The sequence below is a fragment of the Rutidosis leptorrhynchoides genome, chromosome 3 (assembly GCF_046630445.1).
Source record: "Rutidosis leptorrhynchoides isolate AG116_Rl617_1_P2 chromosome 3, CSIRO_AGI_Rlap_v1, whole genome shotgun sequence".
NCBI classification, from domain to species: domain Eukaryota; kingdom Viridiplantae; phylum Streptophyta; class Magnoliopsida; order Asterales; family Asteraceae; genus Rutidosis; species Rutidosis leptorrhynchoides.
The window spans coordinates 620,669,238-620,741,326 of record NC_092335.1 but is presented as its reverse complement, the minus strand read 5'-3'; the positions used below and the strand labels follow the sequence as shown (position 1 = coordinate 620,741,326).

At 33.1% G+C, this 72,089-nt stretch overlaps 3 protein-coding genes across 3 annotated transcripts; all 3 read left to right on the top strand.

The window, feature by feature from the left end:
* The first annotated feature begins 37,677 nt into the window (after positions 1 to 37,677).
* Positions 37,678 to 38,193, top strand: LOC139902288 (uncharacterized). The gene has a single exon (XM_071884927.1). The coding sequence runs from the start codon at positions 37,678 to 37,680 to the stop codon at positions 38,191 to 38,193; it is 516 nt and encodes a 171-aa protein (XP_071741028.1).
* A 735-nt stretch (positions 38,194 to 38,928) lies between these two features.
* LOC139902287 (uncharacterized mitochondrial protein AtMg01250-like) lies at positions 38,929 to 39,526 on the top strand. Its single transcript, XM_071884926.1, has 2 exons — positions 38,929 to 39,009; positions 39,074 to 39,526. The coding sequence occupies exons 1-2, from the start codon at positions 38,929 to 38,931 to the stop codon at positions 39,524 to 39,526; spliced, it is 534 nt and encodes a 177-aa protein (XP_071741027.1).
* A 2,276-nt stretch (positions 39,527 to 41,802) lies between these two features.
* Positions 41,803 to 44,955, top strand: LOC139902957 (probable serine/threonine-protein kinase PBL10). Its single transcript, XM_071885680.1, has 6 exons — positions 41,803 to 42,338; positions 43,114 to 43,436; positions 43,533 to 43,668; positions 43,755 to 43,897; positions 43,995 to 44,118; positions 44,291 to 44,955. The coding sequence occupies exons 1-6, from the start codon at positions 42,287 to 42,289 to the stop codon at positions 44,740 to 44,742; spliced, it is 1,230 nt and encodes a 409-aa protein (XP_071741781.1). The 5' UTR covers positions 41,803 to 42,286; the 3' UTR covers positions 44,743 to 44,955.
* The last annotated feature ends 27,134 nt before the right edge of the window (positions 44,956 to 72,089 follow it).

Below are 72,089 nucleotides of genomic sequence, written 5' to 3'. Positions count from 1 at the left end.
AAACTATAGTTTAATAATTAAAATCATAATTATTATTAAAAATACAAAATACCAAATTATTTATTATTTTTATGCAAAATTTGTATTTATTAATTAAATAAAACAAAAATAAAAATAAAAATAAAATATTATTGACAAATATTCTTGGAAAAGCATTAAATCAATTTGTTTATTTATATAAAAAAATCCTTAAAATAAATGAAAAAAAATAAATAAATAAATAAATTACTTTTTAATTAAAAATTTTAATGGAAAAACTACTTTTATTATTTTATTTTGTGCATTATCCCATGACCTAACATTTAAAATTTTTTTAATTTTAAAATCCCATTAAGAATTAAAATATTTCTTTTTATGTTAATTATTTTATTCTTTTTACCTAATTTTTTCAAGTATAAATACCCCTCATTTCTCATTCAAACTCACACCAAAATTTCTCTCATTCTCTCTTTGAAGAATTACTACTAGTAAGTATTCTTTTCTTACTTTTTATTTTTTTACTTTTTACTTCGGTTATTATTTTTACCGAAACATGTAAATAATGTTATAAATTATATGCAATTAAAAATAAAATAAATAACATGTATACACTATTACTATTACTAGCACCTATAACTTACTACTTATATTGTAACATAAAAACATTTTGGGATATGTATTAGAGATGTATAGATCTTCGAACTTTCTTGATGAATGGTTTCTATGAGATTCTAGGCAGAGGGTTTGGATTTCTGATTTAAAGGGTCCTATGACTCAAGCCCCTAGATCTAAATTAGCCATTCGAAGGGAAAGGGGTGATTGGAAGCTTATCTAATACGACAAGTATCCTAAAATGGAAAACACTGATAAAAGTAGAAACCCTCTAGTCATAGAAACTTAGTAAAATAAGAAACTTTCTAAAAATGGAAACTTTATAAAAATAGTAACTTACTAGGAATAGAAACTTAGTAAAATAAACTATACTTAAACACATACTTAAACTTAAACATGGGCAAAACACTTAACTACTCTTAAATGTCAATAGGTTGATTTTCCTGCTCACTCGTTCAACTCTTTATTTTGAGGAATAACTCTCTCTCTACTTACTAAGGTGAATTCATAGCCCCTCTTTATTGCTAGCAAACTTACTTACTTTTAGGGTGAGACACATGCTGTTTTTACTTTTTACAACTTAGACACAAGTACCAAACTACTAAACTGTGATATGTTGGGCTATGACCAGCAAGTCCCCAACCGACAAGTATGAACGATAACGTGTCACGGGGCAAACTTGAAAGTCTAGTCTAGATATCAGTACCAACTGTTAAAACTATGCTATACCCGGCTATGTCCGACTAAGTCCCTACTGTGATATTTTTAATTGCTGCGGCATTCTTAATTATTGGGGATAGGCCTATCGGGAGTAACGTCCCCGATACATTTGACCAAGTCATTGTATTACTTAATAATGAAATTAAACCGACAAGGACAGACACAACTTGTCATGGGGCAAACTTGAACGTTTAGTCTAAATATCACGCATTGGCATAACTTTTTGATCCTGCGGGAGATCAACTTTACAAACTAAATCTTGTGGTCTAAAACAACGACAAACTTTTTGTTAAACCTATGAACTTCACTCAACCTTTTTGGTTGACACTTTAGCATGTTTTGTCTCAGGTGCTGTTTGATTCAAGCTCTTATACTTACTGCTTATGTGATGCAACTTGGACATAGGATCAAGAGATATCGCATTTATTACTTCTGCATGTAAACATTTACGATATTGTTATTCCTGTCATTGTAACGATATTTCATTTTCCGCTGCGTACTCATTAAAGTTAAATTCATCATTTAGTATTGTTCTCATTTATTATAATATGTTGGTATGTTTTGATATTAGTGACGTTCCTTCCAGACCTTATTGGGAGGACGTTACAGTAGCTAAGTTATTATTATGCTTATTTAAAATGAAGTAATCATGATGTTGGGCTAAAAGTATTAAAATTGGGTAATTGGGCTTTGTACCATAAATGGAGTTTGGACAAAAGAACGACACTTGTGGAAATTAGACTATGGGCTATTAATGGGCTTTATATTTGTTTAACTAAATGATAGTTTGTTAATTTTAATATAAAGATTTACAATTGGACGTCCCTATAAATAACCATATACACTCAATCGGACACGATGGGCGGGATATTTATATGTGCGAATAATCGTTCATTTAACCAGACAAGGGAATGGATTAATAGCCACTAGAATTATTAAAACATGGGTGAAATTATGTACAAGGACACTTGGCATAATTGATAACAAAGTATTAAATCCTTGAGTTACATTCAGTCGACATCCTGGTGTAATTATTAAACAAAGTATTAAAATCTTGTTACAGTTTAAGTCCCCAATTAGTTGGAATATTTAACTTCGGGTATAAGGATAGTTTTACGAGGACACTCGCACTTTATATTTATGACTGATGGACTGTTATGGACAAAAACCAGACGGACATATTAAATAATCCAGGATAAAGGATAATTAACCCATGGGCATAAAACTAAAATCAACACGTCAAACATCATGATTAAGGAAGTTTGAATAAGCATAATTCTTTTATTTCATATTTAATTTCCTTTATTTTATATTTAATTGCACTTCTAATTATAGCACTTTTATTTATTGTTATTGTATTTAATTGCACTTTTAATTATCGTACTTTTTAATTATCGCAAGTTTATTTTATCGCACTTTTATTTATCGCAATTTCATTATCATTATTTACTTTACGCTTTAAATTAAGTCTTTTATTTATTCAATATTTTACATTTTGTTTTAACTGCGACTAAAGTTTTTAAAATCGACAAATCGGTCATTAAACGGTAAAAACCCCCCTTTATAATAATAATATTACTTATATATATATTTGTATTTTTATAAAATAAAACTAATATAGCGTTAAGCTTTGATTAAAAGATTTTCCCTGTGGAACGAACCGGACTTACTAAAAACTACACTACTGTACGATTAGGTACACTGCCTATAAGTGTTGTAGCAAGGTTTAAGTATATCCATTCAATAAATAAATAAATATCTTGAGTAAAATTGTATCATATTTAATAGTATTTCCTTGTAAAATATAAGCTATTTTATATACACCTCGCATAACATCAGTGGTGGTGTTAAAAAGGAAGTTAAAATGGAACCAAAGACAAGTGATAGCCAACCAAGATCCCAAGCTCATCAGATTACCGCTCTCGAAGTGAAGGAATCCCAAAATGTGGTGTCAGGTACCTTTATTGTAAACTCTTTACCTGCGCATATTTTGTTTGATTCCGGTGCTACGCAGTCGTTTGTTTCTTATTCTTTTTGTAAGCATTTTGACATGACCCCAAGTATGTTAGAGCATCCTTTAGAAGTTGAGATAGCAGACAATAAAACCGTTATGGTGTATAGTGTTATTAAAGGATGTGAAATTATTTTAGATGATGAGAAGTTTGTTATAGATTTGATACCCATGCATATGGGAGAGTTTCAGATAATTGTAGGTATGGATTGGCTAGATGACAATGAAGGAATAATATTATGTCGCAAGAAGATTGTATTAGTTCAAGCACTAAGTGGGAAGGTTAATTGGATTTATGGGGAACGGGCTAGACGTGCTATTCCTATATGCACGTATGCTAGAGCTAAACAATTTTTGTCTCATGGGTGTTGCCCGTTTTTGGCACATGTGATAGATGATTCGAAGAAGGTTTTTGGAATAAGTGATGTACCGATAGTTAATGAGTTTTCGGATGTGTTTCTGGATGAATTGCCAGGTGTTCCTCCCGAACGAGAAGTAGAGTTTAGAATAGAGTTGATTCCCGGAGCCACGCCAACTGCCAAAGCACCTTATCAATTAGCTCCGTCAGAAATGAGAGAAATGATGATTCAACTACAAGATTTGATAGATAAAGGTTTTATACGTCCTAGTAGCTCACCTTGGGGAGCTCCGGTTTTGTTTGTAAAAAAGAAGGATGGAACGATGAGAATGTGTATAGATTATCGTGAATTGAATAAGGTCACTATTAAGAATAAACATCCATTGCCGAGGATAGATGATTTGTTTGATCAATTACAAGGAGCATGTTTCTTTTCAAAAATAGATCTAAGATCGGGTTATCATCAATTAAAGGTGAAAGAAGAAGATATCCCTAAGACGGTTTTTCGCACGAGGTATGGTCATTATGAATTCGTGGTTATGCCTTTTAGGTTAAATAATGCTCCGGCCGCGTTTATGGATTTGATGAATAGGGTTTGTCGACCATTGCTCGATAGGTTTGTGATAGTATTCATTGACGATATTTTAGTGTATTCTAAGGGGGAAGAGGAGCATGCAGTGCATTTACGACAAGTGTTAGAAACTTTAAGGAGAGAAAAGTTGTTTGCAAAGTTCTCTAAGTGCTAATTTTGGCTTCGAGAAGTTCAATTTTTAGGACATGTCATTAATAAGAAGGGTATTTGTGTTGATCCGACAAAGATTGAAGCGATAATGAGATGGGAACTGCCTATGAATCCCACCGAAGTTAGGAGTTTTCTAGGCTTGGCGGGGTATTATCGAAGGTTTATACAAGATTTTTCAAGAATAGAGACCCCACTCACTATGTTAACTCGTAAGAACGTGCAATGGAAATGGGAAGACAAGCAAGAACAAGCGTTTCAACTCCTTAAGGAGAAACTTGTTCAAGCTCCTATACTAGTCTTACTGGAAGGGAATGAGAATATGACAGTTTATTACGATGCTTCTAAGAAAGGTTTGGGGTGTGTGCTAATACAAAATGGGAAAGTAATAGCCTATGCTTCTCGTCAATTGAAAACGCATGAAAAACGTTATCCCACCCATGATTTAGAATTAACGGCCGTGGTTTTTGCTTTGAAAATATGGCATCATTATCTTTATGGTGTTAAGTTCTCTATTTATACCGATCATAAGAACTTAAAGTATTTGTTCGATCAAAGAGATTTGAATGATAGGCAAAGGAGACGGCTCGACTTAGTGAAAGATTATGATTGTGAAATTTTGTATCACCCCGGAAAGGCTAATGTGGTGGCGGATGCTCTTAGTAGGAAGTCGAGCCACCAACCTATTAAGGTAACGAGTTTGGTCATGGTAATATCACCACAAATATTCGATAGTATCCGAGTAGCACAATATGAAGCATTAACCCCCGAAAACGTGAGGAAAGAAAGGATCAAAGGGCAAGTTAATGATTTTATGGTAGATTCTCGTAGTCTAAGGCTTAGATATGGAAGAATTTGGGTACCTTTACAAAGTGGTGTTAGAAGTGAGCTCCTTGACTTAGCTCACAAATCTAAGTATTCAATTCACCCCGGTGCTACGAAAATGTATAGGGATCTAAGGAAAGACTATTGGTGGCCTGGAATGAAGAGAGATATAGTAAAGTACGTTCATAAATGTCTTACTTGCCTTCAAGTGAAAGCCGATCATCAAATGCCGTATGGTAAGCTACAACCATTAGAGGTACCAGTATGGAAATGGGAGCACATCACAATGGATTTAGTGACTAAGTTGCCTAAGACCCCTCGGCAACACGACGCCATTTGGGTTATTATTGATAGATTAACTAAGAGTGCGCTATTTTTGGCAATAAGAGTAGCTTCATCGTCGGAAGCAATGTCTAAGTTATATATGAAGGAGGTTGTTGCAAGGCATGTGTGACGATCGCTCCAAATCCATATGGACAATACGTCATTCATTGATTTCATTGCGAGGTATTTGACCTCTATATGATACGTTTTGTAAACATTGCATTCTTTTGAAAAGGCACACCATAAATGAATATTTAAATCAAAGGTTTTCGACATCTGATGATTTCTACATATAGACAATCACCATAAATAATAGTTTACAATAGTACTTCCGTTGACAATGCAGTAAAAATAAGATACATGGTGATGATTTGGTGAATGCAACGTTTCCTTGAAAAATATGCCATGTATGACTCCATGCACATAGCTTGTCTAACATATAAGCAAACAGAGGAAGACTTCTAGGAAATCTGAGAATAAACATGCTAACAAGTGTCAACACAAAGGTTGGTGAGTTCATAGTTTTAGTGTTTCGCATAATCTGTATATAAAAGTGGATCACAAGATTTCAGTTGTTTCATCCAGAAACGTTTATCAATAGTTTGTCAATAGATTCTACGTAACAGAGCACCCTGGTAACTAAGCTTTAACGTTATAATGATAAATACCCCATTCGTTTTAATACACGCAAACCAACGTGTCCTAAACTCAAATAACACACGTCCGTTAAAAGGCTAGCGCTCTAGCTCGGATGGGGATGTCAAGCCCTATGGATCCATATACTATTATTCGCGCTCACCAGTCCATATCCTATGTACTGGCAGCTACTATTTACCAAAGCTAAGGGATTTTCGATTTAAACTCAGTGTAGAATTTAGTATGTACTTGTATCCATTGCGTTTAAAATAAATTGCATGTATTCCCAGCCCAAAAATATATATTGCAAAAGCAATTAAAAAGGGAGCATATGAAACTCACGGTTCAATATTGAGACACAATATTGTAGGCAAATTACGTAGATGTAATGATGGTAGACGACTGTATGGTTGGCCTTGGATTCAAGAACAATACCCCGAACAATACCCAATATTTCCTTAGTTTAAAACGGTTTGAAACCCGAATTAAAAATACCCGTACATAACTTATTGTAGTATATAACTTCTAATATTTTGAAATTGATAAAAACTGATTCGGATCTCTTTCTGTGTGTTCGCGGATGCATATATATATATGTATATATATATATATGTATGTATATATATATATATATATAAATATATATATATATATATATATATATATATATATATATATATATATATATATATATATATATATATATATATATATAATATATATGTACATATGTAATATAATAATAAATATAATAATATAAATATAATAATAAAATATGCCTAATCTAAGAAAAAGCAAGCCGCCATCACTTTTTATGTCGACAAACTTTTTATATCGACAAACATTACGCGTTTCGACGTGATCCACGTATGGTGTCTTCATGAAAGTTGTAGATTTTTGAGTTACGGACTTCTGGACACCGGAATCACCCTTTTTCGAGTCAGTATGATTTAGTTATGATTTTTCTCGTGCAAGTGCGCAGGTTTAGTGATTTCCATCATTTTAACTTGCAATCTTGAGATGAAATGTTGTAGTCTTTTGGTGCTCATTAGAAATCTTTATTTTATTTTTATTTTTATTTTCATATAATTGAAAATCCATAAAAACACTTTATAATCAAATTCTATTATATCGAAAAACGTGTTCGTACTAAATCGAATAAATATAATTTAGTTTTCCAGAATTAGTTATATTCAAAATCATTCTTTAAAAGGTTTAAATAATAGAAATTGTTATATCATAAAACATTTTCATTTAATAAAGTAAAATCATATAATATATAAGTCATAATAGTTTCCAGTTTTTACTTACAGTTTATTCGTGAATCGTAGGGTTAAGTCCAATGGACAATTAAACGTATGAAATCGTTTTAAATCAACATATCCATTTGCTTATCTTGTCGACATCCATTTACATTTCATGTTCTTACTATTAATTTTATGAAAGTTAAATAATTAACTTATCAAGAGTCACGAGGAAGTTATTGTAAAGCATGCATTGAAAATTTAACAGAAATCTCCACTAACTTTTGTCTAGTTCCCGTTAATTGACGAATTTGTTCTTACTTGTAAATCACTTTACCATTTTTAGAATATTGTTAAAAAGAATAGATTTCTTAAATCACAGTGGACCTCACAACAGAGACCCGTAATCATATCACGATGTATCGGATAATTCAATCGTTTGATATTATCATTTAATTCCGTCGATAAATATATTAAACATATATTGAAACAATTATGTTCATGTAAAGTATTATACCTCTAATACTTTGCTAACGTTTTCAATTAATGTAACTATATATTATATATACATATCTACATACACATAAATGTTCGTGAATCGTCGATCACAGTAAGAAAATAATTGGTTACATGAATATAGTTCCAAAGTTTTTGAGATTCAACATTACAGACTTTTCTTATCATGTCAAAATTATACAAAGATTAAGTTTAAATTTGGTCAGAAATTTCCGGGTCATCACAGTACCTACCCGTTAAAGAAATTTTGTCCCGAAATTTGAGTGAGGTCGTCATGGCTAACAATAAAAATGTTTTCCTGACGAATATGAGTTAATAAATAGAATTTTTATTACCGTTGAATAATATGGATAAAACAATCCAATTACTCGAAGCGTATGGGGGAAGTTATCGTAATAGAGTGAAATGAGGAAATAGAGATTCGTTTTTAACTCTTGACTTAGTAACGATTGATTTTCGGAATTTAAGGAATAGAAAATCTTCATTATCTACATAAGATTTGTTTCTTCAGAATTTGCAGAAATTAGGATTTTCTTTGATTAATAGATTGTGAAAATGCTTCATCCAGTTCTAATTCTTGATATACTCCTAACTTTCATATATATCATTCTTCTTTTTCATCTGCCGTCGGAGAAATCTATTCACTTTTACTATACTCTTGGCTTTATAGTGTTTTTAGTTCTCCCGTGTCTTTACGTTGCAATACTTATTGATATACATGGTTTGTAATTTATGTGTTTTTATCGGGCTTTATATTCTCTGTTATATTTCGAAGCTTCATGCTTTCGTTCTCTCTTCTCGCCTTCAAGTCAAGCGAATAATGGTCCAGAATTCGTAGGTATGGATTTTGAAATGAACATAGTTAATGTTCTAAGAAAGAAATTGTAATGACACGATCTTGATTTGGCAAATTACCAGAATATCCGGAAAAGACCGAATCATCAAGAAATATATTTTCTTGATATATTTAGAGATTATATAGAATGAAAGAGTTATGTAACATGGTTCATGATGAGGGTGGGATCTGTGAACCTTTATCACGTTCCATTAGAAACTCAGCATGACTTACTGTAATATAATCACGTTGATCAAGTGTCATTATTTTATACTAATTCATGCTTCAGTTTCCAACATTACTTCAAAACATTCATATTTTAAACTTGAAGGTTTCAGAATTTAGAAACTAAAATAGTTTCTTTTATGATGTAACACTGATGTTTTGCGAGGTGTATATAAAATAGTTATTAATTTTAGCAGGAAATACTATTAAATACGATACAATTTTACACAAGATATTTATTTATTTATAGAATGGATATACTTAAACCTTGCTGCAACACTTATAGGCAGTGTACCTAATCGTACAGTAGTGTAGTTTTTAGTAAGTCCGGTTCGTTCCACAGGGAAATCTTTAAACAAAGCTCAACGCTATATTAGTTTACTTTTATTAAAAATACAAATATATATATAAGTAATATTATTATTATAAAGGGGGTTTTTACCGTTTAATGACCGGTTTGTCGATTTTAAGACTTTAGTCGCAGTTAAAACCTAATGTAAAATATAAAATAAATACATGACTTAAATTAAAGCGTAAAGTAAATAACGATAATGAAATTGCGAATAATAAAAGTGCGATAAAATAAACTTACGATAAATAAAAAGTACGATAATTAAAAGTGCGATTAAATAACAATAAATAAAAGTGCGATAATTAGAAGTGCAATTAAATATAAAATAAAGGAAATTAAATATGAAATAAAAGAATTATGCTTATTTAAACTTCCGTAATCATGATGTTTGACGTGTTGATTTTAGTTTTATGCCCATGGGTTAATTGTCCTTTGTCCTGGATTATTTAATATGTCCGTCTGGTTTTTGTCCATAACAGTCCATCAGTCATAAATATAAAGTGCGAGTGTCCTCATCAAATTATTCTTATACCCGAAGTTAAATATTTCAACTAATTGGGGATTCGAATTGTAACAAGGTTTTAATACTTTGTTTAATGAATACACCAGGTTATCGACTGCGTGTAAACCAAGGCTTTACTACTTTGTTAACAATTACACCAATTACCCTTGAATGTAATTTCACCCCTGTTTTAATTATTCTAGTGGCTATTAATCCATTCCCGTGTCCGGTTAAATGAACGATTATTCGTACATATAAATACCCCGCCCATCGTGTCCGATCGAGTGTATATGGTAATTTATAGGGACGCCCAATTGTAAATCTTTATATTAACATTAACAAACTATCATTTAGTTAAACAAATATAAAGCCCATTAATAGCCCATAGTCTAATTTCCACAAGTGTCGTTCTTTTGTCCAAACCCCAATTATGGTACAAAGCCCAATTACCCAATTTTAGTAATTAGCCCAACATCATGATTACTTCGTTTTAAATAAGCATAATAATAACTTAGCTACGAGACATTAATGTAAAAAGGTTGAACATAACTTACAATGATTAAAAATAGCGTAGCGTTACACGGACAGAATTTCGACTTACACCCTTACAATATTCGCTAACATACCCTTATTATTAGAATTATAATTAAAATTAAAATATAAATTATAAATATAAATATAAATTTTACGTATGAATGAGGAAGAAAAAGATGATGATTTTGATCAGAATTCGGTTGGCTTTATAGGCAGTTTTCAATTTTGGGGCTCCGCGACTCGCGGTGAATTTTGCCTTCAAACTCCGCAAGTCGCGGAGTTTGAAATTCCAGCTCATATCTTGGAGTCTTTCTCTGCCGACGGTTTTTATTTATAAATATAATATATATATAATTAATATAATTAATTATATATTATATTATATTTATATACCTAGTTAACTTGTAATTTTTAGTCCGTTGCGTCGAGCGTTAAGAGTTGACTCTGGTCCCGGTTCCGGATTTTCGAACGTCCTTGCGTACAATTTTATATTTTGTACTTTGCGTTTTGAATCTTGTACTCTTGTAATTTCGAGACGTTTCTTATCAATAATTGAAACCTTTTTGATTGTCTTTTGTACTTTTGAGCTTTTTGGTCGTTTGCGTCTTCAATTCGTCGAATCTGTCTTTTGTCTTCACCTTTTATTATTTAAACGAATATCACTTGTAAATAGAACAATTGCAACTAAAAGCTTGTCTTTCTTGAGGAATAATGCTATGAAATATATGTTCGTTTTTAGCATTATCAAATATTCCCACACTTGAGCGTTGCTTGTCCTCAAGCAATATTGTCTTGAAATACAAGAATCACTTCTTTATTCTTCACACTTTGTACATCAGTGATTTCTATACGGTGGTATAAACAATGGTAGTAACGATATGGTTTACAGTCCCACATGACTATAAAAATTTAGATCCATTAAGGAAATTGGATCTTTATGAAAACATTTGATCTTTTGAAATCTAGTTTTTACCCTAGATAAGTTTTCCGGAATAACCCTTTACCGGTGTTTGCAAAATATTTTTGTGGGTTTGGTGGGTTTCAGATTTGAAAATTTTAGCTCAAACTTGCGGTTTTGTGTCACCCACTTGCTAACCTTGTATTTGGAAAGCAACACGTCCAGTTTACTTGTCCCGTATATTACCTTTCGGTAAACTACCGTCCGGTTGTAAAGGAAAGCGTTGAACAAGCAACTGTTAAGGCAATGTCCCGTGACATGCTTTTGATTATGGTCTATAACGTGTCGGACGCAATTACTATCCTTGGTAGGAGCAATAGTAAAGCTCACCCTTATAATTTTTCGGTATGGCACAAGGTCCTGTCTTTGACCACTATGCAACCACCGTTCTTACTGTTGACACCCGATTTAGTTCAGGTGACCTAATGAATTCCAGGTGAATTCCTAGGATTTTACGTTCAATGGTAATGAACGCATTAAAAATAGGGTTTTCAGAAAACAAATCGGTTTATAATTTTGATCAAAATATTTTCTCGTTCAAGCTCGAGTTTAGATATCATTGAATTCCATGAGTTTGAATTCTCAATCTTTAAGGTCAATCTCTAGGATTGAGTGATATCAGTCTTAAAAGCTGATTTTTAATCTTTAAGGAGATTATCCTTTCTGGGGATCTGATTCATTAGTCTTATCAAGCTAATTTGCACGGTGCCCCCCCATTGTACGAGATAAATCCTTTTCATGGTTAGGATAAATCTGACCACTTGGCGACCCTGTTTAATGCTGAGGTCCGTGGATTTCCTGCTGATTTTAGTGATGACTTTTCTAGATTTTTCGTCAACCTACAGCTGGTCTGGATGACAACTTCATGACCTAAATCAAGAAGCGCGTGTCTTTTTCGGAAGACTTTACTTCCTTTTAATGATGGAATTGATTCATCGTGTAGATCCATCTCTTCTTTTCTTTCATCGGGTAAAACAGTTTACTTTAGTCCAAAGCAAAAGTATTTTCAGTTATTTGTTACAGATATATGTGACATATGTTTAAGATAACTTGGTAAATTTTCCCACACTTGGCTTTTATTTTCCTTTTTATCGTCCTCTATTCCATTTTAAATGAATTTTAACATTTTAGTTTGTTTCTCAATTTATGTCCTTTCCGAGGTAACAATAATTTCGGTGTTAAAACCTAGTTTTATCGTTCATAAATATGTATAACATGATTTTGAGTTCATTTAATTGAAAAAAAAATTTTTAAAAAATTTTACTAGAATTGGGTAGTTAGTATATAAGACTAGGGCTGTTCTTTATTATCAGAGAGCACTAGATTCTAATACAACTACTGCTTTACTAGTTTTTTTAATGGTAACCAAGTGTTTAAGATAAAAATTTTAAAATCCGAAAGAATTTAACCCCTTCCCACACTTAAGATCTTGCAATGCCCTCATTTGCAAGAAATCAGTAACAATTTAAATTATTGAGGGTGATTAGTGTGAAAATGATTAAATTTTACCAAAGTTTCCAAATATATTGGCGTTTGTTTGCTGAATGATAAATGGTGCACATCATTTGTTCATTCCGTCTTGTTGTTATTTCACATATATTTTGCATCTTGTCGTCAAAATTAGTTGCTTTTGCTGAACTTAATGCCAGTCTTTGAAAATGCGTTGTTTTACCCTGTTGTGTACATAAGATAAACTGCAAACATATATACATATTTTTGAAGTTTGGTATATTACCCCACATTCAAAAATTATTAAAATCTAAGAATAAAAGTTAGATAATTATAAAAATGATTACAATATTAACAAAAGTATTAAACGTATCAATAATTACAAATTACAAAAAAAAAAAAATAATAAGTAAACTAAGGATGATATTGGTACCAATAGGGGTTCCAGGCATAACCATAAGTGCTATAGAATGCTTCGGCAGGGTCATACGTAGGATACGGTGGCTGCATCTCTATAGACCAAGGAGGGAAGATGGGTTTCGGTGTAGGAATATAGTTTCTACCTATATGTTGGCAATGAGCTATGATCTGGTTCTGATGAACTTGCCAATCTTCAAATGCTCTCTGTCTAGCATTTTCGTATTCCTGAGAAGCTATAAACCTATGCATTTCTTGCATATCATTCCCCCCTCCTACATTACCTTGCTGCTGGTTTCTCTCCACCTGTGGATGTCTACCATGGTATCGTACTGCGGCGTTATTTCGCCTCTTCAAAACTTTCGCACCATGGTATACATTTAAACCTATAGTATCGCGGGGTTCCGGCTCTTCTAGTAATAATCCCCCCCGACTTATATCCACACCGAGATATTCACCAATCAAAGTAATAAAAATACCACCTCCTATTATGCTATGTGGTCGCATCCCCCGAACCATAGCTGATAAATAATAACCCACACAATATGGTATACTTACAGCGCTTTGTGGGTCTCGAATACACATATGGTAAAACAAATCCTGTTCATTTACTTTTTCTTTGTTCTTACCCCTTTGTGTAATCGAATTAGCTAAAAACCTATGTATCACTCTTAATTCGGCTCTATCTATATCCAAATAAGAGTAATTTCCCCCTTTGAAACGGTGATGGCTTGTCATTTGACTCCACACACCGTGTGTATCAAAATTTTCATCTATCTTTCTACCGTTTAGTATCAATCCTCTACAATCGGCAGACGCTAACTCCTCAGGCGTATATATACGTAAAGCCTGAGCCATGTCCAGTAAAGACATGTGGCGCATCGAACCGCCTAACAAAAATCTAATAAAAGAATGATCGGTTAAACTAGCTACCCGATCATTCAACTCTATACTACATAACAATTCTTCACACCATACTTTATATACAGGTCTACGTATGGTGAATAAATGTACCCAGTCATTAAAAGAAGAATTACCATACCTCTGTACAAGTAATTCCCTAATTGGCCCGGCCAATTCTACATCTTCTAAGGGTCCCCATTCTATGACCCTCGGTACCTCAACAACCTTAGAATGAAGAGTATGCAAACCCCGTTGATATTTTGGATAATCTATCCAAAGTCTGTCAAATCTCAGGTTCGGGTGCAACTCTTCCAAGTGCATATCAGAAAAGGTCATGACTGGATGAGGTATATCCTGCTTGTAGTAGTTATCCACCTCCTGTTGTTCCAAATTCTCAGCAGGAGCATTGCGGGCTTGGGATGAAGATTCACCCCTTTCATTCTGCAAAACACATCAAACACAATTTTTGTGCATCCAAATATGCATTAGTGTCAGCAAAATCATCAATCAAAATAATTACAATGACATTATCAATTTATATCAAACTTAAGCTCATTTTCACATTTTTATCAAATCTACACTTTTTCATATAAGCATATACGAAAATGTTCGCCAAGTTCATAAGCATTCAACTCAAATAACATGTCAAAATAATCATTACTAGCAATCAAACAAGTCTCAAATGGCATTATCTTTCAAAAATCAAGTTCATGAATTTTAGACTTGAAAAAGTCCACTTTAATTCTCAAAATCATGTTTAGGCTCAAAGTTTGGATCATTTAACTACCTAGACATGTTACACTACTCAATTTAGCAACAATTCATGACAAAAATCGGCCATAACCTGTTTATATCAAAAAGCCCCAAATTGCTCAAGAACACAAACCCTAGATTATTCAAAATTTGAAGTTTAAGGCTTCTAATCATGTTAAACAGCATCAATCTAGGTTATACAAGCATAATACATAAACAATTTAAGTCTAATTACACTAAAAAGCATCAAAATCAAATTGGGGGAAAATTTGCTCAAGAACACCAAATTTCGGATTAAATGGTGTTTAGGTGTAGAAATTTACCGTTTTTATTGAGTAATTCTTAGATAGCATCCTTCTCAACATGATTTTAGCAAAAGATTTGGTGATTAACGGTTAAAAATTGGGATTTTGGGGTGTATTTTTCGGGTTTTGGGGGTTTTTGTTCGCTGTTCTTCGCAGTGTTTTTGGGTGGGGGAGTGAACTGCTCTGTTTTTTACGTTTTATTTTTTTTTCTGGGAATTGGTCCCTCCGCGAGTCGCGGTGAAATACCCTTTAAACTCCGCGACTCGCGGAGTTTTTTTTTTTTTTTTTTTTTTTTATAATCATTAACTTTTGAAACAATTAAGTACTTAATTTTAAAATTTTGTTTCCCTTGTTATTTAGGACGAGGTCGTTTCGGATCGATGTCCTAGTCCGTCCTTCGACAAAATTTTAAAATTTGTCTTTTTGTAGCGATTGTTTTAAAAGCTAAGATTTTTGGGTTTTTTCAATGTTTTTGGCATACTCTAATTCAATAAAATTAAAAATAATGATAATAAAAGTTCTCGTCCCTCCCTCGGGTAAAGCAATTTCGGTTCAAAGACCTAGTCTTCAACTTACGACGAATTTAAAAATCATATTCTTAACTTAATGAGATAAAGTAAATTTTTGTTTTTAAATTCACACAACTTAAATATAAAATTCAAAATTATTATTAAAAATTCACACCAAACTTAAAATTTGAAATGCATAAAATTAAAAATTAATATTTTAAAAATTAAAAATTTACACCAAACTTAATTTAAAAATTTATAAATTCATACTAAACTTATATTAATTTTTCAAATATTTACAATTTTAAATATATTGTTTTTACAAAGTTTACAATATTAATTTAAGATTTAAATATTAAGATTAAAAACATGGTAAAAATAAAATTAAAAATTTTTTTGTCTTTTTATCCCACTTTAATCAATCAAATATTATCAAAAATATGCGCCCCTCTTTTTGGTAAAGTAATTTCGGTTCCAAGACCTAATTTAACTCATGACGAATTTTTGAAATATTTTGGGTTGATTGTTTAAAGATATTTATACCTTAAGAATAAACGTTAAATTTCGCAGTGATGTAATAAATTTTTGAATGATATCAATAATTTCGGTCACCAAACCTAATTTTATTCAATACCAATTTAATACTTTTTAGCGAACAAATTAGCGTTTATTATCAAAAGGTTAAAAATAAAAATAAAAACTGTACATACATACTTGTGAAATAGATTTCTTAGTTATATGATCTATCCCATTCATAAGATAGTCGGTTTAATTGGTTTTCCATGGCTACATAGGCGTAACCTCGAGCATTCAGTGTCTTTTCTTCTAAACATATGAACGGTCCGTCTCTGCATAAAGTAACAAATTCGGTATTTGAATAGGTTTGATTATTTGAACATTTACCTCCATGTGACCATTTTCCGCATTTGTGACATCGTTCTAGGTGTCGTGCTCTTCTTTTCGCTGCGGATTTTGATTTTCCTTTACCAAATTGTAACTTATTATCTTCGCATCTGGATTCTTTTCTAACTCCGTCCATTCTTTCTCTGATTACTGATACTATTTCACTCGGGAGTATATCATTATTTCTTTTAGTGATCAAAGCGTGTAGCATTAGACCATGGTTTAGTTCACAGGCAGTCTTCATTTTGTAAAAACCTAAAAAAAAAATAAAAATTCAGAATGGGGGGATAAAACTAGTTCTTTAGGGTCTGCTAGGGAAAGACCATTCGGGTTCCATTTTCGAGAACTACACGAAAACAGACAATCTAACTCTAACAGAAATACATATTATCCTTTAAAGACTTGATTCTCCCCACACTTAGTTAGCTGTGGTGTCAAAATTGTGATTAACTTCGTTGTCGACTTCCATCGGACCATGTATGTAATGTTTAACTCTGTGACCATTAACTTTAAATTCCATCCCATTTGAATTTATTAATTCTATCGTTCCGTATGGGAAAACTCTTTTGACTATGAATGGTCCAGACCATCTTGATTTCAATTTTCCAAGAAATAGCTTGAATCGTGAATTGAAAAGAAGAACTCTGTCTCCTTCTTTAAATTCTTTTGAACTTCTGATTCTTTTATCATGCCATTTCTTCGTTCTTTCTTTATAGATTAACGAATTTTCGTATGCTTCATGTCTTAATTCTTCTAATTCATTTAGTTGACTTAATCGTAGACGTCCGGCTTCATGTAAATCAAGATTACATGTTTTCAAAGCCCAAAATGCTTTGTGTTCAATTTCTACTGGAAGATGACATGCTTTTCCATAAACAAGTCTAAAAGGTGTGGTTCCAATTGGAGTTTTGTAGGCTGTTCTAAAAGCCCAGAGTGCATCCTCCAATTTAATGGACCATTCCTTCAGATTTGATCCTACGGTTTTCTCTAGAATACGTTTTAAAGCTCGGTTGGTATTTTCAACTTGTCCACTTGTTTGTGGATGATATGCGGTGGAGATTTTATGAGTTACTCCATATCTTTTAAGAACTTTCTCAAGTTGATTATTACAGAAATGAGTACCCCGATCACTTATTAAAGCTTTCGGTGTTCCAAACCTTGCAAAAAGACGTTTTAAAAAGTTGACTACAACTCGTGCATCGTTAGTTGGGAGAGCTTGTGCTTTCGCCCATTTAGATACATAATCAATGGCTACGAGTATATATAGATTATTATGAGATTTTGGAAATGGACCCATAAAGTCAATACCCCAAATGTCAAATACTTCACATACTTGGATGACATTTTGTGGCATTTCATCACGTTGACTTATTTTTCCGGCCCTTTGACATGCATCACAAGATTTGCAAAGAAGGTGTGCGTCTTTGTAAATTGTAGGCCAATAGAATCCAGCTTCATAAACTTTTCTTGCTGTTAGTTGAGGCCCATAATGCCCTCCTGTTGGTCCTGTGTGACAATGGTTTAAAATTTTACTAGCTTCATCTCCAAATACACATCGGCGTATTATTCCATCGGGACAACTTTTAAACAGATGTGGATCTTCCCAGAAATAGTGTTTTATATCACTGAAGAATTTCTTTCGTCTTTGGTACGATAATCCTTTTTCAAGGAATCCACAAACTAAGTAGTTTGCATAGTCTGCAAACCATGGGATTTCTTTATAATCTATCTTCAATAGATATTCATCAGGAAAGTTGTCTTGTATGGCCGATTCATTCAGAACTTCTAATTCGGGATTTTCAAGACGAGAAAGATGATCAGCGGCGAGATTTTCTGCTCCTCTTTTATCTCGGATTTCAATATCAAACTCTTGTAAGAGTAAGATCCAACGGATTAATCTTGGTTTAGCATCTTGTTTTGAAAATAGGTATCTAAGAGCAGAATGGTCGGTATAGACCACCGTTTTTGCTAGAACGAGATATGATCGAAATTTGTCAAAAGCAAAGACAATAGCAAGGAGTTCTTTTTCAGTAGTTGTATAGTTCGTTTGTGCTCCTTGTAATGTCTTACTAGCATAATATATAGGTTGAAATCGTTTTTCAATCCTTTGTCCTAAAACGGCTCCCATTGCAAAATCACTTGCATCGCACATTAGTTCAAATGGTAGATTCCAATTTGGTGTTATCATGATCAGTGCATTAGTGAGTTTTTCTTTAAGAATATTAAAAGATTTGATACATTCATCTGAAAAGATGAATGGCGCATCCTTTTCTAGGAGTTTATTCATAGGAGTGGCAATTTTAGAAAAATCTTTTATGAAACATCGGTAAAAACCGGCATGCCCTAGAAAACTCCTAACTCCTCTAACATTGGTGGGATGTGGAAGTTTAGCAATTACATCTACTTTAGCTCTATCCACTTCAATTCCTTCTTTTGAAATTTTATGTCCAAGAACGATGCCTTCTTTAACCATGAAATGGCATTTCTCCCAATTAAGTACTAGATTTGATTTTTCGCATCTAATTAGCATTCGTTCCAGATTAACTAGACATGATTTAAATGTATCACCGAAGACTGAAAAGTCATCCATGAAAACTTCCATGCATTCTTCTATCATGTCATGAAAAATCGCCATCATACACCTTTGAAAGGTTGCAGGGGCGTTACAAAGTCCAAATGGCATGCGTTTGTAAGCAAAAGTACCATAAGGGCACGTGAATGTGGTTTTCTCTTGATCTTCGGGTGCTATTGGAATTTGAAAATATCCGGAAAATCCATCTAGAAAACAATAGTAACTATTTCCGGCTAATCTTTCCAACATTTGATCTATGAAAGGTAAGGGAAAGTGATCTTTTCTGGTGGCGTCATTTAATTTTCTATAATCAATACATACACGCCATCCTGTTACAGTCCTAGTAGGAATAAGCTCATTTTTCTCATTTGTAATGACAGTCATGCCACCCTTCTTAGGCACGCATTGAACTGGGCTTACCCATGGACTATCAGAGATTGGATAAATTAAACCTGCATCTAGCAGTTTAATAATCTCTTTCTTAACTACATCTTGCATATTAGGATTTAGTCTTCGTTGGCGTTGCACATACGTTTTATGACCTTCTTCCATAAGGATTTTATGTGTGCAATACGAAGGACTTATTCCTTTAATATCATGAATCTTCCATGCAATGGCTGGTTTATGAGCTTTCAACACAGAAATGAGTTGTGATTTCTCATTTTCAGTAAGAGAAGACGATATTATTACAGGTAATTCAGATTCACCATGTAAATAAGCGTATTCCAAATGGTTTGGAAGTGGCTTTAACTCTAATTTCGGAGGTTCTTCTATCGATGATTTATATCGATATCTGTCTTCTTCTTTTAGCATTTGAATTTCTTCTGTTGTTGGTTCATATCCATTAGCTATAAGTGTAGCTAACATTTCAGCTTCATCAATTGGTTCATTACCTTCTCCTAAAGAACATTCTCCTGTTCCTTGTAATTCTGGAAATTCTTCTAATAATTCTGCATGTGCATCTATAGTTTGAATATAATAACATGTATCATCTGCAGATTGTGGTTGTTGCATTGCTCTATCAACTGAAAAGGTAACACTCTCATCCTCTATACTTAGGGTCAGTTTCTTACCGAACACGTCTATCATTGCTTTAGCCGTGTTTAAGAATGGTCTTCCTAATATGAGAGGAACTTGAGAATCTTCTTCCATGTCCAAAACAACAAAATCTACTGGAAATACTAAAGTACCAACTTTAACTAGCATGTTCTCCATTATCCCTCTAGGATATTTTATTGATCTATCGGCTAGTTGTATGCTTATTCTGGTTGGTTTCAATTCTCCAAGGTCCAGTTTAGTGTATAGTGAATACGGCATTAGATTTATACTAGCACCTAAGTCTGCCAATGCTTCTATTGAACTAAGACTACCCAGAAAACATGGAATTGTGAAACTTCCTGGATCAGATAATTTTTCTGGTATCTTATTCAACAGCACTGCTGAACAATTAGCATTCATAGTAACAGCCGAGAGTTCTTCCATTTTCTTTCTATTTGAGATTAGATCTTTCAAGAATTTAGCATATCTTGGCATTCCTGAAATCACATCAATGAAAGGAAGATTTACATTTATCTGTTTAAACATATCCAAGAATTTGGATTGCTCGGCTTCAAGTTTTTCTTTCTTCATTTTACTCGGGTAAGGAAGTGGTGGTTGGTATGGTTTAACATAAGGTTTATCCTTAACTGTGTTATCTTCATTATCCTTTTCAACTACCGGTTCTTTTTCCTTATCTTGATCAGGTTGTGGTTCTTGTGGAGTAGGAATAGTTTCATCAGAAGTTACAGGTATTTCAGGTGGTTTAAGTGTTGTACCACTTCTTGTGGTAATAGCTTTAGCTGTTTCATTTCGGGGGTTAGCATTTGTATCACTAGGTAGACTTCCCGATTTTCTTTCACCTATTAATCTTGCTAGGTTACTTACTTCTTGTTCCAGATTTTGAATAGAAGCTTGTTGATTTCTAAATGCTTGAGCATTTTGTTCATTGGTTTGTTTTTGAGATGTGAAAAACTGCGTTTGAGTTTCAACTAGCTTCGTCATCATATCTTCTAAATTCGGCTTTTTATCATCGGTTTGTTGTGGTGGTTTGTTTTGAAAATTAGGTCTTTGCTGATTGTAAGTATTATTGGATACTTGTTGATTGCTAGGACCTTGTTGGTTGTTGTATGGAATATTTCGGTTATAATTCTGGTTTTGATTGTAAATCGGTCTTGGCGGTTGATAATTATTCTGATAATTATTTCCAGGTCTTTGGTTTATGTATGAAATATTCTCTCTTTGTTCCATTGTTAATTCAATAATGAGACAATCTTTTGTCAAATGTGGTCCTCCACACTGCTCACAACTAATTCGTATTGAGTGAATATCTTTAGTCATCTTTTCCATTCGTCTCTCCACAGCATCTATCTTTGCGGAAATGGAATCTAAGTCATGGCTAGAATCGGCTCTAGCTGCTTTAGATGATCTAATGATGTCTTTTTCTTGGTGCCACTCATGTGAGTGGGAAGCAGTGTTATCAATAATTTTGTAAGCATCAGTTTCGGTTTTCTTCATAATAGAACCACCAGCTGCTATATCTATGTCTTTCCTTGTAGTGATGTCGCATCCTTGGTAGAATATTTGTACTATTTGACAGGTGTCTAAACCATGTTGCGGACATCCTCTTAACAACTTTCCATATCTTGTCCACGCCTCATATAGAGTTTCATTTGGTTTCTGTGTGAACGTAACAATTTCTGCTTGAAGTCTTACGGCTTTAGATGCAGGAAAGAATTGTTTAAGAAATTTGTCAACTAAAACATCCCATGTATCAATCGCCCCTTCAGGTAACGATTCCAACCAATCTTTGGCTTCTCCCTTTAAAGTCCAGGGAAATAACATGAGATATATCTGTTCATCCTCCACTTCTCGGATTTTAAATAGTGTGCAGATCCTATTAAAGGTACGTAGATGTTCATTTGGATCTTCCTTCGGCGCACCACTAAATTGGCATTGATTAGTCACCATGTGTAGAATTTGTCCTTTGATTTCATAATCTGGCGCATTAATGTCTGGATGAGTAATTGCGTGACCTTGGCCAGTGCGTTTAGCTCTCATTCGGTCTTCCATACTTAAAGGTTCCAGATTCTCCATAATTGAATTTGTTGAATCGGTATCACTAGATGATTCTGATTTAATAGTTCATTCCTCAACAATCTCTGTTTGAATGATTGGTGGCTCCGGAGGAAAGTTTAATGGTTCAGGATCTACGAACCGTTCCTGAATATTTTCCGGATTCTCAATTGTGAGGTCGGGTTCAAAAAATGGATTATCGGAAATTTGAACTGAAGTACTTGGTTGACTAGATGACGATTCTAAAGAAAAATCAACGGCGGTTATATTTGCTAAATGTCTTGATCTAGTTACAGGTGGTGAACGTACAAAAGGTGATGAACGTCTTGCTCGGTGCATTCACTGAATATCCTATTAGTTTTAAAAAGGAAAGAAAAATTATAATAAGTTATCCAATTAATAGACTTTTCTGATTTTGCCCACGTTTCGAATAACCAAAAGATGCAGCAGAGGGGCAGGATTCGTTTGGTCTCAATATAATTGAGGACTGTTTGGCTCCAATAACCCGGTCCACGTACAAATCCAACTATTACTACGAACCAGAAAATTTTGATGTCTATTAATTTAACCACTTAAAATAAATTTTCGTAATTTTAAGAAATTTAGATAAGAAGTAGAAAAAATTCTAAGTCCTAAAAACTAGAATGGCGAGAAATAAGAGAGAAAAAGAGTTCGTCGAAAAAGAAAAAATGGTTGAAAAATAAAAGGTGACGGAAAAATAAAAGAAACTTATAAAAACTTAAAAATACTTAACTAACCTAACCTTATTACTACAACTAACTTAAAATTATAATCGCAAATTGAAATTACTAATTGGAATGACAATTGGTACATAGTAAAGTCGTCTAAAAATATTAAAGCTTACAGGAAAAACTAAATTCCAAATGGAAATAACTTAAAAAGAAACTAAAACTTAAAATGGCGTCGCAAAATTCTAAAGCACCTAAATCTTAGTCTAAAGAAAAAGCACTTAAGGAATTCTACGGCAAAGCCTAAAAATCTAGGAGTAAAAATAACTATAGCAAAAACTAAGTTTAAAATTAAATATGAGCTAAAAATACAAAAGTTATGCTACAACGATTAAAAAGGGATAAAATATAAAAATATACAAAAAGTTGTAAAAAGTACAATTTTTATAAAAATATTATTTTTATATTATTTATTTAATAAAACTACTAATTTTATAATTTAATTAAACTTATTTAAACTAAAATATAAATTAAATAAAACTTAAATTAAAATAAAACTTAATTATAATATTAATTAGGGTTAATAATAATAATAATAATTAATAATCCGTAATAAATGCTGAATTAGGGCTTCTGTCCGTGTGTCAGGTACCCTCCGCGAGTCGCGGTATTTAATGCTTCAAACCCCGCGAGTCGCGGGGTTTCAAATTTCAGCTGACAGGTTTCAAATTCGACGCGTTTTTTCTTTTTTCTTTTTTTTTTTTTATTATTAGCGTTGCGCTTCCGGCTTTTAAGATAATCCCCGGCAGCGGCGCCAAAAATACTTGATGTTTTGCGAGGTGTATATAAAATAGTTATTAATTTTAGCAGGAAATACTATTAAATACGATACAATTTTACACAAGATATTTATTTATTTATAGAATGGATATACTTAAACCTTGCTACAACACTTATAGGCAGTGTACCTAATCGTACAGTAGTGTAGTTTTTAGTAAGTCCGGTTCGTTCCACAGGGAAATCTTTAAACAAAGCTCAACGCTATATTAGTTTACTTTTATTAAAAATACAAATATATATATAAGTAATATTATTATTATAAAGGGGGGTTTTTACCGTTTAATGACCGGTTTGTCGATTTTAAGACTTTAGTCGCAGTTAAAACCTAATGTAAAATATAAAATAAATACAAGACTTAAATTAAAGCGTAAAGTAAATAACGATAATGAAATTGCGAATAATAAAAGTGCGATAAAATAAACTTACGATAAATAAAAAGTACGATAATTAAAAGTGCGATTAAATAACAATAAATAAAAGTGCGATAATTAGAAGTGCAATTAAATATAAAATAAAGGAAATTAAATATGAAATAAAAGAATTATGCTTATTTAAACTTCCGTAATCATGATGTTTGACGTGTTGATTTTAGTTTTATGCCCATGGGTTAATTGTCCTTTGTCCTGGATTATTTAATATGTCCGTCTGGTTTTTGTCCATAACAGTCCATCAGTCATAAATATAAAGTGCGAGTGTCCTCATCAAATTATTCTTATACCCGAAGTTAAATATTCCAACTAATTGGGGATTCGAATTGTAACAAGGTTTTAATACTTTGTTTAATGAATACACCAGGTTATCGACTGCGTGTAAACCAAGGTTTTACTACTTTGTTAACAATTACACCAATTACCCTTGAATGTAATTTCACCCCTGTTTTAATTATTCTAGTGGCTATTAATCCATTCCCGTGTCCGGTTAAATGAACGATTATTCGTACATATAAATACCCCGCCCATCGTGTCCGATCGAGTGTATATGGTAATTTATAGGGACGCCCAATTGTAAATCTTTATATTAACATTAACAAACTATCATTTAGTTAAACAAATATAAAGCCCATTAATAGCCCATAGTCTAATTTCCACAAGTGTCGTTCTTTTGTCCAAACCTCAATTATGGTACAAAGCCCAATTACCCAATTTTAGTAATTAGCCCAACATCATGATTACTTCGTTTTAAATAAGCATAATAATAACTTAGCTACGAGACATTAATGTAAAAAGGTTGAACATAACTTACAATGATTAAAAATAGCGTAGCGTTACACGGACAGAATTTCGACTTACACCCTTACAATATTCGCTAACATACCCTTATTATTAGAATTATAATTAAAATTAAAATATAAATTATAAATATAAATATAAATTTTACGTATGAATGAGGAAGAAAAAGATGATGATTTTGATCAGAATTCGGTTGGCTTTATAGGCAGTTTTCAATTTTGGGGCTCCGCGACTCGCGGTGAATTTTGCCTTCAAACTCCGCAAGTCGCGGAGTTTGAAATTCCAGCTCATATCTTGGAGTCTTTCTCTGCCGACGGTTTTTATTTATAAATATAATATATATATAATTAATATAATTAATTATATATTATATTATATTTATATACCTAGTTAACTTGTAATTTTTAGTCCGTTGCGTCGAGCGTTAAGAGTTGACTCTGGTCCCGGTTCCGGATTTTCGAACGTCCTTGCGTACAATTTTATATTTTGTACTTTGCGTTTTGAATCTTGTACTCTTGTAATTTCGAGACGTTTCTTATCAATAATTGGAACCTTTTTGATTGTCTTTTGTACTTTTGAGCTTTTTGGTCGTTTGCGTCTTCAATTCGTCGAATCTGTCTTTTGTCTTCACCTTTTATTATTTAAACGAATATCACTTGTAAATAGAACAATTGCAACTAAAAGCTTGTCTTTCTTGAGGAATAATGCTATGAAATATATGTTCGTTTTTAGCATTATCAAACACATATAGCGCGAAGAGATGAATGGTTTTAGATAAGAATAGTTATGAAGATATCTTCAGAAATATCGAGGATATTTATAATGAAAGATACGGTGATATCTTAGAATTTCAAAATATCTAGAATCAAAGAATGATGCGGAAAGTTTGTCTGTAAAGGTTTAGAATGAGGAGTAAGGTGTTTGCTAACGATTTTAGCAGACACTGAATCATTTGGATCCTTTGAAGGTATATTTCGTCCTTGTGATTTGTCCACAGCCTCCTTCATGGTTTGCTCAATTAGTTTTCCAGTTTTAAACCTTCTCTTTTTCTCAGCTTTACCACCATACTATTCTTTATCATCAAACTTTTGACTGTTAAGGTCGTTTACAGTTTTTGCTGCTTCATCAGCATTGTTCCAATTTTAGAGAACTAGTTCATAGTTTGGAATGTTTTTCAGAAACTTCACATTCGAAGTATGTAAGTCTAGAAGATAGATGTTATCTATATATAACTGTTGTCGTAGAAAATGCTGCGAGATTCAAAATACTGATTGCTAATTCCCGGTAGTTGGTATTGCAATTACCGTTACAAGATGTGGATGAGTACATGATAGGGTTTTAATGAGTATAAGGATTTTTCTGAAGGTCAAGGATCAATGAAGTTGTTGGTAAATTTACTGCTAATGTGGTGGAACATAAAAGATTCCCCAGTAACAAAATGTATATATCAATGTTATAATAAGGCAAATCTGAAAAGTCGAAGTTGACTAGTTGGAAGTGTGATAAAACTGGATACTTTGAAAAGGATGGCAAGATTATTTTCGATATTAACAACGCTAAAGGTTCTTGCACAGTTTTGAAGTCAAAGTATAGCTTTGAAAGATGTAGAGATCTAAGAATGATGTTACTGGTTCAGAGTTATGACTTGGATTCTGATCCGTCAATATCAGAATATGTAATCAAATTTGTATGAGAATGATTGTATATCGTTGTGAGTATTGTTAATAATTTTTGAATCAAAGTTGAAGAATGTACAGTATAACATATTAATTGTGAACTTATATATTTCCCCCGGGTATTACCTACCCGTTAAAGATTTCACAAGTAATATTTTGTACAAAAGAATTTTTATTACCGTCTTTATGAAAATATATGTATGTATATTTTCTTCAGATGTAATACAGATTTAATGAGTTAATATCATATTAAACTCATTTGATTTTCGGCTTGAATTAGAAATGAATAATCTCTAAAACATTAGAGATTACATAATCTTCGCGGAGTATTTCACTAATGAAATCAATATTTCATTATTTATTCTTATTCCTTGGTGAAGGATGTTGATGCTCGGGGAATTTTTGTGAACCTTACAAGGTACAGATGATGTTTTCTGGAAAGTTTCGAGTATATCGAGAATGAAAATGTAAAATCAATTATGTAATTGAATAATACACTTGGTTTATTAGGAAATGGAATTCATTGAGTTGAAACAGAGATTGTAGTTAACGATGGTTAAGTTGTTAATGAAGGATGTACATCATAGCATATTAGTAATATGAATTAACCGAGTGGTATCTACCCCTTAAAATTCACGCGTAATAGCTTAGTACGAAAAGATATATTATGGTTTCAAAATTTATATATATATATATATATATATATATATATATATATATATATAATTCATAAATTCTTTGGAAATAATAAGTTAATACTTCATAACTCATTATTACAATATACCCATTGGTGATTGCGGTGTTGATATCGTTGGTGGTTATGGAGCTGATGGAGCTTGCGGTGATACAGGTGTTGCTAGTGGTACTTCTAGTGATGTTGTATAACAAGTCTAGCTTGTAAATCACGTACCATTCCTGTCAGGGTTTCTATTCATCTGATTTACGGTTAGAACTGGGATAAATAATCTCTAAAATTTTAGAGATTACATAATCGCCGTAGAATATTTCTCCGATGAAGTTATGAATCAATACTTCATCATTTATTGTTGTTGGTACTCCTTGGTACCTATGGTGAGTATGATGTTGATATCCGAGGTACAGATCATGATGTTGAGGCATGTGATGGGGATGTTGTTGGTGGTGGTGGTAATGATACTGTTGGTGTTGATGATGGTGGTACTGGTTATGCTGTTGGTGCTACTGCTGCTAGTGTTTATAATCCTTGCACTATATTCTCCAAAGCCACTACCCGAGCGCGAAGCTCGTTGACTTCTTCTATTATACTGGGATGACCGGTGGTTCAGACGATCGGATAAATAAGATTTAGAATATGGGATAGTATATAATCGTGACGAGATACTCTGGAAATGAGAGAGAAAATGGTGTTTCGAACAGGTTCGCCGGTAAGTGCTTCAGGTTCATTTCCAAGAGGTGAATGTGATGGATGGAAGGGATCGCCTTCTTCTTGTCTCCAATGATTAAGTAGGCTACGAACCCATCCCCAATTCATCCAGAATAAATGATGGCTAATTGATTGATCCATTCCGATCACACTGCTTTCGGAGCTCGAATGGAAATCCATATCGGAATAGCTGTCGGAATCTGAGGAATTCGAACTAGATACGGAATTCATCTTACACGGTTAGATAAAGGATTTTCGATATGTAATACAAGGGATCCGTAAATTACGGAGGAACTTTCGAAAGCTGTCAGGCAAAGTTTACAGTAATAGATATGCTAAGATATAAATTCTTCTGTACACTATGTATGCAATAAATGCAGAAAACGTGTCTAGACTTAAGAATGATAAGCATATAATTTTCGACAAGAAATGATAAGTAAAACTTGGTAAAAATAGATACGGTCATAGTCCAGACTCACTAATACATCCTAACAATTACCAGTTAAACACACTAATGCAAATTCTGGTTCCCTATGACCTCAAGCTCTGATGCCAACAGTGACGATCGCTCCAAATCCATATGGACAATACGTCATTCATTGATTTCATTGCGAGGTATTTGACCTCTATATGATACGTTTTGTAAACATTGCATTCTTTTGAAAAGGCACACCATAAATGAATATTTAAATCAAAGATTTTCGACATCTGATGATTTCTACATATAGACAATCACCATAAATAATAGTTTACAATAGTACTTCCGTTGACAATGCAGTCAAAATAAGATACATGGTGATAATTTGGTGAATGCAACGTTTCCTTGAAAAATATGCCATGTACGACTCCATGCACATAGCTTGTCTAACATATAAGCAAACAGCAGAAGACTTCTAGGAAACCTGAGAATAAACATGCTAACAAGTGTCAACACAAAGGTTGGTGAGTTCATAGTTTTAGTGTTTCGCATAATCTGTATATAAAAGTGGATCACAAGATTTCAGTTGTTTCATCCAGAAACGTTTATCAATAGTTTGTCAATAGATTCTACATAACAGAGCACCCTGGTAACTAAGCTTTAACGTTATAATGATAAATACCCCATTCGTTTTAATACACGCAAACCAACGTGTCCTAAACTCAAATAACACACGTCCGTTAAAAGGCTAGCGCTCTAGCTCGGACGGGGATGTCAAGCCCTATGGATCCATATACTGTTATTCGCGCCCACCAGTCCATATCCTATGTACTGGCAGCTACTAGTTACCAAAGCTAAGGGATTTTCGGTTTAAACTCAGTGTAGAATTTAGTATGTACTTGTATCCATTGCGTTTAAAATAAATTGCATGTATTCTCAGCCCAAAAATATATATTGCAAAAGTAATTAAAAAGGGAGCATATGAAACTCACGGTTCAATATTGAGACTCAATATTGTAGGCAAATTGCGTAGACGTAATGATGATAGACGACTGTATGGTTGGCCTTGGATTCAAGAACAATACCCCGAACAATACCCAATATTTCCTTAGTTTAAAACGGTTTGAAACCCGAATTAAAAATACCCGTACATAACTTATTGTAGTATATAACTTCTAATATTTTGAAATTGATAAAAACTGATTCGGATCTCTTTCTGTGTGTTCGCGGATGCATATATATATATATATATATATATATATATATATATATATATATATATATATATATATATATATATATATATATATATATATATATATATATATGCACATATGTAATATAATAATAATAAATATAATAATATAAATATAATAATAAAATATGCCTAATCTAAGAAAAAGTAAGCCGCCATCACTTTTTATGTCGACAAACTTTTTATGTCGACAAACATTACGCGTTTCACGTAGATGGGTACGCGATCCGCGTATGGTGTCTTCATGAAAGTTGTAGATTTTTGAGTTACGGACGTCTGGAAACCGGAATCACCCTTTTTTGAGTAAGTATGATTTAGTTATGATTTTTCTCGTGCAAGTGCGCAGGTTTAGTGATTTCCATCATTTTAACTTGCAATCTTGAGATGAAATGTTGTAGTCTTTTGGTGCTCATTAGAAATCTTTATTTTATTTTTATTTTTATTTCCATATCATTGAAAATCCATAAAAACACTTTAGAATCAAATTCTATTATATCGAAAAACGTGTTCGTACTAAATCGAATAAATATAATTTAGTTTTCCAGAATTAGTTATATTCAAAATCATTCTTTAAAAGGTTTAAATAATAGAAATTGTTATATCATAAAACATTTTCATTTAATAAAGTAAAATCATATAATATATAAGTCATAATGGTTTCCAGTTTTTTAGTTTATTCGTGAATCGTAGGGTTAAGTCCAATGGACAATTAAAAGTATGAAATCATTTTAAATCAACATATCCATTTGCTTATCTTGTCGACATCCATTTACATTTCATGTTCTTACTATTAATTTTATGAAAGTTAAATAATTAACTTATCAAGAGTCACGAGGAAGTTATTGTAAAGCATGCATTGAAAATTTAACAGAAATCTCCACTAACTTTTGTCTAGTTTCCGTTAATTGATGAATTTGTTCTTACTTGTAAATCACTTTACCATTTTTAGAATATTGTTAAAAAGAATAGATTTCTTAAATCACAGTGGACCTCACAACAGAGATCCGTAATCATATCACGATGTATCTGATAATTCAATCGTTTGATATTATCATTTAATTCTGTCGATAAATATATTAAACTGTAACACCCCGTTTTCCCCGTATATGATTTATAGGTGTATTGTGTATGTACGATAGGCGTATGAAGGGATCGGGACATGTTTGGGTGTTGAGGTCTGGTATGCAAGGAAAGGTGTCAGACCACGTTGAACGTCGCGACGCGACGAAGGAGGTTGCGGCGCAGCAATTAACTAGAATCCAGATCAGAAGTCCGATTAAAAATGATCCCAGACCTAGGCAAATGTCGCGGCGCGACACTTAAGGCCGCGGCGCGGCGATACGGGCAAACTGGTACCAGATTCTTGTAATTTTAAATAAGGTTCAAGGGCAATTTGGTCATTTCATGTTTGAGCCAGATTTGAGGTTTTAACCTCATCCACTCATTTCATTTTCCTAATTTCCTTTTTCCTTTTATTTTCATTTTTCTCTCAAAACTCAAACACCCAATTGAATTCAAAGGGATTTTTGGAAAGAAAGAAGCGGGATTTGATCTTTGGCGTAGTTGACAAGTTTATTCTCCTCGTTCTTAGCTACACGGTGATACTAGTAGTAAGATCTAACTCCGAATTTCGTTTTTGTGTTCATCATTCAAATTTGGGGCTTTTGATTGTATGATTCATAGATGGAACCCATTTAGTTGTTAATTGAAGATTAACACCAAGATTCGGGTTTATATGTGTTAAGGGCGGGTTTTGGGTTGGTTAATGATTTAACCATGTTTAAGACTTGAGAATGGTGTATAATCACTAGTATTAGTGATTATTGATGTTTTGGAGACTTCTAGGGTTCTTGTGGTTGACTAATTTTGACTAGAGTCAAAATTAGGGTTTATTGATGGTTATGACCCGAATGTCGATTCGTTGAGGTTTATAAACTTAAAATGGATTAAGTTGAGGTATGAAACCGAGTTAAATATGTTTTGGTGTCAAAACTCGCTAATGGCGCGATGTTGACTCCGTTGGGTTAAAATTAGGTTTTAAGTGTCATTATGGGCAAGATAGGTGTTTAACACCTATGATTGGGTTTAATTGGCGTATTAGGACCATTCTCACTTGTGTAAGTGATTATTGGTGAGTTTGGGCGCGGTTTGTGCTTGGAAGTGCATTTGGGTCGAAATTGCACTAGTTGTCAATTTGGGTTGATTTGTATATCTACCCTAATTGTGTTACTTGTTATGTGATAAATGGAATAGGTACATTCTATCGACGATTGCGGATTATTTGGTGGCATTCTTCAATGCGACAAGGTGAGTGTTAATATCCTATGTGCATATGTATGTGTAGGATGGGTGCGGGTCGGGTGAAGTGGTTCTCGGTTATAGAGCTCACTTCACATATAGGTGGATTTGATGGACTTGGGTACACGTCCAATTGGCACGGTTGTGCGTTTTGGTTGACCACCTTTGGCGAGGTGCACACTTCGTGTGTACATTATCACATGGGCTTGTGAGTGGAATAATTATATACGTATGTATATGAGTTATTTATTTGTGGGGTAAGGGTTTAAAGTTCGTTGTTGACGATACCGTACCCTAGAGTATATTGTGGTGTTGATGAGGGCTTAAAGTTCGATGTTGACGATACCTCATGTATGGAATTTAAGTTCGATGTTGACGATGCCATACGACTATTGTAGTGACGTTGATGAGGGTTTAAAGTTCGTTGATGATGATACCTCATATGTGGGTTTTAAGTTCGATGTTGACGATACCACATTAATTCATTCGATGAGGGTTTTAAGTTCGATGTTGACGATACCTCATACGTGGGTTTTAAGTTCGTTGTTGACGATACCACGTTAATTGGGACGAATGGGATTTAAGTTCGATGTTGACGATACCATTCGTAGAGCTAGCCTTGAGATCTTGAATACTTTTGGATGTTGTGAACATTCGATGTTTGTCGTATTATTGTGATATATATATATATATATATATATATATATATATATATATATATATATATATATATATATATATATATATATATATATATTGTCTTATTGTTGTGATGTAGCTAACCCTCTGGGTGTAGCTTAATGGCGTTGTTCACATCGTCGTTGGTGAACTTACCTTATTGTTGACATTGTTAGCTTGTTGTTTAGTGAACGTACGGTATGCTTAGACTAGCTTGCCTTTATACTTGGATGCTCCGGTATGCGGTATTTGGTTATTTGTGTGGCGTGTCCATTTTATGCATATATATGTATGTAGTATATCCTCACTCACTAAGCGTTAGCTTACCCTCTCGTTGTTTACTTTTTTTATAGATTTGCTTGGATGAGGTGGCTCGGGTAAGCGTGGGAACTAGTGACTCGCGTAGTTGCTTTAGAAGGCTTGCTTTTGGATTTGATTAGGATTGGGTAGCGTATCCCCAATCGCCATGCTCGGTTTATTTTGTGTTAAAAATCATGTGGTTGAAAACTTGTATTTTATACGTAAGTCGTAAAACGGCCGATGTGGGCCCGGTCTCGTAAAACTCATTTTATTATTGGAACGTGTTAGTTTTAACTAATATAAAATGTTGTGAAAAGCATTTGGTCTAAAAGTGTCGAGAAGCAAAAGATCTTTTTCGCAAAAAAGGAAAAGTTGGACAGGCCGTTTTGGCGCGCCGCGCAGGTCAGTGGCGCGCCACGCCACTGTGCTGTACAACAATATTTTTTTTTAATTTGCATATTTCAATTGCATATGGGTTGGGTTGTTACATAAACATATATTGAAACAATTATGTTCATGTAAAGTATTATACCTCTAATACTTTGCTAACGTTTTCAATTAATGTAACTATATATTATATATACATATCTACATACACATAAATGTTCGTGAATCGTCGAGCACAGTAAGAAAATAATTGGTTACATGAATATAGTTCCAAAGTTTTTGAGATTCAACATTACAGACTTTGCTTATCATGTCAAAATTATACAAAGATTAAGTTTAAATTTGGTCAGAAATTTTCGGGTCATCACAGCATGGAGTGCCGGTTTCCATTGTTTCGGACCGTGACACCCGATTTACCTCACGATATTGGAGAAAGTTTCAAGAAGAGATGGGCACCAAGTTGCATGTAAGTACCGCATTTCACCCACAAACGGATGGTCAAAGTGAGCGAACTATCCAAACTCTTGAGGATATGTTAAGGGCGTGCGTCATTGATTTTGGTGGTAGTTGGGATACTCACCTACCTTTAGTTGAATTTTCGTATAATAATAGTTATCATTCTACCATCGGAATGGTGCCTTATAAGATGTTGTACGGGAGGAGGTGTAGAACCCCAATATGTTGGGGTGAAGTGGGTCAAAGGGAATTAGGAAGCACGGAAGTAGTACAACAAACAACCAAAATGATAGATCAAATTCGTGAAAGAATGAAAGCGGCACAAGATCAACAAAAATCATATGTGGATAAAAGAAGGAAGCCGATAGAATTTCAAGTGGGTGATAAGGTAATGCTTAAAGTTTCCCCGTGGAAGGGTATAATTCATTTTAGAAAAACAGGAAAATTGAGCCCAAGATTTGTGGGACCATTTGAGATAGTTGCGAGAGTCGGGAAGGTAGTTTATCGTTTGGCCTTGCCCGATGAATTGAGTAACATACATGACACGTTTCACGTGTCATAATTGAGAAAGTGTTTGGCGGATGAATCAACATATGTTCCTTTAAATGAGATTGAGGTTGACGATAAGTTAAGTTATGCGGAAAGGCCAATAAAGATTTTGGATCAAAAGGTTAAGCAATTAAAAAATAAATCGGTGACATTATTGAAAGTGTTATGGCAATTTAGAAAGGGTTCCGAATGCACATGGGAACCCGAGGAATGGCTTATGAAGTATTATCCATCTTTTCACCAAGAGTGGTTCGCGAGGACGCGAACAATCCAACGGGGGGAGAGTTGTAACATCCCAATTATTTAAGGTAATATTTTATGTAATTTAAATTTTGTTGTATATGTTGATGGTATGATTTTGTATAAGTAAGTGGATAATATTCAATGTTTGTTAGTTAAGTTGAAAAGGACTAGAGATGCAAAGTTAGATTTAAGGACCTCCCATAATAGAGTTTTGGTGGGGAGGGTAGAAAGTGCAAATAAAGCAAAGTTAATTTGATAAAAGATGTAAAAATGCAGAATTTCTATTATTGTTGCAAATTAAAATACAGAGTGTTAGTGTGTGCTTGTGTGTGTCGATCCAAACAAGAGGAAGAAGGAGAATCTCCAATTGGAAGAAATTAGTGCATGCAAGTAGAAATTAGAGTAATTTAGTGTGCTCTAATCATTATAGCAAGTTGCAAATCTTCAATTTCTTCTCCATTGTGCACAATTAGGGTCCTTAAATCCCTAAAGACAAGGTATGAACTTTTATATCTAAGTATCACTAGAATTGGGTGTTTTAGATGAATCTAAAGCTTAAGAGTTGTTGTATGATGTGTGTATGCATATTTGTTTGGTTAAAAATGAATTTTTAATTGATAATGGAAGTAAGTTCATGTATGAACTTGCAATTTGAGTGTATGTTGTGAATGTGATGAAATGGATGTTATTTATAGCTTTGAATCAAGTCATGCACACAAGGAGTTTGATGAAATGCCTCAATGAAAATGTTTATGAGACTTAGTCAAATTGTAAAGGAGAAAGTTTATATCTAAATTGTTGTTATTGTTGTAAGTAATGATATTTGGATAAATGATGATTTTAGGGTTGCTAGTAGTAGAAATGGGTTTATGCACATTTGATGTTTGATGAAATGTTTGAAAGAATTTCAAGTCATGATTGTAAGAGATGAACTAGAGAAATTGTGAAAAGATAAGTTAAACATGTTATGTATATAAGTGTTCATGTGAATGTTGGAGTAAAAAGGGGATTAAGTCAATGTGTAAGTGTATAAAAGTTTTGAAAGCTTTTGAAAGTTGTGATTTCGTTGAGTTATGTTATTGATGAAATTAGCTCATGTATAGGTGCTAATCAAGGCATAGGAGCTTCAAGTGATCAAGGAACCTCATTTAATCAAGGTGAGTTTATAGGGGGTAAATTGGGCGGGTCAAGAGTGGCTTAGTGTTCCCGAATTGCATTCGTGCAAGAGGGCAACGACTAAGTGCACTAGATGGATAGCTTAGATAGAATTATTAGGTTCGCCTAATAATTGTATCTATGGTTGATGATTAGCTTAGGTAAGGTCATTAAGCTTGCTTAGCGATCTTGTCTATGGTATGACTTAGCTTAGACACTTTGGGTGTCCATGTATGTATGTATGTATGAATGTAATGTGATTAAGGTAGCTTAGGCATATGTGTATGCCTATGGTCATGTTTAGCTTAGACATAATTACTAGGATTGGCCTTAGCAAGTTATGTCTATGGTAAGTAATGGGTCTGATCCGAAAGTAAGTAAGCAACTGTTTGGGTTGGGAAGGCTAAGTGAAGAAATGATTACGCTCAATGATATGTGCTACTTTATTTGCCTATAACTCACTAAGCATAAAAGCTTACCCCTATGTTGTTTTATGTTTTTATAGGAACGAAAGGACATCGAGAAGGTAAGGAGCCTATGTAAGGATAACGGAGCTTTGGTCATATAGTAAGTGGTAATGCAAGTCCCTATTTCGAATCTAGCTTTAATGATACCGCTTATCAACGCCAAGTCTTTTGTATTTGAAAATTATGTTTCTTTTAAGTTTTGGGACCAAATGGCATATCTAAGATGTGTAAATCCGTTGCTCTTGATTAAAAGATTTCCGTAATGTTTGACGATGTAAGAAACTGTTTTAATTAAGTTTGATTATGTATTATGTTGTTTAAATGTGTTGGGAAATTATGAAATGATGAAAATGTGATTTTTGTATCAAGTTGCAGAACATTACCAGCAACCGTGTAAGGTCGCGCTGCGACCCTATATGTCGCGCCGCGACATATCAAATATTTTGATTCCAGGAGGGCTGTCAACACAGTCTGAAATCTTTTGATTTACCGCGCCGCGACCAAGAATTGTCGCGCCGCGGCATATCACTTGGTCTGAGCAGTTACAAAAAAAAAAAAAAAAATATGTCGTTTCGGGGCGTTAAAGAAGACGTGAATGTTGTTCATGTTGATGAAAGTGACAGTGAAGACATATCACTTTATTCTGATGAAGAGAAGCAATATAGCAACATTCATGACTTTGACATGAATAAAGGGACTGATTCGGCTTCTGTTCATGTTGTACAAGAGATCACTTTTAATGAGCCTAAAGATACACAGAAATATGGAAGTTCCGAGTATAAGGAGATACATAAAACACATAAGAGCAATTCATCAGGCTCCTTCGATCCAAAATTAATAAGGAGACCGTAGGAAAGAAAGGTACAGAATTAAATGGTTCTCTACTTTGCGCTTTAGAGAATATGATGAACATGGGTCAAAAGCTTGGTGTGGATGCTTCTGATTTCCAAGAAGCATTCCATAACTTGATTGATCGGATTGGAGATAATCGTGTGAATAGCTGAAGATGTTATCATTAAATGTCAGAGGGTGCAAGAAGAGGAGGAAACAACTTTGGGTGAGAGAGCTATGTAATAAGAATAATGTAATGTTTTTTGGGTTACAGGAAACCAAGATGGCTCGGTTAGAACCATTCTGTTTAAAGATGATGTGGGGTAATTATAACTATGATGTTGTTGTTTCTTTGTCGAGAGGTCGTTCACGTGGAATCGTTTCGATGTGGGACCCTTCTACTTTTATAAAGGAACAAATTTGGTGCGGGGATCATTATGTCATCATCAAAGGGTAGATGATCTAGAGCAGATGATACTTTCTTTGTTGTGAATATTTATGGTCCACAAGAGATGGGGGAGAAAATTCGTCTTTGGAATTTCTTAGCAGATTTCAAAGAGAGAAACGATGGGTTATACATTTTCTTCGGTGACTTTATTGAAGTTAGAGAAGATGCAGACATATTTGGTACTATTTTTAACCCCATCGGAGCGAATCCCTTTAATAATTTTATTAATAATGCCGGTTTGATTGATATTCCAATGGGAGGTCGAAGATTTACATGGATGAATAAATCGGGAACGAAAATGAGTCTGCTTGACAGGTTCATGACATCTCATGGTGTGGCTGGTATTTTTTCGGATGCAAGTTTAGATGCTTTCAATCGAGGTTGGTCGGATCATGTTCCCTTGTTTTTTCATGTAGAGAGTAAAGACTTTGGCCCGATCCCATTTAAAGTATTTGCTTCCTGGATGCAAAGAGATGGTTTCAAAAAATTTGTGGAGAAGTCATGGACGGATGATGATATGCATGTTTATTTTTTTGAAAAGATGAAAAGGTTGAAGAAAAAAATAAAACGTGGGCAGTGAACAACAGAAATGAGGAAAGGAAGCGTGTGGTTGTGTTAAGGGATAGAATAAAGGAGAATGAAATTAAAATGGAAAACTCTTGTGCCTCTCTTGAGGAGTTAGACGAGAGGACAAAGAGTTTGGTGGAAATTAAAGATATAACTCGCTTGGAAGAGATGGATCTTCAACAAAAAGCTAAGATCAATTAGGATATCGAAGGTGATGAGAACTCTAAATTTTTCCATGGTGTTTTAAATTAAAAAAAAGGCAACACAGATAACTAACCGACATTCACATTGATGGTGTATGGAACAAAAATCTTATTGATATCAAAAAAGCCTTTTTCGAGTTTTACTCTACAAAGTTTGATGACGATACTGATAGAAGAACAATACCAAACATCACCCCTATTCTCAGATTACAATCGACTGATCATGAGTGGTTAGAAAGAGATTTCACAGAGGAAGAAATAAAGATGGCCGTTTGGGAGTGCGGTAGCCACAAAGCTCCGGGACCGGACGGTTTCTCATTCTTTTTTCTTAAATCGTTTTGGGATTTAATGAAGCTTGATGTCGTGAATCCAGTGAATCAGGCTTTCGGTTCAGGTGTTTGAATAAGGGTGAATTGTCCGTGTTCATTGCACTAATACCGAAGGTGTTAAAACCGATTGGAATCAATGATTTCCGCCCCATTTCGCTAATTGGTATGTTGTACAAAATAATTGCCAAATTGCTTGCACAAAGATAGATTTGTGTCATGGATAAAATCAGTAGTGATGTTCAATCTGCGTTTATATCGGGGCGGCAGATTCTTGACGGACCTCTAATATTAAGTGAGGTGATCGATTGGTATAAAAGAAAAAAAACGTCAATTGATGATTTTTAAAGTTGTTTTTGAAAAGGCGTACGATACGGTTAATTGGCAATTTCTAGATTACATGATGACGAGGATTGGTTTTGGGGAGAAATGGGGATCATGGATTAAGATGTGTTTCTGCTCGGCTAGATCCTCGGTTATTATTAACAGTAGCCCGACTGATGAGTTCACCATTATAAAGGGACTCCGTCAGGGTGACCCGTTAAGTCCATTTCTGTTTCTAATTGTAATGGAGGGACTACACATTTTGATTAAAGAAAGTGTTGATGCAGGTTTAATACAAGGAGCTATGGTTGGTAACTCCCATATTAATGTGTCTCACCTCTTTTATGCAGACGACGCAGTGTTTGTTTCAGAATGGAACTCTTTGAATTTTTCAAATGTGGTTCGTATTTTGAATTCTTTTTATCGTGCATCTCGATTGAAAATAAGTATTGAGAAGTCGAATGTTTATGGTATTGGAGTTAATCAAACGTAATTGGATATTATGGCAAACCAAACAGGTTGCTTAGCGGGTTCCATTCCGCTTAAGTATCTCAGGTTGCCTTTAGGTGCAAACATGAATTCTTTGTGCAATTGGAACGAATTGGTGGAGAAATTTAAGAAAAAACTATCATATTGGAAAGCGAATACGTTATCATTCGGAGGTAGGCTCATGTTGATTAAATCTGTTTTGGGTGGATTAGGAATTTATTTCCTTTCGATTTTTAAATGTCCCTCTGATATTTTGAAATGTTTGGAAAAAAGTAGAATGAACTTCTTTTGGGGTGGTGATTATGAGAATTCTAAGATGGCATGGGTTAGATGGGATCAAATTCTAGCAACTCATGATAAAGGAGGATTGAACGTTGGAAGTTTGAAAGCTTTCAACTTGGCGTTACTGTTGAAATGGAAATGGTGCCTTATGAGTAATCCTAATATGTTGTGGGCTAGAATTATTAAAGCAATACATGGAAATGAAGGTACTATTTTATCTTTGTCATCTTGTAATCAAGTGTATAGGGAAAAATAGTTGGCACTTGGAATACCTTACATGAAGATAATATAATTACACATGAGGTATTTAAGAAAAAGGTTGGTAATGGCATGAACACAAGATTATAGAAAGATGTGTGGCTAGGAGATTCATCTCTTAAATTAAGGTACAATCGAAAATTTAAACTTGATGCAAATGGTGAGTGTGTGTTAGCTGACAGGTTAATTAACGGACTATGGCAATGGGAATGGAATCGTCCATTGCGATCAGCTACACATCAAGCTGATTTTGAGGATTTGATGGCTATGTTATCACAAGTCGTGTTGATTGACCGTGAGGATTCATGGGTCTGCTCGATTAACAAAGATGTGTTTTACTCAGTTTGTGCAGGTAGGAAACTCATTGATTGATGCTTACTCCCGTCAGCTCAAGTGAAGACTAAATGGTTATCGATTCTACCGCGCAAAGTGAACATCTTTTTATGGCGCGTGGCCTTAGATAAACTCCCTAATCGCTTGAATTTGTCGAAGAAAGGCTTAGAGATTCAACAAATTAATTGTCCTTCATGTCCTTTCATTATCAAGTCTTTAGATCATACTCTGTTTGGGTGTCCAGTTTCTAAACAGGTGTGGTCAAGGGTTCAACAATGGACGAATGTGGGAATTCCTGCGGTAGATTCTTGGTCACTTTGGATTGCTTGGTTGGATACTTGATTAACTTCAACAACAAAAAAAGAACATGCATACGTCATTGGAGCAGCTTTCATGTGGATTATGTGGCGTTACAGAAACGAAATGGTTTTCGGTCCTAAAAAATTGAAGAAATGTGAATTGTTTGACTCTATGTAATTTTTCATTTTTTTGGATTAGATATAGAAGCCAATGTAATTTATCTAGGACTGATTGGTACCGTAACCCGTTGTAATCGTTTGTTTTGTGCGCCTCTTCTAGTGTCTTATTAGTAGGAGGTTGTTAATAAAATTGTCGTTCGAAAAAAAAATAACTATAACTATGTAACATATATACCGTGTAATCAAGGTTGCAAAATTCGCTATTCATGGATTAATGGGTCGGAACTTTGAAAGTAGCAATCGGTAATTCGGAGATTAATCGGAAATTAATCGGATTTTACATTTTATATATTTAAATAATTATTTCTAAATTATATGTGTAAATATAGAAGGAAATCATATAATGAAACATAAACTTTAACATAACTGTCTAAAATAATTCATTTTCTTAAAAAATTCTTAAATTCTAGGTTTAATTCATGATAAAATGTTGATTAATTTGACTTTAACCGACTTTAGTTAACAAATCCGATTACGACTCCTTAATCGACGTTGACCAATCAATTAAACTGGTTTTGAAAAAACGGAACGGATAGTTCATAAAATGGATTAATCGGGAAGTAATCGAGTTTTACAAAAATGCGTGTAATAGAATAAATCTTAAATTTAAAATAAAATTGTCAAAAAATGATCTACTGGTATAAAAAAAAGTTGTCATTAAAAAAAATAGAATAAACCTTAAATTTAGGCCATGTTTGTTAACCACGAATTTTATCAGCATCAATACAGTATTTTGTAGGCGAAATTGTGTTTGCTGCATGAAAGGGTACACTTGGTAGGTGGGTGCTTGAAAAGAGGTGTGAATGAGCCATCACCCACCGGCTAAGATCAAAAATGATAGCAGCTGTGAATATCCTTACCCCCACAACACTCAAAAATTATTTATATTTATTTATTTATTTATTTATAGTATAGTATGTATATGTAATGCCAAACTAGGAGCAAACCACCATTAATGCTTCTTATCACAACCTAAATTCACCACCCCTACAAGCCAATGACTCAATTTTAGTTAACCACACAATTAAAACTTCCCTAACCACCACCATAACTACCTTCTCTGTAGGCATCCAATTGTTGATTAAATTATTTTATTTCTAAAAAAAAGAAGTACATATTCTTGAACCTAGTTTTGGGTTTGTGTGATTTCATCATGTTAAAGCCAAAGATTCATTAAAAGTACAAACTTTTTATTTAAATTTTTACCTTGTTATGATGAAACTTGGTTTTAGTGCAAAAAAGTGTTCCCCCTCTTTTTTTCTTTAATTAATGGGATAAATGAAGTTTTTTCTCTTTCTTTTTACCTTTTTGAAACCCAGATCTGCTTTTTTATTTCTTTATTAGTTTAGTTAGTGTAGTAAAGTATCTTGTTGAAGTGATAAAAAGACCTCCTTTCAAGAATTATAATTTCAATGGGTATTTGTTTGAGTGCTAGAATCAAAGCTGAAAGCCCCTGTAGCACAGGTATGTATGCTATTCAATATCTTTGTTAATGATGATTAATTAACAATTTTTTTGGTTAATGGGTTTTGATTAAACCCAAGTTAAACATAATTATAATTGCATTTTCTTTCTTCTGGGAACCTGATATGTGTTCTACTATTGAAGATTCAAGCTGCATGTTGATTTTAACATGAATTAAATCAGTCATGTATTCCACTATACCATTAAATTATTGGTCATAAAGAAACAAACAGAACAGAACAGAACAGTTTATACAAATGTTTTTATTTTAGCTGCAAATCAACACAAGTGAGAGTCTTTTGTATTTTGGTAATCTTATTTTTATTTTATTTAAAAATTAAGTTGGCTTCAGTTAAAATAAAATAAAAGGCCCAATTTTTCTTAAAGAATGTTTGGTATTCACTGCCTCACTGGGAATCTTGGGTTTTTAGTTATAATATTCTGGTTCAAGGTTGAAGCTTTAGGTTGTCTTTTGTTAGAATCAAATAAATATGTTATACCCATTAAAAATACAACAAGAAAAAGGCAAACTTTGATAATATTATTTCTATTTTAGCATTTTTATAATTTTATTTCTATGAATCTTGGTTTTTGTCCGAATTTCAAGATTCAAACTTTAAGTTAAGTTTAGGTGGAACTCAATCAATTGGAAATTTAGATATTAGATTAGATATACCCATTAAAGTATTAGTAAGAAAGACACAAACTTTATGGTTGAATTATTATAATGTGGAAATTAATATTGATTATATATCAGATTGTGTTGAAATTGTAGGGGTTAGTTCAAGAAATGTAAGTACAGATGGAAATGATAATGGCAATTCAAGTGGCAGTAAGGTTTCATCAGTCCCTCCAACTCCCCGGAGCGAAGGTGAAATCTTGCAATCATCAAATTTGAAAAGCTTTACGTATTCCGATCTCAAAACGGCCACCAGAAGTTTTAGACCCGATAGCGTGTTGGGTGAAGGTGGTTTTGGGTCAGTTTTTAAAGGGTGGATGGATGAGCAATCGTTCACTGCAGCTAAACCTGGAACTGGAGTTGTTATTGCTGTCAAAAGACTTAATCAAGAAAGCTTTCAAGGTCATAGGGAGTGGCTGGTGAGCAACTAATTACTTAATTTGTGTTATAAAGATTCATTCTTTAAAGATCTTATTAATCACTTTATGTTAAAGAAATTTTGTTGGTTTTTATAGGCAGAAGTAAACTATTTAGGACAATTTTCACACCCGAATCTTGTGAAGTTGATTGGTTATTGTTTGGAAGATGAACACCGGCTACTAGTTTACGAATTCATGCCACGTGGCAGCTTGGAAAATCACTTGTTTAGGAGTGAGTGTATGCTTTTTCTTTAAAAAAAATAAAAATAAAATACTATTTTCGAATTATAAGGTTTAATATATTTCTTGTGTCTATAGGAGGGTCTTATTTTCAACCACTTTCGTGGAGTCTTCGATTAAAAGTTGCACTTGGAGCTGCAAAAGGACTTGCTTTTCTTCATAGTGCGGAAACTAAAGTGATCTATCGCGATTTCAAGACGTCTAACGTTTTGCTTGACTCGGTATGTAGTGTCATTTTGAAATTACATAACTAAGTTATCTTCATGTCTCGTTTGTTATCATTAGTCTCGTTAATGACTGATTCTTTGTTTCAAACAGGACTATAATGCAAAACTTTCTGATTTCGGGTTAGCCAAGGATGGGCCCACAGGTGATAAAAGCCATGTTTCGACTAGGGTCATGGGGACCTATGGCTATGCAGCCCCTGAATATTTATCGACAGGTTCGCTAACATCTTTATAACTGCTTCTGTTGAATTTCCCCCTTGTTTTATTTTTTTCTTTTTATTTATTTTTTATTATTTTTTAATTAATTTTTTTTTTTTTTTTTTTTTTTTTTTTTTTTTTTTTTTGCGATTTTAAACGCTACAATGGATGTATGTATGGTCAACGTAGGTCATTTGACATCAAAAAGTGATGTGTATAGCTTTGGTGTGGTCCTTCTTGAAATGTTATCGGGCCGAAGAGCAGTAGACAAAAACCGACCTTCGGGGGAGCACAGTTTAGTAGAATGGGCCAAACCCTACCTTCCTCACAAACGGAAAATTTTCCGTGTTCTTGACAACCGTCTCGAAGGCCAGTACACCTTAGACGGGGCCCACACAACCGCGAACCTAGCCCTACGGTGTGTTTCAATGGATCCTAGGTTCAGGCCCACCATGGACGAAGTGGTCAAAGAACTTGAACTACTTCAAGATCCAAAGGGGATAACCCGATTACGAAGACATTCGGCCAACGAGGCTCAAGGGAGGAGACTGGTGGCTCGAGATGGCGGTGTTGCTAGCGGTGGTGGTAGTCGTTCGACTGCCTATCCGAGGCCTTCGGCTTCGGCTATTTATAGTAAGTGAGTTCATGATGTGTAGGGATGAACAATAATGTTGGTATATTGTCTAAATTGGAATTGGTTTTGGCCAAAATATTGTATAGTTGTTTGGGTTGACCTTATTTGAGAAGTAAGCAATTACTTGATCTAATTTGGGGGTTGAGTTTGTATGTAATCAGAAGTTGATTCACCTTGTAGGATACAAGTTAAGTTCATATAATAATTTTGTTCTCTACAATATGGTTTCAAAATGAAGATAAATTTTGAAGAGCAATGATTTTTGCACTTGATAGTTTATACATTAATTTAAAATGGAAAAAAAACAAAAATTCATTATTCGAAAATTATAAGAGAGGTAACTAAGGATACACAAAATCTTTTTTGAACGTCATTGTCATGAAAGTTGTATTATGATATCTATAAATATTTTTTTTTGAGGGTTTGGTTGAAGATTTAGCAAATTTTCTTCTTTTTGTTGACTTAACTTCTTTTTTCATTGGATCACGGAAAAAGTGAGTCAATAAATATGATAAGAAATGTATACAAGTTAACTCGAATTTGTATGATCTATTACTATTATTTTTATGTTTTCCAAAATAATATGGTCAATCAAGTTAATATTTTATTCTTTAATTAGGTTCCACGAGGGCCCTATCTCTTTATTTCATTTGTGGATAAATCTCGTAGTACAATTATACAATATTCGTAATAACGATAATTAAAAGCTTTAGTATTGCGAAAAGGGAAAAATAAACAATATTCATAATAATCAGTATATTTGATTCTACCATTTTTATAGTGTCGCACACTGTTTTTTTTAACCTACTTATTAGTCGGAGTTCCATTCGAAAGTTATCCATAGAACATTGAGAGTGAGAACTTTCTCTACTCTTGGAGTGTTTCACTCTGGGTGAAAAATGACGTCTCTTTATTTTAGGATCAGGGGAAGAATTGTCTATATCGTACCTCTTCCATTACCCCAGTTATGTTGAATTGAGTTTGTTGTTGTTGTTATTACTAAAGGCTAAATTAAACTTACTATTTAAGTTTATAAGTTTAATTGAATATATGGTACAATGGTGTATATATATATATATATATATATATATATATATATATATATATATATATATATATATATATATATATATATATATATATATATATATATATATATATATATATATATAGGCAGGATCAACGGATAAGGAACCAATCGGGGAGAAGCGGGGGGAAGCAAATTTTTTTTTTTTTCGTTTTTTGAAAAAACTTTGTTCACGAACATTATAGATTGGATGAAAATATGAACATTTAGAAAAAAACATTCCGTGATGAATGTTATTATTTTGGCGGGAAGATCGACAAAAATAACATTCAAGATAATATTGTTCGTGAAGAATGTTAACGTTTTTTTTCTTCATGTTTTGTGAAGTAAAATTTAGCCTGATTTAGAGTTTAGGGTTTAGGGTTTGGTGTTTTGGGTTTATTCCATAAACTTAACACACCAAACCCTAAACCCGTAATTCTAAACCGTTTGTGTTAAAAACTCAATCTAAAGCCTAAATCTAATGTGATAACCGGGAAAATTTCCGATTAAATTTAAATTTAACTTCGATAAATTCCGACGATTCACGAACAATTATTTGTAAATAATTACGTATCAGTATTATTATTAATATTGTTTTAAACAATATTATCATTTATTATTTTATATCAATTACAATCATTATTATTATCAGTATTATTATTATAAGTATTATTATTATATTTATCAATAATACAATCTATTATTATTATCATTATTATTAATTATTAATAAACTTATTACAATTATCATTATCATTAGGTTATTATCATTATTATCTTCATTTATTAGGATTATTATTATTAATATTAATATTATTATTATTATTAGTATTATTATTATTAATATAATTATTATTATTATTAATAACATTATTATTAATATTATTATTATTATTATTAATTCTATTCTATTCTATTATTATTAAAAGTATTATTATTTTATTTTTATTAAATTAGGTATATCACGATCATTCTTTTTATTTGATCGAACTTTATACTTTCTTGATTGAATTACACGATTGAATCCACAAACAAATTAGGTATTAATCTGCTTTTTAGTTTTAAATTAGATAGTATCTGCTTTTTATTTTTAAAATCAAATCGTGATAATTTTTTTTTATTTCCTGTCGACATAATATGCACTATCAAACAATTATGATCAATTATAACGACCACTAAATCACACCATTATATGAGACTGCAAATCGAAAATGGAAAGAAAATGGAAGAGAAGCTGAACCAGTCCTCTGTTCGCCATAACTTTTTATCATTTGCTCGAATTCGTATCAATTATCAAAAACTAAAAATGCAGTTTTATTAGGAATCATATACTTGAACTATCTGTAAGTTTTCAATCCTTAATTTCTCCAATCGATTATGAATTTCGAAGTCAAAGCGTTTGAAGAAAAAGTCAACTGAATTTTAATTGTTCAAATTCGGAATTTAAAAATTGTTTCAAGTTCAATTGATAACGCAAGAGTATTATAATGATGAATTGAAACATGTTTCATGAAGAAATCACGATCTAAAACCCTTTAAATTTTGAGTTTCAATTTTTAGTTCAAATAAAAAAAAATGGTCCAGTTCTTCTGTAAAAATTATTTTAATGTTGTTAAGGATTGATCAATTTCACAGATGATGTTAGTCGTAGCTATTAAAACTCGTTCCAATTAATTTCACGCTTTAAATGTCTGATATTAATTGAATTTGATTTTTGTGTTCAAAAGCATCGTGAGCAATACACTGTTGCTGCTTATTTTTTTCCTTATATTTTTTTTTCTGTTTAATGAATTCAACAACAACTGATTATTTCTGTTTCAATTACAACTCCTAATTCAAACCTTTAAAAGACTGTTATGATATTTGAGATTTTTTGATCGACCCGATTTAGAAGAAGAAAAAAAAAGAACATATAGTTAAATAGGCTAAATATAATTAAGATACGAATTAAAAGAGAAAAAGAGAAACAGAGGACTGGTTAGGATAAGTTTGAGTTAACCAAGAGGTCTTGGGTTCATTTTTTTAGAAAAGGCTTATAAAGGTAGTTTTCATTTATTATTATTATTCTTATTATTATTAGTATTATTATTATTATTATTGTTATTATTATTATTATTATTATTAATAAGTATTACTATTATTATTAATATTAACATGACCATTAAAATATCTATTAAAACTATAATTATTATTAAACTTACCATTATTATTAATATCATTTTTGCTAAAACTATCATCTTTACTTTTTAATTATTAGTAAAACTATTATTTGTATTAAAATTACTATTATTACCATTATTATTATAATTATTAGTAAATCATTATTATCGAAACTATTATTTTTACTAATAAATATTTTGTACATCGAATACACTTATTTCATATACTACAATTATATTTCATATAATTATATATCAAACATATTAACATTTTTATATAAATATTCATATATAACAAACTAGGTATTTTTAATATAATACTAACCAAATATGAATTAATATATCTATATAAATATTAATCATTTTAAATATATATACACCAATCAAATATATATGATATATAAAATAAGTTATAATATATAAATTTGTTCGATTACAAGTATATGTGTTAATATATATACTTGATATAGGTTCATGAATCCGAGGTCAACTCTGTACTTGTTCAGTGCCATCATATGCGTAAATACTACAAACTATCGTATCGTATCTTGAGTTCATTTGCTCCCTTTTTATCTATATTTTTGGGCTGAGAATACATGCACTATTTTTATAACTATTTTGCACGTTAGACACAAGTAATCAAACTTTTATGCTATATACGTGCTTTGTCATGCTAAATCCCTGCCGTAATATCGTTAGTTGCTGAGGTATAAGATGCAAACTTAGTTATTATGAATAGCGCTATTGAGAGTAACGTCTCTGTCCATTTGACCGTTGGTCTTTGGATACATAATAATGATTCAACGACACTGACGATACAAGGTGTCACGGGGTAACTTTTGTTTAGTCGCGATATTACAAATAACAACTCTTTCGATTGATATATTTGGTATCAATCAACTTTAAACTGAAATCTTGTGGTCTAATGCTATACTGAACTATTGATTTATGATAAACCTATGAACTCACTCAACCTCGTGTTGACTTTTTAAGCATGTTTATTCTCAGGTACTTAAATATTGCTTCCGCTGTATATCTGCTGCTTTGATGATGATTGCTTGCCATGCTTGGAGTCTTCATGCATTACTTATCGATTCATTTAAAAATATTTAATGCTTTAAATACAATGTAATCTATTTATCTTCCGCTGCAAAATTCAATAAAACGTCTCATATAGAGTCGTTCTCATTTATACAACTATGATTTGATATAATTAGTCACAAATACCCCAGGCCCTATTTGGGGGTGTGACAGATTGGTATCAGAGCAGACTGTTGTAGAGAACCAGGATTGCATTTTATGTGTGCCTTATACAATTAGGTACCTTAGCAATGTTGGACTACAACTTTCCTTGACTATAGTGCCTTTAATTGTTGCCTTTAATTGATAAATGCTACACTATACCTTAGAAACTATGCTTATTAAATTCTTTAATCTTCCTTAGAATGCCAAGCCAATCTAAGAATTCTGCTCACTTTCCTAAGTACTATCCAATTCCGCCACCACATTTAAATGCGACACCATGATTTCTGAAATTCTCGACATTCCTTTGTCATCTATCATGTTTTTGTGTATTATATATGTATTACATGAAATGTTATCCATGATTTTTGAAATCTCTACTATTCATATTCATTACTTTCAAAATCTTTGCTTTCTCGTTATTTTAGATCATTGAACTTTCTTGACGGATGACGTCTACGAAACTCTAGAAAGGAAGGGTTTGGATTACCGATTTAAAGGATCATATAGCTCAAGCCCCTAGACCTGAATAGACCATTACGAATTGAAAGTCTTTAATCGAAAGATTATCTAATTAAATACTTATCATTTTTATCTCGACACGTCATACTGCAATTATTGCATAAATGAAGTATAGACAAATCATATCTTATCATATCTATCCCAATAGACTTTGTCTAACACTTTTCCTAAATTTCCTCCGTAAATTACGGAAATCTTTTTGCTATATATACGTATTCGAGGAGACGAATATATCATTCAGTATTCATTTCATATCAAACACTAATTCCAATCACAAAATATGGATTTCTCACTTGATTCCTCGAGCTCCACAGGCAGCGTAACCGGAACGAACGAACCAATTAGTCATCATCTTTTCTGGATGAATTGGGGATGGGTTCGTAGCTGACTCAATCAATGGAGAAGTGAAGAAGGTGATCCTTTTCACCCACCTCATTGCCCTATTGGCGAAGAACCAGAAGCACTTACCGGTGAACCAGTTCGGAACACCATTTTCACCTTCATTTCCAGGATATCTTCCACGAGTATATAATATCTAAAATTCTAGATCTTATTCATCCCCTTGTTCGAACCGCCAATCATTCCGGAATAATGAAAGAAGTCAACGAGCTTCGCGCTCGAATAGTGGCTCTGGAGAATATGGTGCAAAATCTAAGAGCATCAGCAGCATAACCAGCACCGACATCACCACCAGTATCAGCAACAGCAACAGGACCAACAGCACCAGTATCACCAACAACAACAACCACATCGCAAGCCTCAACACCACAATCGGTACCTCAAGTATCAATATCATACGCCCCATAGATACCAAGGAATACCAACAACAATGAACGATGAAGTATTGATTCGTAACTTCATTAGAGAAATATTCCGCGACGATTATGTAATTTCTAAAGTTTTGGAGATTATTTATTCTCGTTCCAACCGTAAATCAAATGAGTTTAATTTAATATTAACTCATTAAAATCTATATTACATCTGAAGAAAATATATTTTCATAAAGATTGTAATTAAAAATCCTTTTATACAAACTGTTAATTGTGAAAATATTTTTAACGGGTAGGTAATACCCAAGAAATATTTAGATTTCACATTAATATGTTACACCGTACATTCTTCAGTTCTAATTCAACCAGTCATTAACTATACCACTTACATCCACAGATATATGTTGCCGTTCACCAAAGAACAACCATTTTCATACAAATTCGATTACATATTCTAATTTTGACAGAACAGAATACAAGTCAAGATTTAATAGGACATCACTCTTAGATTCCTACGTCTTTCAAAGCTATACTTTGACTTCAAAACTGTGCTAGAACATCACTTCTATTCATAAAACCCAGAAAAATATTCGTTCAAAATTCTCGAACATTATATGTATCTTGACGATTACCATCTGCGTTCAAACTCTTCAAAATTCTTGAAAACACCTTGGATTGATAATCAATGATTTAGATTCGTTAACCTTGAGAATGCTGACGAAGCAGCAAAAGCTATAGATGGTCTTAATGGCCAAAAGTTTGATGATAAAGAATGACGTATTGAAAAAGCTCAGATTTGGAACTGAAAAACGGATTGAGCTAACCATGAAGGAGACCAAGGACAAATACAAGGACCAAACCCTATATTCAAAGAATCGAGGTAATTCTGGATCTGATGAAATCTTTAGAGAATATCTTGCTCCGAAGTCATGTTAAAAGCTTGCGGAAAATTTTTCTTCATCAACTTTCGAACTTAAAAATTCCAAAATATCATCATAAATATCTTCGATATTTCTGAAGATATTTTCATAAATATTCTCGTCCGAAATTATATACCTCTTCGTGCTATCTGTATTACATTATATTGGAAACTTCTGTAAAACCTAAGTATAAATTATGAATGAATTCTGGAGAAATGTTGGGAATTGAAGCATGAGTTAGTATAATATAATGACGTCAGGCCAACGTGATTATATTACAGTAAGTCATGCTACATTTTTAATGGAAGATGATGATTCATAGACTTTATAATCATCATTTGTCATGTTACATAACTCTTTCATTCTATTTAACCTCTAAACATATCAAGAAAATATTTTTCTTGATGATTCGGTCTTTTCCGGATATTCTGGTAATTTGACAAATCAAATCGTGCTATTACCTTTCCTTTCTGCTTTGTATATTATGATCATTCGAAACTCCATACCTACAAATTCTGGACCATTACTTGCTTTACAAAAGCATGACGCTTCGACATATAAAGGAAAATACAAAGCCCGATAACGACACCAAAATTACAAACCGTGTATATCAATACGTATAGCAATATAAAGACACGGGAGAACTAAAAACACAATAAATCCAAGAGCATAGTAGAAGTAAACAGACTCCTCTGGTGGGAGTTGTATAAGAAGGATGATTGTGGCGATAACCAATATAAGGTCAAGAACAAGAACTGGATTATGCATATTAACAAATCTTTTGGAAGTATGAATTGTGGAAGAAAATATAGAAGTGGTGAAGATAATGAAACGGAAGAAGCTAATTTATAGCGCAATTCCAGACACGACAATCAAGACAATTCACCGCATTTAATCAAAGAAAATCCTAATTTCCTTAATTACCGAAGAATCAAATATTATAAAGATTTTCTTTAATTCCTTGAATTCCGAAAATCAATCGTGACTACGTCAAAAGTTAAGGCGAACATTTAATTTCCTCATTTCACTCTTTTGTGATAGCTTCATTTATACTCTTCCTGTAATCGAATCATTTCATCCATATTACTCAATGTTGATAAAACTCTATTTTTCAACTCATATCCATCATTCTTGTTGTAAACAATGACGATCTCTATCCAATTTTATGACTGTAATTTTCATGAACTCTTCTCTATTTTGTCTACTCTAATATTGTGGCATAAACGCTCAAGGTTTAAATAAGCTCACTATTATTCATTACCCATTTCATGTGTATTGAAATGCTTGTATAGCGTCATCATCTCTTTCTGAGAAAACCTAATCAATGACACTCTTGTTAAATCCTTTAGATGACCTCCTCATTAATAATGAAATGCACTACATAGAAGAACCTATAGAATTTATTTCATATGATTTAAAACGCTCGAAACAAAATAATATTCTATCCGTTGAAAGTCACGCAAGGCCCGAGCATACCTGGGAACGTGAAAACTAAGTAAAACAAAAATAACCTCACCTGCTTACAAACGACGCCAACTGATGACAACAACTAAATTTCGGGATGAAATTTCTTTTAACGGGTAGGTACTGTGATAACCCGGAAAATTTCCGATTAAATTTAAATTTAACTTCGATAAATTCCGACGATTCACGAATAATTATTTGTAAATAATTACGTATCAGTATTATTATTAATATTATTTTAAAAAATATTATCATTTATTATTTTATATCAATTATAATCATTATTATTATCAGTATTATTATTATAAGTATTATTATTATTATTACATTTATCAATAATACAATCTATTATTATTATCATTATTATTAATTATTAATAAACTTATTACAATTATCATTATCATTAGGTTATTATTATTATTATCTTCATTTATTAGGATTATTATTATTAATATAATAATTATTATCATTATTAGTATTATTATTATTAATATAATTATTATTATTATTATTAACATTATTATTAATATTATTATTAATATTATTATTATTATTAATTCTATTCTATTATTATTAAAAGTATTATTATTTTTTTTTTATTAACTTAGGTATATCACGATCATTTTTGTTGTTGTTTATCTGATCGAACTTTATACTTTCTTGATTGAATTACACGATTGAATCCACAATCAAATTAGGTATTAATCTGCTTTTTAGTTTTAAATTAGATAGTATCTGCTTTTTATTTTTAAAATCAAATCGTGATAATTTTTTTTTATTTCCTGTCGACACAATATGCACTATCAAACAATTATGATCAATTATAACGACCACTAAATCACACCATTATATGATACTGCAAATCGAAAATGGAAAGAAAATGGAAGAGAAGCTGAACCATGAAATGTCCCGTTCTTATTGATTAAAAACGTTCCATATTAATTGATTTCGTTGCGAGGTTTTGACCTCTATATGAGACGTTTTTCAAAGACTGCATTCATTTTTAAAACAAACCATAACCTTTATTTCATAAATAAAGGTTTAAAAAGCTTTACGTAGATTATCAAATAATGATAATCTAAAATATCCTGTTTACACACGACCATTACATAATGGTTTACAATACAAATATGTTACATCGAAATCAGTTTCTTGAATGCAGTTTTTACACAATATCATATAAACATGGGCTCCAAATCTTGTCCTTATTTTAGTATGCAACAGCGGAAGCTCTTAGTATTCACCTGAGAATAAACATGCTTTAAACGTCAACAAGAATGTTGGTGAGTTATAGGTTTAACCTATATGTATCAAATCGTAACAATAGACCACAAGATTTCATATTTCAATACACATCCCATACATAGAGATAAAAATTATTCATATGGTGAACACCTGGTAACCGACATTAACAAAATGCATATTTAAGAATATCCCCATCATTCCGGGACACCCTTCGGATATGATATAAATTTCGAAGTACTAAAGCATCCGGTACTTTGGATGGGGTTTGTTAGGCCCAATAGATCTATCTTTAGGATTCGCGTCAATTAGGGTGTCTGTTCCCTAATTCTTAGATTACCAGACTTAATAAAAAGGGGCATATTCGATTTCGATAATTCAACTATAGAATGTTGTTTCACGTACTTGTGTCTATTTTGTAAATCATTTATAAAACCTGCATGTATTCTCATCCCAAAAATATTAGATTTTAAAAGTGGGACTATAACTCACTTTCACAGATTTTTACTTCGTCGGGAAGTAAGACTTGGCCACTGGTTGATTCACGAACCTATAACAATATATACATATATATCAAAGTATGTTTAAAATATATTTACAACACTTTTAATATATTTTGATGTTTTAAGTTTATTAAGTCAGATGTCCTTGTTAGTAACCTACAACTAGTTGTCCACAGTTAGATGTACAGAAATAAATCGATAAATATTATCTTGAATCAATCCACGACCCAGTGTATACGTATCTCAGTATTGATCACAACTCAAACTATATATATTTTGGAATCAACCTCAACCCTGTATAGCTAACTCCAACATTCACATATAGAGTGTCTATGGTTGTTCCGAAATATATATAGATGTGTCGACATGATAGGTCGAAACATTGTATACGTGTCTATGGTATCTCAAGATTACATAATATACAATACAAGTTGATTAAGTTATGGTTGGAATAGATTTGTTACCAATTTTCACGTAGCTAAAATGAGAAAAATTATCCAATCTTGTTTTACCCATAACTTCTTCATTTTAAATCCGTTTTGAGTGAATCAAATTGCTATGGTTTCATATTGAACTCTATTTTATGAATATAAACAGAAAAAGTATAGGTTTATAGTCGGAAAAATAAGTTACAAGTCGTTTTTGTAAAGGTAGTCATTTCAGTCGAAAGAACGACGTCTAGATGACCATTTTAGAAAACATACTTCCACTTTGAGTTTAACCATAATTTTTGGATATAGTTTCATGTTCATAATAAAAATCATTTTCTCAGAATAACAACTTTTAAATCAAAGTTTATCATAGTTTTTAATTAACTAACCCAAAACAGCCCGCGGTGTTACTACGACGGCGTAAATCCGGTTTTACGGTGTTTTTCGTGTTTCCAGGTTTTAAATCATTAAGTTAGCATATCATATAGATATAGAACATGTGTTTAGTTGATTTTAAAAGTCAAGTTAGAAGGATTAACTTTTGTTTGCGAACAAGTTTAGAATTAACTAAACTATGTTCTAGTGATTACAAGTTTAAACCTTCGAATAAGATAGCTTTATATGTATGAATCGAATGATGTTATGAAAATCATTACTACCTTAATTTCCTTGGATAAACCTACTGGAAAAGAGAAAAATGGATCTAGCTTCAATGGATCCTTGGATGGCTCGAAGTTCTTGAAGCAGAATCATGACACGAAAACAAGTTCAAGTAAGATCATCACTTGAAATAAGATTGTTATAGTTATAGAAATTGAACCAAAGTTTGAATATGATTATTACCTTCTATTAGAATGATAACCTACTGTAAGAAACAAAGATTTCTTGAGGTTGGATGATCACCTTACAAGATTGGAAGTGAGCTAGCAAACTTGAAAGTATTCTTGATTTTATGAAACTAGAACTTTTGGAATTTATGAAGAACACTTAGAACTTGAAGATAGAACTTGAGAGAGATCAATTAGATGAAGAAAATTGAAGAATGAAAGTGTTTGTAGGTGTTTTTGGTCGTTGGTGTATGGATTAGATATAAAGGATATGTAATTTTGTTTTCATGTAAATAAGTCATGAATGATTACTCATATTTTTGTAATTTTATGAGATATTTCATGCTAGTTGCCAAATGATGGTTCCCACATGTGTTAGGTGACTCACATGGGCTGCTAAGAGCTGATCATTGGAGTGTATATACCAATAGTACATACATCTAAAAGCTGTGTATTGTACGAGTACGAATACGGGTGCATACGAGTAGAATTGTTGATGAAACTGAACGAGGATGTAATTGTAAGCATTTTTGTTAAGTAGAAGTCTTTTGATAAATGTATTGAAGTCTTTCAAAAGTGTATAAATACATATTAAAACACTACATGTATATACATTTAACAAGATCGTTAAGTCATCGTTAGTCGTTACATGTAAATGTTGTTTTGAAACCTTTAGGTTAACGATCTTGTTAAATGTTGTTAACCCAATGTTTATAATATCAAAAGAGATTTTAAATTATTATATTATCATGATATTATGATGTACGAATATCTCTTAATATGATATATATACATTAAATGTCGTTACAACGATAATCGTTACATATATGTCTCGCTTCAAAATCATTAAGTTAGTAGTCTTGTTTTTACATATGTAGTTCATTGTTAATATACTTAATGATATGTTTACTTATCATAATATAATGTTAACTATATATATAACCATATATATGTCATCATATAGTTTTTACAAGTTTTAACGTTCGTGAATCACCGGTCAACTTGGGTGGTCAATTGTCTATATGAAACATATTTCAATTAATCAAGTCTTAACAAGTTTGATTGCTTAACATGTTGGAAACATTTAATCATGTAAATATCAATCTCAATTAATATATATAAACATGGAAAAGTTCGGGTCACTACAGTACCTACCCGTTAAATAAATTTCGTCCCGAAATTTTAAGCTGTTGAAGGTGTTGACGAATCTTCTGGAAATAGATGCGGGTATTTCTTCTTCATCTGATCTTCACGCTCCCAGGTGAACTCGGGTCCTCTACGAGCATTCCATCGAACCTTAACAATTGGTATCTTGTTTTGCTTAAGTCTTTTAACCTCACGATCCATTATTTCGACGGGTTCTTCGATGAATTAAAGTTTTTCGTTGATTTGGATTTCATCTAACGGAATAGTGAGATCTTCTTTAGCAAAACATTTCTTCAAATTCGAGACGTGGAAAGTGTTATGTACAGCCGCGAGTTGTTGAGGTAACTCAAGTCGGTAAGCTACTGGTCCGACACGATCAATAATCTTGAATGGTCAAATAAACCTTGGATTTAATTTCCCTCGTCTACCAAATCGAACAACGCCTTTCCAAGGTGCAACTTTAAGCATGACCATCTCTCCAATTTCAAATTCTATATCTTTTCTTTTAATGTCAGCGTAGCTCTTTTGTCGACTTTGGGCGGTTTTCAACCGTTGTTGAATTTGGATGATCTTCTCGGTAGTTTCTTGTATAATCTCCGGACCCGTAATCTGTCTATCCCCCACTTCACTCCAACAAATCGGAGACCTGCACTTTCTACCATAAAGTGCTTCAAACGGCGCCATCTCAATGCTTGAATGGTAGCTGTTGTTGTAGGAAAATTCTGCTAACGGTAGATGTCGATCCCAACTGTTTCCAAAATCAATAACACATGCTCGTAGCATGTCTTCAAGCGTTTGTATCGTCCTTTCGCTCTGCCCATCAGTTTGTGAATGATAGGCAGTACTCATGTCTAGACGAGTTCCTAATGCTTGCTGTAATGTCTGCCAGAATCTTGAAATAAATCTACCATCCCTATCAGAGATAATAGAGATTGGTATTCCATGTCTGGAGACGACTTCCTTCAAATACAGTCGTGCTAACTTCTCCATCTTGTCATCTTCTCTTATTGGCAGGAAGTGTGCTGATTTGGTGAGACGATCAACTATTACCCAAATAGTATCAAAACCACTTGCAGTCCTTGGCAATTTAGTGATGAAATCTATGGTAATGTTTTCCCATTTCCATTCTGGGATTTCGGGTTGTTGAAGTAGACCTGATGGTTTCTGATGCTCAGCTTTGACCTTAGAACACGTCAAACATTCTCCTACGTATTTAGAAACATCGGCTTTCATACCAGGCCACCAAAAATGTTTCTTGAGATCCTTGTACATCTTCCCCGTTCCAGGATGTATTGAGTATCTGGTTTTATGAGCTTCTCTAAGTACCATTTCTCTCATATCTCCAAATTTTGGTACCCAAATCCTTTCAGCCCTATACCGGGTTCCGTCTTCCCGAATATTAAGATGCTTCTCCGATCCTTTGGGTATTTCATCCTTTAAATTTCCCTTTTTTAAAACTCCTTGTTGCGCCTCCTTTATTTGAGTAGTAAGGTTATTATGAATCATTATATTCATAGATTTTACTCGAATGGGTTCTCTGTCCTTCCTGCTCAAGGCATCGGCTACCACATTTGCCTTCCCCGGGTGGTAACGAATCTCAAAGTCGTAATCATTCAATAATTCAATCCACCTACGCTGCCTCATATTCAGTTGTTTTTGATTAAATATGTGTTGAAGACTTTTGTGGTCGGTATATATAATACTTTTGACCCCATATAAGTAGTGCCTCCAAGTCTTTAATGTAAAAACAACCGCGCCTAATTCCAAATCATGCGTCGTATAATTTTGTTCGCGAATCTTCAATTGTCTAGACGCATAAGCAATCACCTTCGTTCGTTGCATTAATACACAACCGAGACCTTGCTTTGATGCGTCACAATAAATCACAAAATCATCATTCCCTTCAGGCAATGACAATATAGGTGCCGTAGTTAGCTTTTTCTTCAATAACTGAAACGCTTTCTCTTGTTCATCATTCCATTCAAATTTCTTCCCTTTATGCGTTAATGCAGTCAAGGGTTTTGCTATTCTGGAAAAGTCTTGGATGAACCTTCTGTAGTAACCAGCTAGTCCTAAAAACTGGCGTATGTGTTTCGGAGTTTTCGGGGTTTCCCACTTTTCAACAGTTTCTATCTTTGCCGGATCCACCTTAATACCTTCTTTGTTCACTATGTGGCCGAGGAATTGAACTTCTTCCAACCAAAATGCACACTTTGAAAACTTAGCGTACAATTCTTCCTTCCTCAATACTTCTAACACCTTTCTCAAATGTTCACCGTGTTCTTGGTCATTCTTTGAGTAAATAAGTATGTCATCAATGAAAACAATGACAAACTTGTCAAGATATGGTCCACACACTCGGTTCATAAGGTCCATGAACACAGCTGGTGCATTAGTTAAACCAAACGGCATGACCATAAACTCGTAATGACCGTAACGTGTTCTAAAAGCAGTCTTTGGAATATCATCTTCTTTCACCCGCATTTGATGATACCCGGAACGTAAGTCAATCTTTGAATAAACAGACGAGCCTTGTAGTTGATCAAATAAGTCGTCGATTCTCGGTAGTGGGTAGCGGTTCTTGATGGTAAGTTTATTCAACTCTCGGTAGTCGATACACAACCTGAATGTACCATCTTTCTTCTTGACAAACAAAACAGGAGCTCCCCACGGTGATGTGCTTGGTCGAATGAAACCACGCTCTAAAAGTTCTTGAAATTGGCTTTGCAGTTCTTTCATCTAGCTGGGTGCGAGTCTGTAAGGAGCACGAGCTATTGGTGCAGCTCCTGGTACAAGATCTATTTGAAATTCAACGGATCGATTTGGGGGTAATCCCGGTAATTCTTTCGGAAATACATCGGGAAATTCTTTTACAATGGGAACATCATTGATGCTCTTTTCTTCAGTTTGTACTTTCTCGACGTGTGTTAGAACAGCATAGCAACCTTTTCTTATTAGTTTTTGTGCCTTCAAATTACTAATAAGATGTTGCTTCGTGTTGCCCTTTTCTCCGTACACCATTAAGGGTTTTCCTTTTTCTCGTATAATGCGAATTGCATTTTTGTAACAAACGATCTCTGCTTTCACTTCTTTCAACCAGTCCATACCGATTATCACATCAAAACTCCCTAACTCTACTGGTATCAAATCAATCTTAAATGTTTCGCTAACCAGTTTAATTTCTCGATTCCGACATATATTATCTGCTGAAATTAATTTACCATTTGCTAATTCGAGTAAAAATTTACTATCCAAAGGCGTCAATGGACAACTTAATTTAGCACAAAAATCTCTACTCATATAGCTTCTATCCGCACCCGAATCAAATAAAACGTAAGCAGATTTATTGTCAATAAGAAACGTACCCGTAACAAGCTCCGGGTCTTCCTGTGCCTCTGCCGCATTAATATTGAAAACTCTTCCGCGGCCTTGTCCATTCGTGTTCTCCTGGTTCGGGCAATTTCTAATAATGTGGCCCGGTTTTCCACATTTATAACAAACTACATTGGCATAACTTTCTCCGACACTACTTGCTCCGCCATTACTCGTTCCGACACCATTTGTTCCTTTCGTTCTATTAACCCCTGGTCCGTAGACCTCACACTTCGCCGCGCTATGACCATTTCTTTTACACTTGTTGCAAAATTTGGTGCAGAACCCCGAGTGATACTTTTCACACCTTTGGCATAACTGCTTCTGATTGTTGTTGTTGTTGCGGTTATTATTGTTGTTGGGATGATTATTGTAGTTGCTGCTGCTGTTGTTGTTGTTGTTGTTATTGGGCCGTTTGTTGTAGTTGCGATTGATGTTGCGATTGTTGGGATAATTGTTGCTATTATTGTTGTAATTGCTGTTGTTGTTGTATTGGTGATTCTTATCACCATTTTCCTCCCACTTTCTTTTGACTTGCTTCACATTGGCCTCTTCAGCAGTATGTTCTTTAATTCTTTCTTCAATCTGGTTCACTAGTTTGTGAGCCATTCTACATGCCTGTTGTATGGAGGCGGGCTCGTGTGAACTTATATCTTCTTGGATTCTTTCCGGTAATCCTTTCACAAACGCGTCGATCTTCTCTTCCTCATCTTCGAATGCTCCCGGACACAATAGGCACAATTCTGTGAATCGTCTTTCGTACGTGGTAATATCAAATCCTTGGGTTCGTAACCCTCTAAGTTTTGTCTTGAGCTTATTGACCTCGGTTCTGGGACGGTACTTCTCATTCATCAAGTGCTTGAATGCTGACCACGGTAGTGCGTACGCATCGTCTTGTCCCACTTGCTCTAGATAGGTATTTCACCATGTTAACGCAGAACCTGTGAAGGTATGCGTAGCGTACTTCACTTTATCCTCTTCAGTACACTTACTTATGGCAAACACCGATTTGACCTTCTCGGTCCACCGTTTCAATCCGATCGGTCCTTCGCTTCCATCAAATTCCAAAGGTTTGCAGGCAGTGAATTCTTTGTAGGTGCATCCTACACGATTTCCTGTACTGCTAGATCCAAGGTTATTGTTGGTATGTAGCTCAGCCTGTACTGCGGCTATGTTTGAAGCTAGAAAAGTACGGAATTCCTCTTCATTCATATTCACGGTGTGTCGAGTAGTCGGTGCCATTTCCTTCAAAATAATCAAATGGAACAAGTTAATCATACAAAATATTAAGAGTAGTTAATAGTATTTCGTAGCATAATATGAACTCATTTGTAAAAGCTTTTTCTTCATATTAGCGTTTTATAAGTTTAAATTCGGGTAGTACCTACCCGTTAAGTTCATACTTAGTAGCTAATATACAATTCAACTACTACAATTCTATATGAAAAACTGATTATAATAATATTTCGCGTTCAAACTTTTACACAATATTTTACAAACTTACAATACCGCTTATTTTACATATAGCATGAAATATAGCACACAATAAATTTGATACAAGATGGTTGTGAAGATAATTCTAGCTAGTACACAAGTCGTTCAGCAAAGGCAATAAAGACACGTAATTCATACGTCCAGAAACAAGTCATGCATTCTGGTTTTACTAGGATTACTTCCCATCCTTGGTCTTGTGGAACATAACCGTTATGGCCGTTGATAAGACAGCGTGTTGTAACGTTGTCAAAGGGACGAGGGTTATGTAATGTCCAACAGTCCCGTAACAATCTAAAAACCTCATTTCTTACCCCAATTACCGACTCCGTCACTTGTGGTAATGTTTTGTTTAATAGTTGTAGCCCGATGTTCTTGTTCTCACTTTGGTGAGAAGCGAACATTACTAATCCGTAAGCATAACATGCTTCTTTATGTTGCATGTTAGCCGCTTTTTCTAAATCACGAAGTCCAATATTCGGATATATTGAGTCAAAATAATTTCTTAACCCGTTGCATAAAATAGCATTTGGGTCCCTGCAATATATGCGTCAAAGTAAACACATCGTAACTTATGGGTTTCCCAATGTGATATCCCCCATCTTTCGAACGAAAGCCTTTTATAAACCAAGGCATTCTTGGAACGTTCTTCGAATGTCTTACAAACTGATCTCGCCTTAAATAGTTGTGCCGAAGAATTCTGACCGACTCTAGACAAGATTTCATCAATCATGTCTCCGGGTAGGTCTCTTAAAATATTGGGTTGTCTATCCATTTTGTGTTTTTATACTGTAAAATAGACAAGAGTTAGATTCATAAAAAAAATACTTATTAATACAAGCAATTTTTACATATATCATAAAGCATAAGCATACTATATTACTTATATTACACCACACGAATACAACTATCTTATTCCGACTCGCTTATTTCTTCTTCTTCGGTTTTGGTTCGTTTTGCCAAGTTTCTAGGGATATATGATGTTCCCCTAATACGAGCCGTCGTTATCCACATTGGTTTAGAAAAACCTGGTGGTTTAGAGGTTCCCGGGTCATTGTTACAACTTAAGGACTTCGGGGGTTGACGATACATATAAAGTTCATCAGAGTTGGAATTAGATTTCTCTATTTTTATGCTCTTTCCCTTATTATTTTCTTTTGCCTTTTTAAATTCAGTTGGGGTAATTTCTATAACATCATCGGAATTCTCGTCGGAATCCGATTCATCGGAGAATTGGTAATCCTCCCAATATTTTGCTTCCTTGGCGGAAACACCATTGACCATAATTAACCTTGGTCGGTTGGTTGAGGATTTTCTTTTACTTAACCGTTTTATTATTTCCCCCACCGGTTCTATTTCTTCATCCAGTTCCGATTCTTCTTCCGGTTCCGATTCTTCTTCCGGTTCCGACTCTTCTTCCGGTTCCTCTTCGGGAACTTGTGAATCAGTCCATGAATCATTCCAATTTACATTTGACTCTTCATTATTATTAGGTGAGTCAATGGGACTTGTTCTAGAGGTAGACATCTATCACATAATATCAAACGCGTTAAGAGATTAATATATCACATAATATTATATAGTTTCCAAAATTTGTTAAGCAATCATTTTTCAAGTAAACACGGTCGAAGTCCAGACTCACTAATGCATCCTAACAAACTAGATAAGACACACTAATGCAAAATTCTGGTTCTCTAAGACCATCGCTCGAATACCAACTGAAATGTCCCGTTCTTATTGATTAAAAACGTTCCATATTAATTGATTTCGTTGCGAGGTTTTGACCTCTATATGAGACGTTTTTCAAAGACTGCATTCATTTTTAAAACAAACCATAACCTTTATTTCATAAATAAAGGTTTAAAAATCTTTACGTAGATTATCAAATAATGATAATCTAAAATATCCTGTTTACACACGACCATTACATAATGGTTTACAATACAAATTTGTTACATCGAAATCAGTTTCTTGAATGCAGTTTTTACACAATATCATACAAACATGGACTCCAAATCTTGTCCTTATTTTAGTATGCAACAGCGGAAGCTCTTAGTATTCACCTGAGAATAAACATGCTTTAAACGTCAACAAAAATGTTGGTGAGTTATAGGTTTAACCTATATGTATCAAATCGTAACAATAGACCACAAGATTTCATATTTCAATACACATCCCATACATAGAGATAAAAATTATTCATATGGTGAACACCTGGTAACCGACATTAACAAAATGCATATTTAAGAATATCCCCATCATTCCGGGACACCCTTCGGATATGATATAAATTTCGAAGTACTAAAGCATCCGGTACTTTGGATGGGGTTTGTTAGGCCCAATAGATCTATCTTTAGGATTCGCGTCAATTAGGGTGTCTGTTCCCTAATTCTTAGATTACCAGACTTAATAAAAAGGGGCATATTCGATTTCGATAATTCAACTATAGAATGTTGTTTCACGTACTTGTGTCTATTTTGTAAATCATTTATAAAACCTGCATGTATTCTCATCCCAAAAATATTAGATTTTAAAAGTGGGACTATAACTCACTTTCACAGATTTTTACTTCGTCGGGAAGTAAGACTTGGCCACTGGTTGATTCACGAACCTATAACAATATATACATATATATCAAAGTATGTTTAAAATATATTTACAACACTTTTAATATATTTTGATGTTTTAAGTTTATTAAGTCAGATGTCCTTGTTAGTAACCTACAACTAGTTGTCCACAGTTAGATGTACAGAAATAAATCGATAAATATTATCTTGAATCAATCCACGACCCAGTGTATACGTATCTCAGTATTGATCACAACTCAAACTATATATATTTTGGAATCAACCTCAACCCTGTATAGCTAACTCCAACATTCACATATAGAGTGTCTATGGTTGTTCCGAAATATATATAGATGTGTCGACATGATAGGTCGAAACATTGTATACGTGTCTATGGTATCTCAAGATTACATAATATACAATACAAGTTGATTAAGTTATGGTTGGAATAGATTTGTTACCAATTTTCACGTAGCTAAAATGAGAAAAATTATCCAATCTTGTTTTACCCATAACTTCTTCATTTTAAATCCGTTTTGAGTGAATCAAATTGCTATGGTTTCATATTGAACTATATTTTATGAATATAAACAGAAAAAGTATAGGTTTATAGTCGGAAAAATAAGTTACAAGTCGTTTTTGTAAAGGTAGTCATTTCAGTCGAAAGAACGACGTCTAGATGACCATTTTAGAAAACATACTTCCACTTTGAGTTTAACCATAATTTTTGGATATAGTTTCATGTTCATAATAAAAATCATTTTCTCAGAATAACAACTTTTAAATCAAAGTTTATCATAGTTTTTAATTAACTAACCCAAAACAGCCCGCGGTGTTACTACGACGGCGTAAATCCGGTTTTACGGTGTTTTTCGTGTTTCCAGGTTTTAAATCATTAAGTTAGCATATCATATAGATATAGAACATGTGTTTAGTTGATTTTAAAAGTCAAGTTAGAAGGATTAACTTTTGTTTGCGAACAAGTTTAGAATTAACTAAACTATGTTCTAGTGATTACAAGTTTAAACCTTCGAATAAGATAGCTTTATATGTATGAATCGAATGATGTTATGAACATCATTACTACCTTAATTTCCTTGGATAAACCTACTGGAAAAGAGAAAAATGGATCTAGCTTCAATGGATCCTTGGATGGCTCGAAGTTCTTGAAGCAGAATCATGACACGAAAACAAGTTCAAGTAAGATCATCACTTGAAATAAGATTGTTATAGTTATAGAAATTGAACCAAAGTTTGAATATGATTATTACCTTCTATTAGAATGATAACCTACTGTAAGAAACCAAGATTTCTTGAGGTTGGATGATCACCTTACAAGATTGGAAGTGAGCTAGCAAACTTGAAAGTATTCTTGATTTTATGAAACTAGAACTTTTGGAATTTATGAAGAACACTTAGAACTTGAAGATAGAACTTGAGAGAGATCAATTAGATGAAGAAAATTGAAGAATGAAAGTGTTTGTAGGTGTTTTTGGTCGTTGGTGTATGGATTAGATATAAAGGATATGTAATTTTGTTTTCATGTAAATAAGTCATGAATGATTACTCATATTTTTGTAATTTTATGAGATATTTCATGCTAGTTGCCAAATGATGGTTCCCACATGTGTTAGGTGACTCAAATGGGATGCTAAGAGCTGATCATTGGAGTGTATATACCAATAGTACATACATCTAAAAGCTGTGTATTGTACGAGTACGAATACGGGTGCATACGAGTAGAATTGTTGATGAAACTGAACGAGGATGTAATTGTAAGCATTTTTGTTAAGTAGAAGTCTTTTGATAAATGTATTGAAGTCTTTCAAAAGTGTATAAATACATATTAAAACACTACATGTATATACATTTAACAAGATCGTTAAGTCATCGTTAGTCGTTACATGTAAATGTTGTTTTGAAACCTTTAGGTTAACGATCTTGTTAAATGTTGTTAACCCAATGTTTATAATATCAAAAGAGATTTTAAATTATTATATTATCATGATATTATGATGTACGAATATCTCTTAATATGATATATATACATTAAATGTCGTTACAACGATAATCGTTACATATATGTCTCGCTTCAAAATCATTAAGTTAGTAGTCTTGTTTTTACATATGTAGTTCATTGTTAATATACTTAATGATATGTTTACTTATCATAATATAATGTTAACTATATATATAACCATATATATGTCATCATATAGTTTTTACAAGTTTTAACGTTCGTGAATCACCGGTCAACTTGGGTGGTCAATTGTCTATATGAAACATATTTCAATTAATCAAGTCTTAACAAGTTTGATTGCTTAACATGTTGGAAACATTTAATCATGTAAATATCAATCTCAATTAATATATATAAACATGGAAAAGTTTGGGTCACTACAAACCAGTCCTCTGTTCGCCATAACTTTTTATCATTTGCTCGAATTCGTATCAATTATCAAAAACTAAAAATGCAGTTTTGTTAGGAATCATATACTTGAACTATCTGTAAGTTTTCAATCCTTAATTTCTCTAATCTATTATGAATTTTGAAGTCAAAGCGTTTGAAGAAAAAGTCAACTGAATTTTAATTGTTCAAATTCGGAATTTAAAAATTGTTTCAAGTTCAATTGATAACGCAAGAGTATTATAATCATGAATTGAAACATGTTTCATGAAGAAATCATGATCTAAAACCCTTTAAATTTTGAGTTTCAATTTTTAGTTCAAATAAAAAAAAATGGTCCAGTTCTTCTGTAAAAATTATATTAATGTTGTTAAGGATTGATCAATTTCACAGATGATGTTAGTCGTAGCTATTAAAACTCGTTCCAATTAATTTCACGCTTTAAATGTCTGATATTAATTGAATTTAATTTTTGTGTTCAAAAGCATCGTGAACAATACACTGTTGCTGCTTACTTTTTTTTCTTATATTTTTTTCTGTTTAATGAATTCAACAAGAACTGATTATTTCTGTTTCAATTACAACTCCTAATTCAAACCTTTAAAAGACTGTTATGATATTTGAGATTTTTCGATCGACCCGATTTAGAAGAAGAAGAAAAAAAGAACAGATAGTTACATAGGTTAAATATAATTAAGATACGAATTAAAAGAGAAAAAGAGAAACAGAGGACTGGTTTGGATGCGTTTGAGTTAATGTGACGATCGCTCCAAATCCATATGGACGAATACGTCATTCATCGATTTCATTTCGAGGTATTTGACCTCTATATGATACGTTTTACAAACATTGCATTCTTTTGAAAAGGGTATACCATAAATGAATATTTAAATCCAAGGTTTTTGACATCTGATGCTTTTTACATATAGACAATCACAGTAAATAATGGTTTACAATAATACTTTCGTTGACAATGCAGTCAAAATATGATACATGGTGATGATTTTGTGAATGCAATGTTTTCTTGAAAAATATTCCATGTATGACTCCATGCACATAGCTTGTCTAACATATAAGCAAACAGCGGAAGACTTCTAGGAACCTGAGAATAAACATGCTTAAAAGTGTCAACACAAAGGTTGGTGAGTTCATAGTTTTAATGTTTCGCATAATCTGTATATAAAGGTGGATCACAAGATTCCAGTTGTTTCATCCAGAAACGTTTATAAAAATATTCTACAAGATTGAGCACCCTGGTAACTAAACTTTTACGTATATATAATAAGTACCCCTGTTTTAACATACATGCAACCAACACGTACAATACACGCAAACCAACGTGTACTAAACTCAAATAGCATACGTCTGTTTTATAGTTCAGTCTAGGATTTCTATACATGGAACAGACGGGGATGTCAAGCCCTATGGATCCATATATAACTATTCGCGCCCACCAGTTCTTATAACCGGCAGCTACTAGTTACCAAAGCTAAGAGATTTTTGGTTCAAACTCAGTGTAGAATTTAGTATGTACTTGTGTCCATTGTTTTTAAAATAAAGTGCATGTATTCTCAGCCCAAAAATATAGATTGCAAAAGTAATTAAAAATGGAGCAAATGAAACTCACCTTAGCAGCACATAAAGTCGTTCACCGAAATGTGACCGAAACTTGGAATACCAAATAACCGTAGATCTCAATCTAGAGAACATATGTTGGTCAATAATTGTCTATCAAGCTAGGTCAGGTCATAGTGTATCACAATCCTAATGCTCGAGATCGACATACAAAAGTTATCAAAAGTCATTTCAAAAAGTCAAACTGACTCAATACAATAGTTGAATGATCATGGCAATCGAAACATTTTAACATTTCATATAGTTTCTCAATTCTTATAAAATTAAACTATAGTTTTTATAAGGCTTTAAAATATGATGAAACAGTCAATTTTAACAATTGATCAACAAAACAAAACGTGCCTTATATAGAAATTCATTTACTCGATTAGTAATATATAAAAATCTCATTTATCAATCTTATAAACAAGTTGTTTAAATCTTAATTGCAGATTCAAAAGCAAATTCAATTAACGTCAAACATAATTCAGTTGACCATATCTTTTAATCCGTTCATCGAAATCACGCGATTTCTAAATGAAAAGTTATTGATTTTTCGTCAACTTTCCAAAAACATGCATATCATATACCTTTTATCAGTTGTATATGTATTAAATTCGTGATTCATTAACAACTAAATTTAACATACAAACATGCATAAACATATATACTCAAGCACTAGTCAGGGATGCACTATTAATATATAAAAAGATAAGATATGAATGGTCATGTATCAATATTGTGATTCAATATTGCAGGAAAGTACGTAGACGTAACGGAGATGATAAACACTAGTTTGACTTGAAAATAATACCCAAGAACATTACTCATAACCTCCATAGCTCTAACCCATATTTTCCTTAGCTCTATCCCGCTTGAAAACCAGTTTTTGAAGGTGATACGCTCATGACCTCGTCGTAGTATTTTAGGTATAATACTACTAATAATACTCCTAACTATAAGATTAATATTAATATTAATCTTAATAATAATAATAATAATAATAATAATATAATAAATAAATATAATACATACGGAGTAATGATAGATGGATGATCGGTTCATAAATACCGATTGTGGTTTGATATTAAAAGATGAATTTTATGTGTGCATTTGAGGTTGAAAAGGCTCTTTTATAAGGTTTTTATAATGGGTAACGAGTCAAGACGAAACGCGAAAACGAGGATTAAAATGAGAAAAAAGCGCGAAAAAAGTACCCAGCCGCAAATTGCGGCTGGTGAGAGTAAATTGCGGCTGGCCTGAAATTAAAAGTTTGCTCAGGTCAGAAACGGACATAAGGAGGTGCTTGGTTTTTGCGGCTGGGCGTAAATTGCGGCTGGTGAGAGTAAATTGCGGCTGGGCGTATTTTTGGATAGAATTTAGAGCCGGATTTGAGGGATTTCAAGCTTGGGGAATACCCTTCTTCATTCTTATATAAAGGAAACCCTAGGCTATGAATAAGACACTTTTTCCATCAGTTTTGAAGCCCTAAACACCCCAAATCACATCACAAAACATCATCATTCAAGATTCAAGTCAAGATTAAGGAGGTGTTCTTCATGCAACTATAAAAGATCATCATGTTCATCACCTTCAACATGAGTGACTAGTTTCTCTATCTTTATTCCTTCCATGAACAATTGATACATGTGTTCTTTTCATTCAAGTTTATGTGGTTTGTAATGTTATAATACTTATATATTTTGAATTGTGATATTATAAACCAATTGTTTATTGATCAATGCAAGTATTATTGATTGTGATTATTGCAAGTTGAATTATAGTGATTTAACATTGTGTTCTTGATCCAACTTAGTATTAATTAGATTAAGGATAAAGACATAGTGTCTAGGTTGCATGATTCAATCCCAAGATAGTTAGAGTTGATAAGCCTAAGAAATCTTGTCTATGAGATTTGATTAATACTTGATAAGCATAATACTTGTTTGAATGAATGCATGTTAGATTGGGATTGTGAAGGGATAAAGGATTTTAATCTCATTATTTACATTTCAATCTTCTCAATTACGTTTAAGTTTAAGTCTTTAAGCTTTAATCTAGTTGATTAATTTTAGTAGCTCTTAGTTAAACGAACAAACAAATCCTGAAATTGCTTGCTATTAACCACTATTTCCCGTGGAACGAATCCTGTTTACCCTATCTAAAGTAGAGTAATTAGGCTATTTTTGACCGGCCCTTCGACACCGATCAAATTTTGGCACCGCTGCCGGGGAAGTGTGCGCTTGATTGCAAGCTCTTATTTTATTGCTTTCGTGTTAAATTAGAAAAACCATAAAAATTATAAAACCAATAAAAATCCAAAATAGTGTTTTGTTTATTTTGTTTTTGTCAGTTTTACGCTCGGTGTTCTTGTTTTTGTTGAAGTGCAGGTTAGTGTATGCAAACTCGGAGTTCGGGAGATCAAAATCTTAAGCCTTTAGACCCAAAAATCGAGAAATCCGCAAAAGCTAATCGAAAAGCTACAAGAATTTTAAAGGGCTCGACAGTGGCTTCAGCATCCACTCAACCACAGTTAGAGTCACATCCGATTGTTCCACCAAACTCTCCTAAATCAGATTCCGATACTGAAGAGGAAGTTTTTGATCAACGAGACGAGATGGCCGAACGACAGAGAGGAGTAGATACTTACTACCAACCGGGTGATTTTGAGGATCATTCGCCCATTGTTTATCCTGCACCGGCAAGAGGAAACAATCGACGATTTGAGGTCTGGCCTCAACTCATATCAATCTTGCCAACCTACCGAGGTATGGCCAATGAGGAACTATATGAACACATCACCGAGTTTAATGAAATATGTGCTACTAATCAGGTAAACGGTTTCACTGATGAGGAGGTACGTCTTCGCTTATTTCCTTATTCATTGAAAGATAAGGCAAAACGTTGGTTTCTCTCTTTACCCGCCCGGAGTATTAATATGTGACGATCGCTCCAAATCCCTTTGGACGAACACGTCATTCATTGATTTCATTGCGAGGTATTTGACCTCTATATGATACGTTTTGTAAACATTGCATTCTTTTGAAAAGGCATACCATAAATGAATATTTAATTCCAAGGTTTTCGACATCTGATGATTTCTACATATAGACAATCACCGTAAATAATAGTTTACAATAATACTTTCGTTGACAATGCAGTCAAAATAGATACATGATGATGGTTTTGTGAATGCAACGTTTTCTTGAATAAAGCATGCAAGACTCCATGCACATAGCTTGTATAACATGTAAGCAAACAGCGGAAGACTTCTAGGGAACCTGAGAATAAACATGCTAACAAGTGTCAACACAAAGGTTGGTGAGTTCATACTTTTAATGTTTTGCATAATCTGTACATAAAGGTGGATCACAAGATTTCAGTTGTTTCATCCAGAAACGTTTATCAAAATATTCTACGAAATTGAGCACCCTGGTAACTAAACTTAACGTATATATATTTTATACCCTTTGTATAATCATCTTAATAATACACGCAAACCAACGTGTACGCTTCTCAAATATCATACGTCCGTTAAAAGGCTAGCGCTCTAGCTCGGACGGGGATATCAAGCCCTATGGATCCATATACTACTACTCGCGCCCACCA

Bases quoted from the DNA above. Each gene is read 5' to 3' on its own strand.
- LOC139902288 (XM_071884927.1), top strand. From the start codon at position 37,678: ATGGGGGAGAAAATTCGTCTTTGGAATTTCTTAGCAGATTTCAAAGAG.
- LOC139902287 (XM_071884926.1), top strand. From the start codon at position 38,929: ATGGATAAAATCAGTAGTGATGTTCAATCTGCGTTTATATCGGGGCGG. The intron at 39,010-39,073 runs GTGATCGATTGG...GTTTTTGAAAAG, and splicing joins GACCTCTAATATTAAGTGAG to GCGTACGATACGGTTAATTG.
- LOC139902957 (XM_071885680.1), top strand. From the start codon at position 42,287: ATGGGTATTTGTTTGAGTGCTAGAATCAAAGCTGAAAGCCCCTGTAGC. The intron at 43,437-43,532 runs GTGAGCAACTAA...TGGTTTTTATAG, and splicing joins AAGGTCATAGGGAGTGGCTG to GCAGAAGTAAACTATTTAGG. The intron at 43,898-43,994 runs GTATGTAGTGTC...TGTTTCAAACAG, and splicing joins CTAACGTTTTGCTTGACTCG to GACTATAATGCAAAACTTTC.